Source organism: Papaver somniferum, chromosome 2 (genome assembly GCF_003573695.1).
Source record: "Papaver somniferum cultivar HN1 chromosome 2, ASM357369v1, whole genome shotgun sequence".
In the NCBI taxonomy this organism is placed as follows: Eukaryota; Viridiplantae; Streptophyta; class Magnoliopsida; order Ranunculales; family Papaveraceae; genus Papaver; species Papaver somniferum.
In genome coordinates, this window is record NC_039359.1 from 54,548,816 (window position 1) to 54,620,904 (window position 72,089).

Consider the following 72,089-nt stretch of genomic DNA (forward strand, 5'->3'; position numbering starts at 1 on the left):
GACAAATTGGTAGAGAGTTACTGGGACTAAGGACTTGGCCAATTCTCATGCATATGGTACATTTTATTTATCCTTAACAATTATCGCTCAAAACATAAAATGTACGGACTCTTATTTTGCCAATATAGATTCTCAGAATATTAGTTATAAATCGTAAGCATGTGACATCAAACATTTAAGCAAGCATGCCGCATCAAATAAAATTATAACTAATTAATCAAAATCATTTTTTCAATTTTAAATCAATGCAAAAGTCATAAAAAGAATAAATTAAATTTACCAGACTGACGAAAATCGCCTCCTCCGTTGTCCCAATGTTGGGTTTAGCTCATCATGGTGAAATACCTCTCAAAATATTTTATTAAGCTCAATTCGTATTTACAAGAAGAGAAAACAATGAAACAGGAAATCTGCAACAGCGCATATGCGTTACAGACCGACTGTTTCAAGTCTCAACTGTTATGCTGAAGATAATCGTTACAAATCTGAAGATAAATGTTGCAAACGAGGATGAAGAAACTGTTACAATGAAGATAAACTTTGCAATCCAGTTGAAGAAACTGTTACGACGGATGAATAAACCGTCGCCGTTTCCCTGTTCTTCACGAGCAGCAGGAGCAGCAGCAACAGAGTTCTGAAAACTCTTGATTCACGGCTCCTGAGCTCTCCTCTCGACCCCAAACTCTCGACAACCCTTCCAGGACTCATGTAGCTACTATTTATACATTTTAGGCGCATCAAATCTCTCCATTAATTCCTCAAAATCTTCACAGTAAAGGAAAATTATTCTTGGGAATAATTTCCTATTTTCTTTCTATGCATGTGTTAATTGTCTTGAAAATTTCCACAATATGTTGATACGCAACCTAGGAGAATATCTGCACTTAATTTCCACAACCCATGCAGCATCTTCACGTAATTTTCTTTCCAAGTTTAACCGATATATCTTCTTTCCTGTTTTAATCGAGAATCGATTATCTGGCCAAATTTGATCGATCCCAACCACCAAAATATCTTCTTATATACATATCACATATACCCATTAAGTTTCAGCGATTTAATCACCTTAAAACACCTTCAAAAATCGATTGGAAAATCTGCCAGTACATAAAGAAATTTTCCCGCCAAATATTATTTTCAAATTCTGGGAAGAAAGTGACCTCCCCCTAATCCATCCCTGGGGTCCCTTTAGCAATTGGGGTGGAATTAGTAATTTTTATGGATTCCTCGGGCACATTTCTGGGACGCTTCCGGTGCATTTCTGGGGTGCCTTTAGTACTCTATCCTGGGGTATAAAACACCACTTTTTGAGCCAATATCGCCGCAAGAGCTTATTTCTCTAAAAACATCTGCAAGAACACAAAATAACACAATAAGTACTTAATCTAGTATAACAATACAGAAAATTGAGAACAAAATAGACACATAAATGCGTCTATCACTATGTTGATGTTTTCCAACGACAGTGACTAGTGTAGTTGCCTTAGCGTCTCGGCTTCACTTAGCAACTAGATTTGTCTGCGGGACTGGAATGCACCAGTTGAATCAAAACTGGACTGCTGCAGTCATATTGGAACTGGACTGCAGCTATTACTGCAGAACTGGACTACAACTATTGTGACAAAAACTGGAATGCATCATTTACGATCAACTAGATTGCAACATTGCTGAGGATAACCTGACTAAAACAGTTTGTATAACTGGACTGAAGCAGTTTGAACTAGCACCGAACATGTGCGCGTTGAGGTTTATCAATCGAACCAGCACTCACGATCTTTGCACACGGGCGTGGGAGAAACTCGACGCAATAGCGTTCACGAACATTGAATATGTTATGTAGTTTTCACTTGATAGCGGTTGGCGTGCCGCTCAGAACCTCAAAATTGAAAATTTCCAAACTCATGATTTTTCACTTCCATGTTGTAGGGAATTAAAGGAAAATTCCAACGAACCAAAAATCATTCGAATCAGACTTAAAGCGAAGAAGTTATCGACGAAACAAGATTTCCACTTAGCACGCGCGCTGAAGCTGACATGGCATTGCTGATTGGACCGCATTGCTGACTCGACCACTTTGCTGACGTGGTGTTGCTGACTGGACACATTGATGACATGGAAGTCGCTGACTGGACAAATTGTTGGCGTGGCAATTGCCGACTGGACCCATATGCTGACGTGGCTGCAACTGACTGGACACATTTATGACGTGGCAGTTTCCGATTGGACCCACCTGCTGACATAGCTGCTGCTGAATAGACTAACGTGGAAGTTTCCGACTGGACATTTAAGTTGACGTTGCTGCTGACGTGGGTGAACAAGAACTGACGTGGGTGACGTTCACCAAAACAGGGGTGACAGAAATCCCTAACGTGGGTAAATGAATCAGCTAACGTGGGTGATCATAAAATTGACGTGGGTTAACAGAAATTTGACGGGGGTGAGAGAAACCCGACGTAGCCGCCAGGGTTAGCCGCCGGCACTTTTTTTTTTCCTGTTGAAACTTTTCGCAACACTTTTCTGGGACTGTGGTCTTTCCTTTCGAACTTCTTACAACAGTTTTCGACTGTTATCTTTTCTTCAAATATTTGGCAACAGTTTTCTGAACTGTTATCTTTTCTCGTCTGCAACAGTATTCTCTTTGAACTTTTAGCAACGGTTCATCGGGCACTGTGGCCGTTTCCCATGGACTTTTCTGCCGATGTCTTGCTTCCATTTTGTGGTATTTTCTAGAACTTTTTGAGATGCTTTTCTGGAAGTCTTCTCTAGGGTTTGCAAGCGTCTAGAGATGTTGGCAACTAGACAACCCTGCGAACATGACAGTAGTGATTTTGTTGAACATGACAATAGTGATTTCGTTATTGGAAGCAATTTCTTCAAACTTTCAACATTAATATGTTGCAGATCGATCATCCTGCCAATAGTTTTAACATAATCCCGGAGGTAACAGCTTCAGCAAACCTCGAACTTCGAATCTGGATTGTAGCAGTTGCGATCAACTGGACTGCGGTAACTGCGATTATATGGTCTGCAGCGCGCAGATGTGTTTAGCTGGATTGTAGTAGTTGCGATCAAACTGGACTGCAGCAGTTACAATCAACTAGACTGCGGCCGCGGTTTTTGACGGCATCCAAACTGCTTTCTCACGAATATGATTTTGAAGATTTATGTGCCACTCTACTCAACGGGAAAACACGATTCCTTTTCTCGTAGTCCCCTTAGTCGGCGCCAATGTTTGTACCCGGAAATATTTTAAGGCACTAAACACGATGATTTTGGTGATGATGAGGAAAACACGGTTAAAACATGAAATAATATAAGGATGAGAGACACGAATTTAACGTGGTTCGGCATGGTTTTCCTACATCCAAGGACGAATCCTCTTGGGGAGTGATATTTTATTGATATTTAGAATTACAGTGGATTCTTTCCGTATTAGCTACCTCCCTCTCTTTTTCTCTTTCAGAACTCCCTATATTTATACAATTGCGAATCAAGGTCTCCCCGAAATTGTCAGGTAGGAATAAATTGTATTAAATTTCCCTGCATGCCTCCTGGCCATAAACTCCCCTGCATTAATTCTACATGAAACTGCCTTCCTGTATTAACTCTGCATGAAACTTCCCTGCATGCCTACTAACTTGCATGCCTCCTGGCATTAATCTTCCATGCATGCCTCCTTGTAGTGATTTTTCATGAAACTGCCCTGCATGTCTCCCTGAATTAATCTACTCTTCTGGAATATTGGATTGACTGGTTGACAGGCAGAATGGGCTGGCAGTATGGATGGGAACTGGCTGAAAGCGCATCTGGCAACATGGATGAAAACTGGTTGGTGGCGCAACTGGCAACATGGCTAGAAACCGGATGGCATCGCGACGGAGTACTTAGTTGGAAATTGGTTGGCAGCTCTGCTGGAAACATGACTGGAAATTGGCTAGAGGTACGACTTGGAACCCGACTTTGACAGTTGACCGACGGTTGACTTTGACCATTGACCGGTCACTGAATTTATGTAATACTAGGCAGGCTGGTGGGCCGCCTCGGTTGACTGGTTAGAGGGCATGGATGACAGTTGAACAGTGGCCCAGGCAACATTCTGGCCTAATATGTGGTCATTTTACTCATGGTACAAATATTGCCCCCTCTTAACCTCCAACTTGTTGCGGGGTTAACACTAGTGAAAAATGGATTTATAACCACTTCCTCGTTTTTACAGAAACTACTGTTGTTGGGCTGTAGTTATGTACGGTGCCGTGACTCCTAGTAGTTTTTCTAGGAAAAAAAATGAAAAACTTAAACATGTTTCTCACACAGTTGTTCTTTAGAGGGGTATTTTTGGAAAAATTCTGAGATTCAAGAACTACTGTGAGGGCTGGATTATTCTGTGGAAAGAGAAAAAGAAATCAAACCTTATCTCTTTTATCTCATCTGTATCTATCCTCTTCCATCACTTATCTCTGTCTGTTTCGCTTCATTTTTTTCTGTATCAAAACTTTAGTATTAGGTTTTGCGTCCTCTTCATCTCTATCATAACAACATTAGATCTTGAGGATTTATTCTGAATCGATGAAAAAGAGGTGATGATGCTTATCAACACCAACTGAAAACCAAGATTCATCTAAGCAAACTGAATTGAAAGGTAAGTATCATCTTTATTTATCGTTTCAGTTCAATCGATTAACTTATCCATCTCCAAATTGAAATTTCAGAAGAAAAAGAAATCGATCTCAGTAAACCTAAAAGCTTGATTACATCTCAGTTCTGTTTTCTGATTGGTTATCAGTTTGTGCATTTTTTCATACTTTTAATCCATTGGTTTCTTTTTCTTAGTTTTGTTTTATTGATGGTGTGTATTCTCTTTGTATTCAGGCACTGAAGAAGTAGAAAACTCCACCACCATCTTCAAATCCAACTAAAACTAATGGAGGTAAACAAAATAAGAATATCAATTCATGATTAAATCAATAATTGGTTCTTCTTTTATGTTGGATTTAGGTCTTTTACTGTACTTTTTATTGATTTGTTTTTGTTTTGTGTGATTTCTACAGAAGTGGAGCTAATGAAAGCAAAATGAGAAGGTTAACAACATGCTCATGTTTGATAAAGATAGGATTTAATCTGTGGTTTTGCTTTGTAAGATCATTACTTCAGCTAGTTTATGAAATATTATGCATATTATACCATTTGAAAAATATGGGTTTTCTTATGTTTCTAAATTAGAATCCTTGTGCTGGGAATTTGTGTTGTTACATCTTTGATTAAAATGGTTTCTGTGGTGCATCATTTATCGCAATCCTTAGTTCACCGCTTTCCAATTGTTTCGTGGTTGACATATTCACCACTGTGAGTCTCGTATCAAATAAAAAAAGTATAAAGTTTGCTTTTGATGCATTTTTTGTTATAGTTTTGAAAATTTGTGTAATGGGATTCTTGATACAGGACATCAATATGATAAAGTGTGCTTTAGCATTAATGAGTCATTTAAATTGGCGAAAACGCCTTGCTTTTGATCATTTCATGGGTAAGCAAAGCCTTTACAATCCTATTTCAGTTTGCTAGCTTGATTTTTGGGTGTATAATATTAGGAATTCTTTATATGTAGTTTCTTTATAATTTCTTATTAGGATGGACGTTAATTGCATCTGTGTTTGCCATCACAATGCTAAAATCTCATTTTGTGGAACTGTAGATGCTTTTAAAGCTTTTATTATTATTATGTTGTTTGTCTGGTGTACCGATGGGTTAGCAGGTGCTTTCTGCATGACTGAATGATGGAAAAAATATAAATCTTGCTCTAAATTGCAGTATGCAGGGGTTTTAAAAGCCCACGCTTCGTGCAGTAGGACTGAAGCTTTCTTGGCATATTTCTTTGTTATGTTTGAAGTTTGCATCCTATTCACCAGAGGGGTGGTGTAAGTGTGGTGCATATACTGTAATTTTCATACTGCTCATTTGAGGGAGATGCCTCTCTTGATGTGCTGCAGGTGGTCCATTAGCCTGATAAAGCAATTAACTATTTGACATCATCCCTGTTGGAACTAGAGAAGAACACCTCACCCTGTTGTCTTGTTATCCAAATATGAGTTGGCCCCGTTGTGTACATAGATGGAGTAGATGTTGGTAATCACGTGGGAGCACTCAATTTCTTTAGATTTATAGTTTTGAAGAGGTTTCATGTCATAATTTAGTCATTTCTGATGTATTATGTACTTTTTTTAAAAAAATCAGGACATGGTGGAAGTGATGGCGTCCATGGATACATGTATTCCCTTGATGCTGCAGTCAATGACTTGGTATGTTTCACATGAACGCTGAAAATAAACGAGAATTTTATCTTGCTCCTTGTGATTCATTTAAGTAAAATTGCTTGAAAAAGTAATAATTGATTTGTGTTTTTTGTTGTCTGTTAAATAACAGAAAGCCTTCATTAAGAAGATGTTCACAGAAAATTGTTTTTTTGTATAGAAATCATGGGATCTGTGAAAAAAATCCTTCCGTTGTTGTGCATAGACCAATTACAAGAAAGATTGCTACTCAAATTTCTAACCAAAACCAACCTTGTCAAGTGGTAATTCGTTTCTCTTAGAACCAAAATGTGGCCCAGTAATCTCTTTGTTTAGATGTGATATACGAAATAGATTGGTTTTCCTTAGGTTTATTCAAATGTTTGCAGGAAACTAAGAAGCCAGTACAGAATTCATCATCGATTATGATTGAAAAAGTATCAAATAAGGTCATTATAGATGTAGATGAATATAGAGCAGATAGTTCCTTCTCCGTTCCAATGTTTGTGAAGTACACTGAAGCAATTCTTGATGAAGTCGAAATCTTCGAGGATATTGACTTAATGGTATGATGACTTTGTGTTTTGTGTTAAGGGTTTGTTCCTTATTTTCTTGTAGTGGCAACAGTGTTAACAGTTCTATAATGTAATGTTGTAGGAAGAGGAAGTTGAGATGGAGGATATTGTTGAAGAACTCATTATGGATATTGATAGTTGCGACTCAAAGAACACACTTGCAGTTTTAGATTATATTGATGACATATATGCTCACTACAAGAAAACTGAGGTTAGTCTCACTGTTTTCAACTCTTACTTGTTTCAATTTTGGTGTAGCATTGTCTGATTTTCCTACTCCATTTACTCAAAGTGCACATACTCCATTTACTCAAAGTGCACATTTGAGAATCAAGTGCTAGTCTTACTTGCTTTAGTGACATTCTTCAATCTGAATACCTTCAAATGCTTTGCCTAACTGTTCTAATTGAGAGTGTACTTTACCTTTAGTTTCTTTATTGCTGAAATCCACAAAACTTCAAAAGTAAGAATGAAAAAGTAAGATAGGGTAGACTTGTAAAGCCTGAGGTAACTTGACTGAAACTTGCCTGTTTTGCAGAATTCTAGTTGTGTATCTCCCAACTATATGGTTCAGCAATCCGACATCAATGAGAAGATGAGGGTCATCCTAGTTGATTGGTTAATCGAGGTATACGAAATTTTGACATGATTTTCTATCTCCTAGAAAGGGTAAGCAAAACATATGCTAAGCATCCTTCTTCGTTTGAATCTTGACAGGTGCATTATAAATTTGAGCTCATGGATGAGACATATTTTCTGCATTTTGATCCATAGTATTTTATAACTTTTTATAGCTTGGATACTAACATATTTTCTGCATTTTGAACCAGCTTGAGCTTCTCTCCTTTTTCTTGATCGATCTATCCTTGGTTGATCATGACATGCTTAGGTTACCACCATCTCTGTTAGCTGCTGCAGACATCTACACTGCTCAGTTTACTCTTAACAGGACTAGACATTGGAGTAACACCATAGAGTGGCATTCATATTACTCAGAAAATCAATTACAGTAAGTGATAACTTCTTCCTGAACACACTGAATTCCTTGTTTTTTCTTTGGACATTCGACAGGCAGTGCCATTGTTATGAATGTACACATTTAGCCGACATTTATGATTTTTTTTTTACGAGAAGCTAGTTAAATGTTATTAATTTTAATATATTGGGGTTTATCTCATGGTAGACATCGTCCAAATATCAGATTCGTATTTTTTCTCCTAATTGAGAAACCATTTGTACTCCCCACTAAATATATACATTTTTTTATCAAAGGATGGTTGCAGGTGGTTCTGGACTCGGAACAGTGATGGAGTGGAAGACAAAGACTCCCTTGTAGTGGGATTGGGAGAATTTAGTCATGTTAAGTGGGAAAGTAAATGAAATTCCTAAGGCTTCGCAGCAACCTACTGACTGGGGTGTTGAAGGAAACGGCGGGGGGAATTGATAATGGGTCTTTCTGTTCTCCGCCTGGTGGTGGGAGAGATGGTGCTAGTGGTGGTGGTCATTCTGGGTCTGATTTGGGGAATAGGTCTTCGTCTAAAAGTTCTATATCAGCATCTATTGATTCTTCAGGGAAAGTAGGAAGTAGTAAATCCAAGTTTAACTTTGACACAGTTGAAGATTTGAGATAGTTGAAATTGTAAATTGAATTCACTATTCAATAAATTCACTATTCCATACAAAATGAGTTTAAAGTTGCTATTATATTCAGTTTCGAAGTCATTATTAATTCATTCCCGTTTTTAGTTTTTGATTCAGTTGAATCAGCTTTGGATTCAGCTGAATCAATATCAATTTTTTTTTATGAAATATCATTAAAAAAACTACTGTTTCTGTCAGTTTTTGTCGATCTATTGTTAAAGAAAGTAGTTTTTTTAAAGAATTCAACTTTTGCCAGACACAGTCGTTTTGGAAAAAACCACGGACACAGTCGTTTTTAGTGATATTACTTCATGTCCTGACAGTAGTTTAACTTCCATTTTCCACTAGTGTAAGAAGTTAGTTTTCCATTTTGTATTAACAGACTATGATAAAATTCGCCTTTAAGTATGGATTACTGTTGTTTGAAGTAAATGACAACCTTCCTTGGTCGCTTGTGGAAATCAAGACGCCCCCAAGAGTAAATTACTGTTACTGAAGCATAGAGCAAGTTTTTTTCGTTGATTGTGGAAATCATAACCAGGTCGCCTGATGAGTGCCAAATATTGTATATATTTATCCCTTTTTGTTGGCATTTAACTCATCTTTTATGCATTAATTCTACATTTTATCCCATATTCTGTATTTTCATTGTTTTCAAGAATAAATATTTTTATTAATTAATTTTGCATTTTTAGGTAATAAATAAAGTCTGGATGACTTGCGGAGCAAAAAGAACAGAAAAGTAGTGAAAAGCCGGGAGAAATCACGCAAGGAAGCCGCGAAGAATGGTGCGCACAACCTCATTTTCTACACACAAAAACGCCTCCGTTCTCAGCCATCAGATCTGTTCTTAGAAGCATCCGACGGTCGCTCCTTCATAGAGCATCAAAATCTGAAGTCTCTGCCAAGCACCACAGCGCTGAAATTCCAAGCCTTCAGATTAGATGGTAGTTGAATCCAACGGTTGATCCCTTGATGTTCATCAAAGTTTGATATCTCCGCCTTACACTACAGCACCTAACCTAATCTAGCACCGTTCGTTTCGTTGTATCCATTCATCCGACGGTCGCTCCTCGCTTGCCTCCGCATCACCGTCCGATCTACCTACCAGCTCCACATCTCACGGCTTAGTCTCGCTGAACATCAAAAATCGATGAACCCGCCACACACTGGAGCACCAAACCCTATACTAGCTACCCCAAAACAAACGATCCCTAACCCAAATCGTTTTCTCCTCCTTCTTTCTTCTTCTTTCGCCCTCACCCTCTGCAACCACCATCACCCTGCCAGTTCCATCACCACCACCTTCTCCATCAACAACTCCACCTTCTCTACCACCAACTCCTCTGTCTCAATCATCATCATCCCCCTACTCTCTAGCCATCTATTACATCAGCCCATCACCCCTCTTTCTCGCTGGAACCCTAGGCGTGAAGAGTTGATGAAATAGATGAGGCTATAGATTGAAATTGAGGGCAGAGAAGGATCGAGAGAGAAGAGAAGAGGCATGGGTCACCACCAATTCAGCGGATTTGGTGAGCAATTTCGGAATTGAAAATACATAATTTTAATTTTAGGGTTTGTAAATTATTGGGGCTTTTGAAGTATAAATAGCTCATGGTGTAGAACGTGTGAGGGGTGTTCTTGGGCTAGCCGAGATTCCCCAAAAATTGGGTTAGTTTAGGTTTAATTTCAGTTCTTAAATTTCAATTAAATTTCAATTTAGGGTTTCAATTTTAATTTCCTGTTAGTGTTAAATGTTAATTCCATGTTAATGTCTACTCTTAATTTCTTTTGATTTTCAATTTCACTGTCTTTATCAATTTCACTGTCCTATGTCAGTTTAATTTTAATTGTTTTGATTTTTTTTTGCAAATGTTATGTTAGTATCCTGTTTAGGTTAATTTTGTTCATTGTTAATGTTTGTCCCCTGTTAATGATAATTCTGTTGATGTTCCTGTTAAATGTGCATGTTCCTGTTGATGATTGTGTCCATGTAATGTTAGTTTAATGGAATGATAAGTTAAAACCTGGGTGCATTGTGTTGATTGAGTAGTGGGGAGAAACTAGTGCTCACTAGTGACAATGAGCAAGCTAGTTCTCTTCCCACTCTAGATGAATGCCTTAGCTTTGCTTTGTTACTTCTTCTCCACATCCCTGCCCTTGGCCTTAGGCCTTGGTTCATTTATCTTGTTCACACTGTTTTCTTCATTGTCATCTTTCTTTTGCTGTTTAGTTTTTAGTCTGTTTAATCTTTGCTGTTTTTGCCATTCTTTTGTTCTCTGGTTTGCTTCCAATTTGGCCTAGAGCCACTGTTTACACTCCTCTTTTGCTACTAAGCCAGAAACACCTGTGCTGTTGCTTTTGCCCTGTTGTTGCTTCCCTACCCTGCTACTCAGTGCTTGTGCAGCTGCTTTCTTTGCACTGCTGCTGCTGTTGCTGCTGTTTTCTCCAGCTTTGCTGCTGCAGTACTGCTGCTTTCCTTCTTCACTGCCTTGTGCTTCTGCTCCACTGCTGCTGCGTGTTCCCTGTCTGCTGATGCTCCAAAGCTCATAAGTTACAAAGCCCAAGTTCAATTCAGTGAAACCAAAGGCTAAAAGCCCAGGTTTAATCCCAAGGCCCATCCAACTGAGCCCAAAGCTCAGCTCATTCCAAAAAGCTAAGGCCCAATTCACTGTGAAAGCCCAGTGCCTTCAAGGCTAATTTCAGTTCACTGAGCCCAAGCCTAAGTTTAAGGCCAAAGCTCATTTACACTTCAAAGACCAACTGAGCCCAAGCTCAGTTCATTTCATTGTTAAAAACAAACCCATTAGACCCAATTTACTCAAAGGAGAATCAAAGCCCAACAATAGCAATTTAGGAACCCAATTAGCTAGAAACAACAAAACACACCCGATCTCTGTGGATCGACCCATACTTGCACGAGCTACAACCGACGACCGTGCACTTGCGGTATTACTGTAGGCCCGCGTTTTCATTTCGCTTCATTTTTATATACCCTCCTCGAGGCCTACCAAGTTTTTGGCGCCGCTGCCGGGGATAATTTTTAGGACCTTTTAGAAGCCTACCAAGTTTTTGGCGCCGCTGCCGGGGACCATTTTGCATTTAAATATACGCATCTCCGGGCCCACCAAGTTTTTGGCGCCGCTGCCGGGGATTGGTGCTGTGTTTTTCTTGTTGTTTTATTAGCTATTTTTGCATTTCAGTGCATAGCATTTGCATCTGCATCTGCTTCACTTCATTTGTTGTTGGACCTGCTGTTCTGAACCTGTTTTTCCTCTGCTGGGACGCCACCAAGGAAAAGAACCAAAACCCAACTGGGTTTTTGCAACAATATCAGAGCAGCTGGGCTGTGCTTAAAAGGTAACCCATTTAAGAGAACCCGAATTGTGGGCTTCCAATTTTTTAATTGTGGGCATGTAATATTGAAGCCAATTTTTGGGCTTCTCTTATTTTCTGTTGGGTTTGTAATAATTTATTTGTGGGCTTGTTTGTTTAATTTGTGGGCTTGTATTTAATTTTTGTGAGCTTGTTTAATTTGGACTTGTAATTTGTATTCTGGGTTTTTAAACCCAGCTGAGCTTGTAACCGATCACGCTAGTTGAACTCGTTAGTGGGCCGAGTACCCAAATTCTAGGCCGAGATTTTGGACTCAGTTCCACCAAAAGTTTTCAACCAAGCGGAGCCAAAGCAAACGCAAAACAAACAGTGGGATTGCTCCCATTCAAAAACCAAATTTTATTTTCTTTCTTAAAACAAATAAATAAATAAATAAATAAATATATATATATATTTAACTTTACTTTTTTTCCCTGTTTAAAAAAAAAAAAAAAAAAAAAAAAAAACCAAAATTTTCTTTTGCTCCCAAATTTTTATTTTACTCCCATTTTAAAACCAAATTTTCAAATGTCTCCCACCAAAACCAAAATTTTCCCATAAAAAAAAACCAAACCCATAAAAACCAAATAGTGGGCTTTGTGTCATTTCAAAATGGGCCAACCTCATGCTCTCCATGAATACATGTATCCGTCAATAAAAATTCCATTATCATGTATTGTATTACCTCGAACCAATAACCCTTTTTAAAATAAATGCAAGCATGATACAAATACTTCCTATATTTCGAGGGTTCGATTCTGAGAACCCCTATACTCATGTAAGAGAGTTTGAACAAATTTGTCGGACTATGCAACCTGATCATATGTCCGAAGACTCTCTGAAATTGCGTTTGTTTACATTTTCTTTAAAGGAAAGGGCCAAAACATGGTTTTACGGTTTGAGACCACAATCAATCAACACTTGGGACCAACTCACAGATCTATTTTTCAAAAAATTCTTTCCACATCATAGGACCATCGCTATTCGTCAAAGTATCAATTGTTTTGTCCAATTGGATGAGGAAACTGTTTTTCACTATTTTGAAAGTTTTAATGATTTTGGGGTATAGAGTAGATACCATGATAATTTGCCATAATTGAAAACGAACTCCTTCTTTTTTTTGAAAAAATTGAAAAATTCCAAAAAAATTAGAAAAATGATAAAAACATAAAAATGGAGCTCATTTACCTTGAAATGTTGACTCTTGTGCAAATATGTAATTATTAGGAGTCTTAGTCTAGATATTTAGGCACCCTGATTCTAGCACAATTCACATAGTGATAAGAAATTTGCACGCGCACGATCTACCAATACATGTATGGCCTCGATCTTCAAGGTGTTTGATAGGAAGTCACGATTGCCAATCACTTTAGAATACTGAACGAAACTTGACTAGCTTGTTCTTTGGTTGGTTGGGATAGAAGGTGGAGGTTACATTAAGAAAGACAACCATCGAATTTACCTGGGTGCATTGTGTTGATTGAGTAGTGGGGAGAAACTAGTGCTCACTAGTGACAATGAGCAAGCTAGTTCTCTTCCCACTCTAGATGAATGCCTTAGCTTTGCTTTGTTACTTCTTCTCCACATCCCTGCCCTTGGCCTTAGGCCTTGGTTCATTTATCTTGTTCACACTGTTTTCTTCATTGTCATCTTTCTTTTGCTGTTTAGTTTTTAGTCTGTTTAATCTTTGCTGTTTTTGCCATTCTTTTGTTCTCTGGTTTGCTTCCAATTTGGCCTAGAGCCACTGTTTACACTCCTCTTTTGCTACTAAGCCAGAAACACATGTGCTGTTGCTTTTGCCCTGTTGTTGCTTCCCTACCCTGCTACTCAGTGCTTGTGCAGCTGCTTTCTTTGCACTGCTGCTGCTGTTGCTGCTGTTTTCTCCAGCTTTGCTGCTGCAGTACTGCTGCTTTCCTTCTTCACTGCCTTGTGCTTCTGCTCCACTGCTGCTGCGTGTTCCCTGTCTGCTGATGCTCCAAAGCTCATAAGTTACAAAGCCCAAGTTCAATTCAGTGAAACCAAAGGCTAAAAGCCCAGGTTTAATCCCAAGGCCCATCCAACTGAGCCCAAAGCTCAGCTCATTCCAAAAAGCTAAGGCCCAATTCACTGTGAAAGCCCAGTTCCTTCAAGGCTAATTTCAGTTCACTGAGCCCAAGCCTAAGTTTAAGGCCAAAGCCCATTAACACTTCAAAGACCAACTGAGCCCAAGCTCAGTTCATTTCATTGTTAAAAACAAACCCATTAGACCCAATTTACTCAAAGGAGAATCAAAGCCCAACAATAGCAATTTAGGAACCCAATTAGCTAGAAACAACAAAACACACCCGATCTCTGTGGATCGACCCGTACTTGCACGAGCTACAACCGACGACCGTGCACTTGCGGTATTACTGTAGGCCCGCGTTTTCATTTCGCTTCATTTTTATATACCCTCCTCGAGGCCTACCAAGTTTTTGGCGCCGCTGCCGGGGGTAATTTTTAGGACCTTTTAGAAGCCTACCATCGCCCCCAGGTGAGGCTATTGTAACTGGAAGATCGGCGGGCAAAAATTGAGTATGAACCATCGCTGTATGCAAAAACTAGACTGAAGGCTGAACTAGTTTGTAACGAAAGTGTGATACTGGAGCGGAGTAGTGTTGAAAGTGAGCTGTATTTGTTGATGAAAAACTGAATTGAGGCAGTTACGTAAATTATACTAGTAACAGTTATTGGAAAAGATGAGTTATACTTGAAATCACTCAGCTGGAATCTGTGTCGGCTGTTGTTGTAAGCGAAACTCGGATTTGCAAACTGTCAGTAATTTCCGACTAAACTGGTTAGTAGCAGCTATTGGTATTAAGCTGATGTCAATTACGGACTAAGCTACGGTAGTTGCAAGCGAAAGGGTGTGACCTTCAATAATTTAGATGGTAATAGACTTTGTGTGTTGCTGTACCTCCAATGGTCTTGGTTGTGCTACTGTATATGGAATTGATCTTTACATGTCGTCAATAGTTATATGAATCAGGACAGCAACAACGATGTAGACTAGATCGCAATAGTTTCTGCTGAACTGGATTGCAATGATTGAGGTAAACTAGACAGCGACGGCCACAAAAAACTTTCCTTTGTAGAATGAGAAAAACTGGGTAGTAACAGCTTTGAGCAAAGCTGGTCTGCAGCATCTACGACCAGCTGGATTGCAGGAGCTGCGAACAGAGCTGGACTGCAGCTTATTCGATCAGTTGGACTGCAACAGCAACGAGCAAAGCTGCACTGCAGTAGCTGCGCTCAGCTGGACTGCAGGGGCTGCAAACATAGCTGGACTGCAGTAGCTTTGATCAGCTAAAATATAGGAGCGACGAGCAAAGTTGCACTGCAGCAGCTGCGATCAGCTGGACTGCAGGAGTTGCGAACATAGCTGGACCGCAGTAGCTTCAATCAGCTGGACTGCAGCATCAACGAGCAAAGCTGCACTACAGTAGTTGTGATCAGCTGGACTGCAGGAGTTGCAAACATAGCTGGACTGCAGTAGCTTCGATTAGCTGAACTACAGCAGCGGCGAGCAAAGTTGCACTGCAGAAGCTACGATCAGTTGGACTGCAGGAGCTGCGAACATAGCTGGACTGCAGTAGCTTCGATCAGCTGTATTGCAGCAGCGGGTAGCAAAGTTTCCCTGCAGCAGCTGTGATCAGCTGGACTGCAGGAGCTGCGAACATAGCTGGACTGCAGTATCTTTGATTAGCTGAACTGCAGCAGCGGCGAGCAAAGTTGCACTGCAGCAGCTGCGATCGATTGGACTGCAGGAGCTGCAAACATAGCTGGACTGCAGTAGCTTCGATCAGCTGGATTTCAGCAGCAGGGAGCAAAGTTGCACTGCAACAGCTGTGATCATCTGGACTGCAGGAGCTGCGAACATAGCTGGACCGCAGGAGCTGCGAACATAGCTGGACCGCAGTAGCTTCGATCAGCTGGACTGCATTAGCAACGAGCAAAGCTGCACTGCATTAGCTGCGATCAGCTAGACTGCAGCAGTTTCCGAGGAACTGGATTAAAACAGTTCGATAAACCTGGGTGTAACAGTTACTAATAAAACCAGACTATATCAGTTGTGTCCAACTGAGAATTAATGAGCAAAACTGGATTGCATCAGTTGCGTCCAACTAAGTGTAGCAGTTGCTTTTGAACTGGACTACAACAGTTCGATCAACTTAATTGTAGACGTTATTAATGTTACTATTTGAAATAATTATATCAAAATATTAGGGTGTATGCTCGCCCCCTCTTAATCCTGTAACTCGTTGGAGGATTAAGAAGTTCGGGTTACCTTTTGTTTCGATTCCAACAGCTGAATGTCACATTGTATTCAGGTGCCACGTAACTCGCCCCCAAGCGTGTGGAGTGTTACACAGCTCGCCCAAAAAAAGTTACTTTGGACCATGAGGTTTTACATATCTCGCCCCAAAGTGATGGTCCCCCTTGTTTAAGTGGTATGCAATTCGCCCCCAGAAGATAGTAATTGTTATGCTGCTCAATGCTCGCACAAGGGGGAACACCCTTGCTGCATCTTGCTCGCGCATGGTTTGAAGTCGTCAGCTATCTAGAATTCACGCAGGGGGACAATCCCACTATTCCAGATGCACGCAAAGTTGAAATGTGTGCATCTCCTTGTGAGAAAATGCTCTCCACATTGTAGGTGTCCCATTGAATCAAAACTGGACTGCTACAGTCATATTGGAACTGGACTGCAGCTATTACTGCAGAACTGTATTACAACAATTGTGACAAAAACTGGACTGCAACATTTATGATCAACTAGATTGCAGCATTACTGAGGATAACTGGAGTACAGCGGTTTGTATAATTGGACTGTAGCAGTTTTAACTAGCACCGAACGTGTGCGCGTTGAGGTTTATCAATCGAACTAGCACTCACGATCTTTGAACATGGGAATGTTGTGGGTATAAACTCGACGCAATAGCATTCACGAACATTGAATATGATATGTAGTTTTCACTTGATAGCGGTTGACCTGCCGCTCGGAACCTCAAAAATAAAATTTTCCAAACTCATGATTTTTCACTTCCATGTTGTAGGGAATTAAAAGACGATTCCAATGAACCAAAAATCATTCGAATCGGACTTAAAGCAAAGAAGTTATCGACGAAACAAGATTTCCACTTAGCACGCGCGCTGAAGCTGACGTGGCATTGCTGATTGGACCGCATTGTTGACTCGACCACTTTGCTGACGTGGCGCTACTGACTGGACACATTGATGATATGGCAATTGATGACTGGACATATTGCTGATGTGGCAGTTGCCGACTCAACCCAGCTGCTGACGTGGCTGCAACTGACTGGACACATTTATGACGTGGAAGTTGCCTACTGGACCCACCTGCTGACGTGGATGCTGCTCACTAGACACATTGATGACCTAGAAATTTCCGACTGAACATTTAAGTTGACGTTGCTACTGATGTAGTGTTGTCACTGCTAACATGGGTGAACAAGAACCTGACGTGGGTGACGTTGACCAAAACAAGGGTGACAAAAATCCATAACGTGGGTAAATGAATCAGCTAACGTGGGTGATCATAAAATTGACGTGGGTTAACAAAAACTTGACGGGAGTGAACGAAACCCGACGTAGCCGCCGGGGTTGCCGCCGGCATTTTTTTTTTTCATGTTCAAACTTTTCGCAACACTTTTCTGGGACTGTGGTCTTTCCTTTCAAACTTCTTACAACAAGTCTCGACTGTGATCTTTTCTTCAAACTTTTGGCAACAATTTTCTGAACTGTTATCTTTCCTCGTCTGCAACAATATTCTCTTTGAACTTTTAGCAACGGTTCGTCGGGCACTGTGGCCGTTTCTCATGGACTTTTCTGCCGTTGTCTTGCTTCAATTTTGTGGTATTTTCTGGAACTTTTTGAGATGCTGGAAGTCTTCTCTAGGGTTTGCAAGCGCCTAGTTATGTTGGAAACTAGACAACCCTGCGAACATGACAGTAGTGATTTTGTTGAACATGACAATAGTAATTTCGTTATTAGAAGCAATTTCTTCAAACTTTGGACATTAATATGTTGCAGATCGATCATCCTGCCAACAATTTTAGCGATGTTTGCAGCGAGTCAGTTTTAACATAATTCCAGAGGTAACAGCTTCAGCAAACCTCGAACTACAAATCTGGATTGCAGAAGTTGCGATCAACTGGACTGTGGTAACTGCGATTATATGGTCTGCAGCGCGCAGCTGTGTTCAACTGGACTTTATTAGTTGCGATCAAACTAGACTGCAGCAATTACGATCAACTAGACTGCAGCCGCGATTTTTTACGACATCCAAACTGCTTTCTCACGAACATGATTTTGAAGATTTATGTACCACTCTTATCAACGGGAAAACACGATTCCTTTTCTCGTAGTCCCTTAGTCGGCGCCAATGTTTGTACCCGAAAATATTTCAAGGCACTAAACACGATGATTTTGGTGATGATGAGGAAAACATGGTTAAAAACATGAAATAGTATAAGGATGAGAGACACGAATTTAACGTGGTTCGGCATGGTTTGCCTAAATCCACGGACGAATCGCCTTGGGGAGTGATATTTTATTGATATTTAGAATTACAGTGGATTCTTTCTGTATTAGCTACCTCCCTCTCTTTTTCTCTTTCAGAATTACATTTCCCTCTATTTATACAATTGCGAATCAGGGTCTCCACCTAATTGTCAGGTAGGAATAAATTGTATTAAGTTTCCCTGCATGCCTCCTGGCCATAAACTCCCCTGCATTAATTCTATATGAAACTTCATGAAACTGCCCTCATGTATTAACTCTGCATGAAACTTCCTTGCATGCCTATTGACTTGCATGCCTCCTGGCATTAATCTGCCATGCATGCCTCCTTGTATTGATTTTGCGTGAAACTTCCCTTCATGTCTCCCTGAATTAATCTGCTCTGCTGGCAGACTGGATTGACTGGTTGACAGGCAGAATGGGGTGGCAGTATGGATGGGAACTGGCTGACAGCGCATCTGGCAACATGGCTGGAAACTGGTTGGTGGCACAACTGGCAACATGGCTAGAAACCGGATGGCATTGCAGCGGAGTACTTAGTTGGAAATTGGTTGGCAGCTCTGCTGGAAACATGACTGGAAATTGGCTAGAGGTGCGACTTGCAACCTGACTTTGACAATTGACCGACGGTTGACTTTGACCATTGACCGGTCATTGAATTTATGTAATACTGGGTAGGCTGGTGGGTTGTCTCGGTTGACTGGTTAGCGGACTTGGAAGACAGCTGAACAGTGGCCCATGCAACATTCTGGCCCAATATGTGACAATTTTACTCACGGTACAAACAGAGTTATTTTGATTCAGTTTTTTACATATTAATTTTGATACATCTAACGTGTTGTTCGTTGTTGCAAGATTCCAACAGTAATTGTACTAAATTTTGTGTTGAATGTGTTACCCAACCCATGTCCTACAGTCATTAATAGGCAATAAAGAATTCAACAATCCAAAATACAGAAATTTTATGCCTTAGAAAACAAAAGTTTAATGATCCACAGTTTTCCAAACTAACAACATTGCTAGATAACTAATTATTCGAAATGCCTCGTAGTTACAGAATGTCTGAGTAATTGTATTAATGTTTTGGTGAATATGTTACCCAACTCATGTCGTAATTGTAAATGTAAGTAATTGTACTAAAAATGTCATGTCATACGATCATCAATAACAAATAACAAATTCAGCAATCACAAATACAAAAATTTATACCTTTGAAAACAAAAGGCTAATGGCACACAGTTTTGCAGACTAACAACATTGCTAGATAACTAATGTTCCAAACGCCTCGCAGTTAACATAATTTTAAGTACATTATGCTCACAAGTACATCTCCGTTCACTTAATACCACAGTTAACATAAGCTTATTCTTAAAAAACCAAAACAGCTTCCCTTCAGTCTTACTGCCAACCTTCAATCATTACTGCAAAGGAAGTAAAATCATTATTAATAACAAAAAAATATCCACAAATCTCAATAATAAGAAAAGAGTATAGATCATTATTAGCGGCATCAAGTATCTATGAATCGAAGCAAAGAGAATTACCTACTTACATTAAACATTAAGTATGGCTCAAAGCCCATTCATGGAATCACTAACGATTTCATCAAAATTCTCGGCCAAGGATTCGGGAGAAAGAGTTGTTCGTTCGATTACACAAATTAAGGATGATATTTCCGAATTCTTTTTGACAAAATAAGTTTTTCAAACGGAGCCAAATGTTTCACAAAGGCTTCAATATGTGATGTTTCCGTTATCCAAACATCACTAAGGTGTTGTTGAAGAGCGACAAGTTGTATGGAAGAAAGCATAAGCAATACTAAGGTATACATTCAAACAACAACATGATTAGAATCTAATTGTGGCATTGAATTAAAAAACAAATGTGGGGGAGGAAACATTGGAATCCCACAACATATAACAAGATGGAATATGGTCAGATAAGGTAACAGGACATGAATGTAAACTTGAGCATATCACATTGTGCACGAATAAAATCGATGGATATAATTTCATAACCTGCTAGGTATTAGCCTTCCCTAAAACACTGAATCGAGTAGGAAATCATCTTAATAATTAAGACAGTACGTAACTAAAAAAATTTGAACATTGACTGGCGCAACAATTTCATACCTTCTTTCTCTTAACTAAACATTTAATCAAACCACTCGGTTTCCCTCTTAAAATGGAAGTATAAAGTGCTTACAAGTAGTACGAGTAGTATAACAATCTGAACCTTGACTAGCATAATAATTTGGTACTTTATTTTTCATTCCCCTCCGTGTCTTTCTTTTTGGCATGCATCATCGCAGTAGTCATGCACCTGATAGAAAATACAGAAAACTTATCAACCTAATAACTTCAGATGCCAATAGTTTATCACATACATATGTGTGGAACATTTTATAAATTGATTCTGTGAAAAACAGATTTTGTTCTTGAACCTTAATCTTTATTATGAAAGACTATTTCTTGAAAAACTTCATAATTAGATCATTGCATGTTATAAAAGAGGAATGCGTAAGATGACATAATTTATAAACATACACAGACATCATTCAAATTTTTTTAAAGATACACATGGCTTACGATGAGATTCATCGCTCATTATACTAGATATAATGTGGATTATATTTTTATGGCTTTATTCTAGTCAATTAAGTTAATAAACATGTGTTTTTCAAGAACAAAGATAAACATGTGTTTTCAAAGATAACTTAAAAGAAAGAAGGTATGCAGAGATTGCTTGCAAACTTTTTTCGCCAAGAAAAAACAGAAAAATAAAAATGAAATAAAACTAAAAATACAAATACAAAAATTTGACCGAGCGTCAAAATATGTAAATAAAGTATACATAGCAGGTTTTATTCAAATCTTAAAATTATATGTGTACGCTAACTTTAAAAATGCACGGATAAATACTTATATGAAATTTTATATATCTTTTCTTTTAAAAGGATATATGTTTATTGATTATATAATGTAAAAGATAATCAATATTACCTTTATCGTTAATATATTTTCACAACGATTAATCTAAATATAGTTCTTTATATGAAGAGGGAACAAAACAACCCACATTTGGGTGATAGCCTCGCAAATTGGGAGATACTCATGGTTAAATGGGAATTGGTTTGGCATAAGGGGGTTTGAGAGATGAAAATACCATATTATCTTTTATACTTTTTACCGAATAAATTCTAAAGAGAAAACCTAAAATCTAAATCCAGCTCAAAATATAAGCATTATACAATCTCTTATTCTCCTTTACCGATCTTCTTCTGTTCCCTTCTTCTTCTTTTCGTCCATCACTTCCTTACTTCATCGATAATTAATCGTCGAATCCAAAATTTTCTTCGTTGATAGATTAATACCTTATAAAGAAGAGTCGAACCAAATAATGTTTTAGACGTTACCCTAATCTTGGAATCGGGAATGCGACTAAAATAAAGCAAAAAAACAAATATGACAATCAAACTATATGCAGTTTCAAATCAAGAAGATGAAAATAACTCGGCCGATTAACCTGTAAGTGGCTCCGATAAGAAGGTTGGTGATTCCATTCATTTTTTTCTTTTAGTGTTCAGATTAATCTGAATTTTATTGGATTTTCATCAAAGAGGAGCATTTGAAATAATATTAAAAACCTGCACCCTTACTTCACTGCTCTCACAGCTACTGATTTTGTAGGAAATTTTATTTGGACTAGAGGATATCCAGGACATTATGGAGAATGGGGAACAACAGAAAGAGGAGACTTAGCTTTTGATTGGGCCACAGCACGCATACACTTCACCATGCTATACCACAATGCTGTTAGTTTGGGTAACACAAATATCAAACTAACTTTTAGAGGGTTCAATAGAAGTTGTTCTGTCTGGTTACCAAACTTTCTATTAACGGCGACCTAAAATTTAGGGTCACACTAGTAGACTGTATAGGTCCCTATGCAATTTTTTGTGTCACAATGCAAATGTATTTCAAAAGATGCAAATTTTGGGTAAGACAAATTTAAGTTTGGCCAGAAGGGGCAGCAAAAAAATGGCGTGATGCTGATACAATCATTGAGTTATAGTGATTTTGAGTTACATTAGCAGATGTTGGTTCCCGTGAATTCGAGTCAGAGGCAAATTTTAAATCTTCTTGTGTCACTTAGCAAAAGTTTGCATTCATTTACGGTGATAAGGCAGTATTTGAGTCACAGTTGCAATTCTGATATCTGAGGTATTTTGTTTCTTCCCGTTATGTTCTATATGCATTTAACCGGGATAGAAATTCCCAACAGTTTTGATTCAATGGAGCAAACAATAAACATCAGTTAGTTAGATTTTCGGCATCATTTATTACCTAGAAGATTCAAAAAAATAGCTCATCTGAAGATATAGGGTTCAAAACAGAGCTTGAAGTCCTAATCTTGCTAGATCTTGTGAATTGATCAAACCTATTAGAAAAGCCCATCGAAGTCGAAGCTTACCTTGAATTCTAATCCAACAAGTCCGGCCAACAAGTTTAAGATACTACATTTACTTATAATGATTTTTATTAGAGTTCCGCACATGTAAAAGAAAAATTACAAACTAATACTGCTGCCTAAGCATCTCATACATGTAGTTATACATTTAATGTCTTCTAATTATATGACTTCTCCATCCTAAAATGAAAGTATAAAATGCGTACAAGTAATACGAGTACTGAACCTTTACTGACATATTAGTTTCGTACTTTATTCGTCGTTCCATATGCGCTTTTCTTTTGGCGCGCATCATAATGACAGTCATGCACCTGACAGAAAATACAGCAAATTCATTAATCCAGTAACTTCAGATGCCAATAACTATATCATATACACATATGTTGTCCCTTTTAGAATTTCTACAAACCAGAATTTTGGCCTGATTTAATATAATGGAAGACTGTTCTTTGCAAAACTCCGTCATTTGCATGTGATAAAAGAGGAATGAGCAAGAATGTAAGATGAGTGTCATTGTGAAGATATACAGACATTCGAAGTCTATAAAAGCTGCAAATGGAAACGATTCAAATGGCTTAAATGGGGTTCTCAAGGCCTCGTTTAAGAGGTGGAGTTTGACAAAAATAACCAGTCGTCACAATAATAAAGCCAAAAAAAGAGAGAAAAACAACAGATGATGCAAGAAAACAAAGACTATTATGGAGAAGTAAAGAGCAAACAAGAATTTAGCAGGAAAACATTAATACTAGACATCACTAACCGTAATTTTGTTTAACCCTGGTGAATTCTTCAATGGATTTAAGTAGTGCTCCATATTTCATGGATTTTAGTGGCCCCATGTGCCTGTAACAAAAGTAAACAAATTCAGAATGATAGCATTCCTGAGCAGGGAACTTCAATTACAAGATAATATATGCTGGGCAAATCGGACAAGGAAGATAAACTATTAAAATCTGCTTAGAGGTCATCCACTGTCTTCTGTTAGTTGATAGAAAACTCACACAATCTCGGTATATGGCGTTCTCCACGCAGGAAAGCCTAGGTGGCACCTAACAGCTCCATATGTCAGTAGCAGACTGGGTTTTGGCCCATAATGACCTAATATCCAAGAACTGTGTCAAAAATGTTTTTACAGTATGGACCTGAATCTAAAGAATTATTTTAAGATAATAAGCATATCTGTACAAGAAACGAACCAACTTCTCGCAAAGCCTCTGTCAAGTCGGATTCTGTGAAGATTGTCGACTTATGTTGATTTCCATCCGAACTATCAATTTTCAAGTATTTCGAACAGAGAAGACTACTCGCTTTAGCTATTCCTGCTTTCCCATCAGATAATGAAGCAAACTCTAGAGTCATTTGATCCTGATCAAGATCGATTCTCTTTACATCATTTTCCTGCATGACAGCTCTGTCGTCACTCATAATTCTTTACAGGTTAAGATCAGATATCACAGATCAGAGTTGCCAGATCACACAGCCATTCGAAATTCAGATGGATGTGTAAGACTATGCCATTGGCAAAAGAACTTTAGAGGAACATTAACATTTAATCTATTTTAAAGGAAAGAACAAGGCGATGAAGAAATAATATGGTGGGGTGGGCGGGGAGGTGCAGTTTTCAATATATGCTTATCGCATTGCAGGACTAGAACTACAAAATAAGTAATAATAGTCCAGAGTCTGAACTAGTTTATGAGGGATTTCATTGGTGTGAAATTTTTAAGTACAAACATGCGAAGTTAATTCCACATTACACCCATAACGGGATAGATTCAAAAAGAACTTATATAAGCTCCAGAGTCCAAAAATAGAGGATAATAAGTAATATTTTAAATTCAATGTTGTATATTCTGCATGGTCTATGATCTTAGTAGATCACCCTACGATTATCAGTCCTTACAACTCTCAAGTTTACTTACAATGTGTATGCCTAAGTATTTTATTATTGGGTGAAATCCTCAGTACAATATTTACTAGGTGTAACTGTGTACGAATCCATGGCTTGCAGCACCGACACACAGGCAAAGTGCAATTCCCAGATGACAGATTGTAAGCTATTGCTTCAAGTACCAAACAACGACAATGAACACTCTTAAGCATGTGAACTTATTATAAAGGTTATCGATATACTAGTTCTAGCAGTGGCATAGCTAACATGTGGCTAAGTAACAAGGAACTTACTCCCTGCAAATAATGATGACGCTGAAGGAGCTAACTTTACCTAGAATTATACTGGACACCTCAATAAACTGGAATGCCGTCATGCAAAATGCATTTTTTTAAATAAGGGTGAAACAGTCAGGTTCCTTTAACAGATTACACAACATGATAAGAAGAGATAAATCATGACTTCTTTAACCAAATGCATCATCTGATACAACCTGTCTGTTTGATATGAAGCCTTGACAGGTGTAGTATTTGATGAACCAGGAACATCATTGATCTCAAGTATATAAACAAGTTAAATTTGCTCCAAAGTAGCAGGACCATCTTCTAAATAAAAAAATAAGATGATTTCAGAGAAAGAGGCGGAGAATAAAATATGAAACTAAAACATACCCATTCTCTTGCATCAAGTTCCTGCAAAATGACTTTCTTGCACTCCTTCAACAGACCTAAAACACAAAAAGTGACTAACACTGAACAACAACATGGTATATAAAGAGTTAACAACAAATATTAAAGTAATAACTATAAACATTTTTAGCACTTCCAGTCTTCTCTTTTCACTTACCAGCCCTATCATAAAGACAGATGCGCTTCACTCTAATCTGTGATAACCACTGTAAAAGCTTTACGATTCTTGCTACATCATAAGCTTCTTCATCTTCTACTACAATGGCTAGGTACCGTAGATTGGTTAAATCAAGAGTTTTATACTTCTTAAGCAGCCCGCTTGATATTAAGTAGCTATGAAGTGTAAGGGTTGTCCTCAGAATTACATGCCAAACAATAATCACAAGGTGGAGAAAATCCCAAAGTACTTGAAGCAATAAGGCAAAAGTTTCCTGAAATGGACATAAATGAACTTGTAAATGAACAATGCTACTGCAAGACCTCTGCCATATATAGATAATGAATACAAAAAGAAAATATTGGCATTGCCAAATAATGAATGTAGACAGAAGAATACAAGTCATTTACTTGAGCAAGTAGATTTGCAGCTCTTGCGATTCTATCATTTACAAGTTCAAACCTACAAAACAGGGGAGACAAAGCAGGTGACTACACACATCAACTTAAGCCTTTATCTAAATCAAAATTTAAGTTAACAAGTACAGCATGATCCTCTATTTGGAATAACTGCTAAATACTGCAATATTTAAATAGCAAAGGATAAGCAGATTGGAAATAAGAATCAGGCAAAGAAAGTGACAGAAGCAGTTGACTGAAAAGAGAACTAGTGGAAGCAGAGATGAAAGACTTGTGGAGGGAACACCCAGAACGCAAACAAGAAGAGAGAACCTTACAACTAATCCAGAAACAATAGAGAGTTTCTAAGGTCAGAATTCTGTATGGTAAATATATACTAAAGAAAAAGATTGGAGGAGTCAAAATCAGAAAATCCCATCATTTTCCACACATTAAACAACTAGCTGAAGGACGCAGTGAAGATGAGGTGATCCTAACACCAACCCAAACATTATAAACATAAGATACTCAGAGGAAAGGTTAAAGTGGAGATAATGAAAGGTAAAGAAGTATACCCGCTATTGTTGTGTTTGCTTCTTAGTACTTCCATAGTTATGAGTCAATCTTTGGGTAGTTAACGTCTGCATTCGAGTCAAAGCAAATCAAGAAACCCAATCAGTCGAAAATAAACATGATCATGTTAACATCATTGGGCAGTTGACTAAACTATGGTACTTGAACATAAACATGATCATGTTAACATTATCGCCAATATTTGGTTATTATTTACCATACAATATTGAGCCAAATTCAGCGCTCCAACTCAGCATCTAAATCTAAAATCTTGACACATCTATATCCCATCAAACTGGTTGACATAACTAATCTCTCTCTCCACTCGTTTAATTTCGAACTACCTTGTATTTCTAGTTCAATTCCAATGCCATCTTCACCAACTGACTACTAATAAAAGATGTCTAAGGCAGACGTCTGTAACTGGAAGTGATGCAAAGAAAATTTCTACTGCATCATAAATTAAGTTCAAATTACAAAACTATAAGGGTAAGCCGCCGATGACTCGATATGACAATGTTCTCACGGATATTATGTGAAACAAAGATTCAAGTTATGCAAGGAGTGACTTATGCTAATATTACTCTACACTAAGGTCCCATTCAAGAAACTTATAGAAAATAACACTCAAAGCATACCACAAACACTCGGTGTGCAAAGTTCAGGACAGAGATACCATTGAAGATGCAGACACGAAAAAGTGAAAAACCATGAAGTCTTTCGAATAGGATATACAGTGCTCAAAAAGAGGGTATTCTCAACTATGCATTTTCATTCTTCTACTTGAGAAAAGAAGCAATAAATTTACTACAGATCGGAAAAAAGGAAGAATATAGGGCGATTCTCAATAAATTTCGAATAGGATATACAGTGCCCACCTGTTTGACACGTAGACATCAATATTCTACCAAGCACAAACTCGAAAAAACAAAAAATGGACTCACTAAAACCAGCGAGAAAGCAAAAACCATAACTTAATACTAACTACCCAAAGAAAACAACAAGGGATCAGTAGTTATTGCCTTCTAAATGTACATACTACTTGTTGATACTACGCAATCCAAAGGGAAAATTTCAGAAGTATTCCATACTTCAAATCAACCAATCTCTAGTTATTCATATAATCAATTTTCAGTTTTGATCCTCACCTGATTCGCGAGAACCCTACCCAGAACGAATTGAAGAAAAACATCTGATTTCATTTCTCCTTTTAATGCTGTTAGACAATACTATTTAATCAACTAAACGTTCTCATGTTCGATGAATTTCGACAACTCCCAGAATATGACTGGCTAGTACCTAACAGTCAGTCGACTCGTCATCACTCGCACTGTGGGGATCTTGTTGGCCTACCTCCAATCTACTAAAGCAAGAACTCACATGCTATAAACAAAAAAGCACTAGAATTTCAACATCCCAATGCCTATTACAACATGGGTTCATCTCCATAACCCTAATACCATCACAAAAATTTGATACAATTTCCTAAATAATCTCCAATTTACCCCAATTTTTTCTAAAACATGTGTGAGACGGACCAAAAAAGCATAACCCAGATGAAATTAAACAAATTTAAGCAAAACCCATTGTTGGGGATCAACAGTATCTTCAAATAAAGATCAAACAAATTGTCCCCATTAACACTGATCGATGAAAGTTACAGCAAAAAATCAGGAATTGTGAAACTAATGATAAATTTATAAAAAATCCATGTAAAAGAAGAAGAAGTACCTCTGGGAGTTGAAACGGAATAAACGAGTCCAATTTTTTTCTGCAGAATCCAGGACTTCTAATGAGAGAAAGAGTCATGTTGAGCAAGATTGCAAGAACCAGGAAAAAAACGAGGAACAGCTAAAATATCGATATTGGATATTTCCACCCACCGGTAATTTATTTTTATTTTTTTTTTGATACGGCACAGCTAGGCCAGCCATCAGAGCAGACCTAACAAGCTGGACCAGCCCCACCGCCATCCTATCAACAAGAACCAATCTCAGCTCTATTCATAAAGGAAATTGGTGAAAATGGTGGTTCCAACCTTCCCTAATGGGAATCAAACCCCGTACCAAGGGGATGCCTTGACCACTATATTAGACAGTTGTCGGCATCCAACGGTAATTTACGACACTAAAACTGTTTGTTTGGATCTGACTCGGGATTACAATCTGACTTTGTGTCTGACTCGCCCGAGTAAGATTTTAGGCTTGTTTTGAATTATATACTATTTAATAACTTTTTAGTTAGATGATCTGATGATCATACGAGTTATACCTTGTTTGTTTGGATATGGCTTGCAACCAGAATTAGACTCAATAACTAATTTGGTCGAATTAAATGTTGGAATATTTGCTTTTTAGAAATCTTTCGATATCTAACTTGAAGTTTGACTCACAATTATTTAAGTCATGCATTATTTTGTACATACCTGACTAGAGATTTGACTACGAGTTATGTGAATCAGACATCATTTTGCACATAGCTGACTCGTTGATCACGTATCTTAGTAAAATAAAAAATAGTACTATTTTATAATTTTTGAGTCAAATTCAAATTAGTCAGATCCAGACGAATCAGTCGAGCGATAAAAAAAATAATAACAACCAACACATTACTTGAAAGAAAAAAAAAACATACAACGTGCAAGTCTAAATGTAATAAAATATATTTTGTTCTTCTTGTTCCTTGCTCCTAAGCTAGTCAGGCGTGATACTGCAGTGCCCAGTATTCTTGCCACAAAAATACCACCAACTGGTATAAGAAGTGAATCAAACGAGATTTATTTCTGGAACAATACTGATCATACTTCAAACGTCTCCCTTTAACGGGAAGGATACATAGACAGTTGCGCAATCAAGTTATGTCGTGAATTCAAGGACTAGTACTGCTTGTTACTCTAAAAGGAGGAGGAGGGCTCAGGAAACTAAATGTATCAGGGAATATAGGTGCAACTGATGAAGGAACGGCAGTTGTTGGAAAGTTCTGAGTTCTAGACAATGGAGGAGGCAATGAGAAATTTGGAATGTTAGGCATTGTAGGCAGTACAGTCGGACCATTTGGAATTGTGGGAATAGCAGGTAGTGTGTTTGATGTTTGCAAAAGTTGACGAGCCGCGGAGCTGAACTTGATGTTTGCTGATGAAAATGCAATGATTAAAGACAACACGATGAAGATTTTGTTAGTACCCATGGTTGTGCTTGCAATGGTGATTTCTACCGAGTTTGTAGTGGATTAACATGCATGTTAGTATTAATTGGTGCTTATTATATAGTTGAAAAATGCAATTCTAGCCAATTTTGTTGGATGAGATAAGTGTGTGAACAAAGAAAAATAGTAGTTGCTGTTAGTTGATCTAGTTTTCATTTAGGTGCACGCAATTGGACTATGGGTGGAGTGTAGCCAATTCGGAGTGCCTCCAACCATTGCTAAGTTGTTTGCTAGAAAATCCACTTGATGCATGGCTATGGGGAAAAAAAAAACACATTTGTGTGATAGACACCAGATACCTGTTTTGGTAAGGCTGGCAACTTGGCGTCATTATGAGCACAAAACAAAACATCAACACGAGGGAGACAGAGTCTGTATTGGAAAACTAGTCATGGAACTCCAACGATTTCGACAAGATTTGCTTGGGTTAATGAAGTTTTTGTCCTTGTTACCGTGGTCCATAAGGATGCATATCATTCCAAATATTTCTCCGTCTGTGCCGGTTGGTCAGTATGGAGGTTATCTGTCCTTGGCGCCTTGGTGTTGGTAATTTGCACCGTCTTATCAGTGATTCTTACTTAATTTTACCGCTTCATGTGACTGTAACTTGGATTAATGCAATGCAACATGTATGAGGACTCTCCAGCTTTGTTATTGCCAGGTGATTGTTTGCCGACATATCAAAAGTGTTAACTGGGTCATGGAGGGGAAAAGTGTCTGTACAGGGCATCTGAAAAGCAGCCTGAGGATCTAGAGAGGCGCAAAATGGTCCAAGGTGACTCGTCGATGTGGTCCGTTGTTAATATTGAATACATATCAGATAACAAGATTCGATCCTGCACTGAATTGCTGCACTTTTAAAGTGGTGAAAGGATCTAATACTAATACTGGACATATAACAAATAACAAGGTTAGCTTTAGAAGGCATATATTAACCCACTGACATGCATTCATAAAGGTGAAGGTCGTATCGCCTTTCTAAAAGATAAAATTCATTTCAGAGATTACACATACAGTTCAAATTCAGTTACCTCATACCAGATCAATATCATATTATATATGTTTGAAGAAAAATCACTGCAACAAACAGTCATATCAAGCTCACGAGAAATAATCGAAATTGGTGTAACGCTAGCAATAAAGCCGGCTGCAGTAACACTTAACAATAAAACTGGCTGTAGTGCACGACTGAAAATTCATGTTGATCTTAAAATCATGACTTTTAACTTCTTTATATCTTTCAACCTGTGATTCTGTAAGGGGGACCATTAATGTTTTTCATGCATTTGCCTCTTCACAGAAATTTCTCTCTCTAGTCATGTCATCCTCAACACAGAATCGTCACAGCTGTTTTATCGTATGCTAATTATTCACAAGCATTCAGCAAGGCTGTTAACAATTTGTCTCCTGCATTTTCTTTAAATTTTCACTTGCAGTTTCAAATAAAAAGCCTGTAAAGAAGACTCTATAGCTAACCTTCTTCACATGCATGTGAACCATCTTCTTTCACATGATTCTTAGTTGCCAAAAGCTATTATAAAACCCGTCTCTTTCTCGACAGCTTTCTTTTTCGCTTATAAATCTCGAGATGTCCTAAGGTTTTCTTATTATTCACTGTGCACTACTTTTTAGTTATCTATCCATAATCATGCATACCATGAAGCTCCTTTCGTCTATACTTCTCATCTTCCTTTTTCTACAGGTTCAAATTACACTATCACAACAATCCTACTTTCTTCGACTAATTGTGTTAATGTTCGTGATTATCTAATGATATGTATTGTTCATTATCTCAGGTTTTTGCGGATGCATCATTTCTTGAACCTCTCTCTTCTGATTCTGTGGATAATGTAAGACCCCATTTTCCTCTTATAGTATAAAACTAAGGTCTTTAGTTTTCTATAAAAAAAAAGAAAGAAGGAAAAACCTGGTAGCTACGTATTTCTATGTACAGATTATGATAATGTAACAAAATCTACAAATGTTCAGGTGAAGGAGACTGGCGACATTGCTGATAGTCACAAGACTCATCACCACAAAAAAAATCACCATCACCACAAAAAAATTCACCATTATCATAAGCAGCCGAAAATCAGTAAGTTTACAGCACAGATAGCAAGTTATCAGTACAGTAAATAATTGTACCTATGAACAAATGATTAAGGACATGGTTCCGAAAAAAGAACATATTGTGCCTCAATACTCAACAAATCAATTCCATGTTTTTGTTCTCTTGTGTACAGATTGCAAATTTGCATGCTCAAAGAGATGCATGAAATCGTCGCGAAAGAATGTATGCAGTAGAGCTTGTGGAACATGTTGTGAACGATGCCACTGTGTTCCACCAGGTACCTATGGGAACACAAAAGTATGCCCTTGCTATGCAAAGCTCAAAACTCATGGAAACAAAGCCAAATGCCCTTGAAAATTTCATCAGATGAATTCCTTAAGTCTCTCTTTATCCATTATTTTATTATCATAAAATAAAAGGGAGACCCTGAACTATGTTTTATTTAGATTATGTCGTTTCATTCTCTTATGTACTAGAAGCAACAACTACTAGATCCTAATGGTGTGTAATTTATTCATTGTCTCAGAGTCAGAGTTTCTACTGAAATTTATGAATAAAAAATATATTTATTTATTTCATGATTACATACTTCAACTTTACAAATGGATATATATGGCATCTTATCACTTTTCATACAGCTACATAAGCGGAGATAGGTTTTCGACCAGTTGACAGACCTTTCTAATCTTCACAAGAATGTCAAAAAAAGGCCAATGTGTTAGACCCATGTAGGAATGTTACAAGTAAAACATTCATGCTCAGGATTGTGTAGTTTGAGTTTCATCGCATGAATTCCGTCTCTCTTTTTATCCCCTAATTTAATATGATCAAATAAAGAGATATCCTGAAGTGTGTTTTATTCCGATTATGCAGTTTCCCTCTCCTTAAGTATACTAGAAGCAAAAACTACTAGATCTATTGAAACTTATAAATTAAGATTTCATTTTATCTAATTTCATGATTTCATCCTTCGTTATCACAAAAAGCATATTAATGGCATCCTCGACCAGTTGTCAGAGCTATCTAATCTTCACAAGAATGACCCAGTTTTAGCAGCTAAAACTAAAGATGGACCAAGTTAGTACCAGACACATTCAACAAATTGTAACGTATTTAACCATTTATGTAACCGCTCAATCACTGCTAAAATGCAGCGTAGTAAGTGCCTTGCGTGTTCACATGAACTACTAATTGTAAAAGCAAGATAGGTTCCTAATGGTTATTTTGGAGTACAACCAAACCTTAAGGACAAAGAAATTATGTAAGAACAAGCATGTGCACATACAAGTAAGATCATGTAGCATTATTTATTGATTCACAAATTTCATGCTCAAGATTGTTTAGCTTGAGTTCAGAAATCATTGGGTCAAAAACTCGATCTACAACTTGCTCAATCAAAATATCATTTTTCATGATTGACAAACGAACATTGCTAACCTTATTTAGATACTAACTAGCATTCGTATATCGTGTATAATTACAAAAATATTCGTGATCACACAATTTAAAATTCAAACAATCAGAATATGAAGGAACTATAATTATGCTAGTGAATATAAATCAAATTTTCTGAACAGGAATTAAAAAATTTTGAACAAGAATTAAAAAGGGGTTGTTTCAGAGTTTACTAGAGACAGCAAGATATTTGGTATGGCGCCCCTGAGCAACAATCTTCCCAGTTTTTTTCTTCCTTATCTCCACTGTGACAACTCCAACTGCTTTTCCAACCCGTAAAACCTTCGATTCAATCTCAATTTCTTCCTATAATATAAAACAGAGAAATGACAGGATTAGTTTGCAACAATGCAAACTCCATATATAAGCCCCTTGATAATTATAACTTGAATGTAAAATATTTATACTAGGAGATAAGGTGCACATATCTCAATCTACTAAGCAGATGATCAAATAAAAAATAACCCATTGTTCAGTAGATCACATATTTCTTTTAGAATACTTCGCACCCAAGAACACGGGGCCTAAGTCTGCCTTTTAATTTTAATACATACATTATGTGATGATACAGAATCCATCTCTCTAACCCTCTAACATATAATAATTCTAAAACTTCATATGCTAACTGGATGCAGTTAGATTTACCTACACTTGGCCTTCAACATAAGCGAAACATGTAACCCAGTCAAATGCCATTACCAATTCTTCAACCTTGATCACATATTAACAAGCATAGGGCATTCTAAAAAGCTTACTGGGTATGTAACTCTGCATAGACTGTGTAAAAGGTAGGATGTTTAGAAAAGCAGGTGATCTAAAGAATAAAATAATTCCTGCAAGACGCATACTGGTCCTGGGGAAAGGAGAAGATCCAATTACAACCCAACATAAGACCAATTGCAGTTGGCATTTACAATTTCACGCCATGCCAAAATAAGAAAAGAAAATGGTCTTCAATCTTTTCAAGTCTCTACATTTTGAGGATGATGTATCAATGACGATGAGAGTTGTAATGTATGACAAGGCATTGGGGTTATGCTAAGCTTATCCCAGTACCACATTGAATGCATTTCACCTAGAACTATGATAGTGAAAAGGACTAAAACGACCATATAAAGAATACAAAACATAACCTTGGGTATGCATGTAATACTATGTCGGGACTATTTCTACCTCAACAACAATGTTAACTAAACTCTGCTTGAAAAATCACAAGTGATAAGCAAAATAACCTCCAGGAACTACATCATAGTTTTACATGGGGTGTCATTTTTAAGGGGACCGATGTAACTTATTCTACTCTCAACAATTAAGAAAATTAACAACATAAGAATGGCCATCTTGGTTTCTTTCAATCTCAGTCCTAAAATTAGTACTCAATTCGTAACAGAAAAAGCATACACACAAATCATGTATCTAGCACTGAAATTGAGTAGGAAAGGTGAGAAGACCCACATCAAGATAAGCAGAATCCAAGTAAGAGATGTTGATTTCAACAGAAACACCACTTGTTTTAGCACCAGATGTGAAAATTGCAGCAGACCCAATTATATCAACGAGAGATGCAGTTGCTCCACCGTGAAGGAAATTACCAGAGTTCTAAAGGTCCATCATATCCAAAAATGAGAACAAACGTCAAAATTGAAAGTTAAAGAGAAGGGGTAAAATCTTGCTCAGATTGACTGTACTATTGACTTACAAGGAGACGGGGAGGGACTTTCATGGAGCAAATAATTCGACCTGGTTCAATAAGATCAACTTTGATTCCTTGAATGATTAGAGGGTCGAATAATGAGCCTGGTAAGTCATACATTTCCTCCCCTTCTGATGATGTTCTCTCCAACAACTTCTTCACTGCTTCCAACTCCATTGTTTCCCCCCTCTCTATTCTTCTTTACCCAGATACTCTTTCAAGTTTGTTCTTACTTTTTACTTTCTCAATTGGCTGCCCTACATTGACAAGTAATGATTCATTACATTAGATTCGAACTTTAATATGAACCGCTATTTAAGTAACATGGTGAGAAAAAAAAGCATCCATGTATTGTTAATAGACTGTACCAAAAAAATTAAAATCCGTCTCTTATTTAGCAAATTGCTACCTCTGATATCATTACAGACTTAGCGCAGCAGAATACGTGGGTCAACAGAAAATATAAGGAAAATGATTAATCTTCTGCAGGGAAAGTAATATGCCTGAATAAAAATGATGACCGCTGCCATTACTTGCTCAAATCAATCTCAAATCCGCATGAACTAGAATGGAAGAATGATATGCTTCTGTACAGTTACCCATTAAATATCTAAAACTGTATTCATAACCATTTCACCAGACTGGCTGATGAATACATTAGTCGAACAACATAAATACTGATTGCTGAAAGCAAGAAGGAAAACACATCGTGGAATAACTACTTAAAAATTCACAAAATATGAAAGCTCAAGTCAAGCATCATAAACTGGATCCCCTCAAGTTTGATTGTGAAATAATGTACAAAGATAAAAGTAACAACTTGTCGACACAAGGTAACACAAGTACCCTAGATCGAAGTATTTTAATAGAAAGCTAAGTTTACGAAAAAACAACATAGTTCCATGTTGTTTTGCTAAGCATACTGTACATTCACGTTGATCATGAGTAGCAGATTCCCTATTTAATCTTAAGAAGCTCCTCCATTTCCTTCATTTATATGCATACCAGACTTAAGCTGCATAAGTTAATGATGCAGAAAGAAAGCGACCGTAATAATACTCATGTAACACAGTAACAGTGCAATAATGCACTTTTGTGCGCAGATGATTCAAAGTATTTCAGATATGTGCTAATCAGTTGGTAATCAAGATTCTGATAGGTACTGTGACTTTGATGCTCCCAGGTGAGCCAATGAATCAGCAAACACAAAAATCTGGGTTTGCCATCAACTAAAAGTGTACATTAAATCAAAATGTCAAACCAGGATAGTAAACTACTCTTATTCCGTGATTCATAGGCAATGACGCCAAATGTCTAGCTCCTAATTCTTCAGCAGATTCGACAAGACCTGCTTTAAAAAGAGGAAAGCTAGAAGAACGTAATCAGTTCTCAGTACATAATCCAACAAAATATAAGTTTGAACTTTTCGATTTCACCATAATCTCGATCGAATCTTTCCTAATAATAACACCATATCATTTCACCATTGCCATAGCATGCCCAGTACATGCATCCAAAACCTACATCAGTACATGAACTCGCCATTGACAATTCAAACAACTAAATGAGCTCAATTTTCTCCACCCCACCATGGAAATCAGTTAGGGCATAACATTCAGTCACGGTGTCAATTATAGGTCTTGCTGTTGGCATACCTTAAATCTACTAAAGCATGAACCAACTTAACAGTGAATCCCAATTCCACTTCTCAAAATCCCTAAAACAGCGATCTTTATCAAAAAAAAAAAAATCTAACCCCAAATGTCATCCCACTAAAAAAATTAACCCCAATTTAATAAATTTCATCAAATTCAAGCTAAACCCATTTCTCAAAAATCAATCTTGTCTCTGAAAAACACCCAGTTCATTAAAAACACAAAAATTTCCATTGAACATTAATTGATGAATTTACACACAGAAAACAACAGTTATTGAGAAAGAATTTACCTCCAGGTGCTGTAGCACAAGAAACCAGAATCAGGATTGGAGATTTGAGAGACAGGGGAGAGTGGGAGACTTTGATGATGACTTAAATTTTGAGAACTGATTCTCATTTGTGGTGGTTGGGTGAGTTCAGTAAAATATTTATTATCGTAAGTACTATAATTTTTGTTGACCGTTAGTCAACCAGTGTCAATTGGTTGACTTTTTTATGGTTACCTAAGAGCTTCTCCAATGAAATATGTGCAAGCATAAATGCTAAAATTCAGGTACGACGCTCATCCATTTTGCCTCAAGTTCTTCACCAATCCTAACTTTTTTAATCAATTTGTAGATGAAGTGGCTCAATTTCGGGTTGACATCCTTGTTAAGTTTATCTGGTCAACAGATAATTTACTTTGCATATGAATTGTTCTAACAAGTTTTAGTCTTCATCACTTGTAGATAGTTAGCAATTTTGTTTATAGTCTTCCTATTCTTTTGCTGACTTTGTTCACACATCCTTATCTTTGTAACATATTTTACTATGTGAAAAAGCAAGGGTCTAACAACCATACAAAATATTTCGTTCGGCAATCTGAATAGACTAACTCCAATATACTTTCAATAGAATCAACTAGACAGTCATACTCAATCTATAGAAAAGTATATCAAGGAGTTTATATCTCTATTTCTCAATTCAATCCGCAATCAAACAAATAGTAATTTGCGAGCCCGATTGAATAAGAGAAATAACTTGGACGATATCACATACCAATATCTAAGTGTCAATCAATTCAATCAACAACCCAAAGGTCGGATTCAAGAACTGATTGAACTTAACGCACAACCTTTGATATTTCTATTATATAACAAAATATAATGCGGAAAATAAATAACATAGACACCAGAAGTTTTGTTATGGAGGAAACTGCAAATGCAGAAAAACCCCGGGACCGGCCTAGTCCAGCTTTGAACACCACACTGTATTAAGCTGCTAAAGACACTAGCCTACTACCAATGAACATAGTACTGGAATGTAGTTGAGACCTAATCAATCTCACACTAATCAAGGTACAGTTGTGCTCCTTACGTCTCTGAACCCCAGCAGGATTCTATGCACTTGATTCCCTTAGTTGATCTCACCCACAACCGAGAGTTGCTACGACCCAAAGTCGAAGACTTGATAAACAAATCTGTCTCACACAGAAAATTTTATTGCAATAGATAAATATGTCTCCCACAAAAATACCTACGAGTTTTATTCTGTTTTTTAATAAATCAAGGTGCACATGAACCAATTGATAAACCAGACTTATATTCTCGAAGAACTATCTAGTATTATCAATTACCTCACAATAATCTTAATCGTATGGAAGCGAAACAAGATATTGTAGAATCACAAACGATGAGACGAAGATGTTTGTGACTACTTTTAATCTTACTTATTGAAGATAAACCTCAAGCAAATCATAGAAAAGATAATACTGAATCACGATAGTAAAAGTAAGATCAGAACACACAACTACAAAGAAAATAGTTGGTTCTGGCTTCACAATCCCAATGAGGTCTTCAAGTCGTTAACCTACGGGGTTTCGTGAAAAACCTAAGGTTAAAGGAGAATCGACTCTAGTCACAACTAGTATCACACAGAAGGTGTGGGGATTAGGTTTCCCATCTGCTAGAGTTCTCCGTTATATAGTTTTCAAATCAGGGTTTGCAATCTAAGTTACCTTGGTGAAAAGCATTCAATATTCACCATTAGATGAAAACTTGATTAGATTAAAGATAGTATCTTTCAACCGTCAGATCGAACTTATCTTATTATACACAAATGAAATTTACCTTTATTTAGGTTTGAGTAATCGTACCTAAATGTGTACACTAGGTTGGCTCAACAATAGATAACCGAAGTTAGCTATATGAACCCTCTCATATCAACCTTATTCATCTTAATCACAACTAGTTCAAATGACTAAAATGAAACTAGTTATAGAATTGTTCAATTGCTATATTCTCATAGAAGTATACAAGAACACAATTGAAGCAAAATCGGTTTGATTCACTCGAATCAATTCATGAACATTATAGACACGGTTTGCAAATAATGTATTCCTTATTATATAAGTGTATTAGTTCATGAACAAACCGATTTTAGAACTTTAACCACTCATTAAGTATGCAAACAGGTACGCATACTTAAGTAGCCGGTCTGAGTTTGGGTTCACCAGTATGCAAATGGGTACGCATACTTCCAAACACAACAGAAATTCCCGGACCCAAACCCTTCACCAGTACGCGCACGGGTATGTATACTTAGGTACTCGGAATTTCACAACTAATGACAGGTACGGATACGGGTATCCATACTATAGTTTCGGTCATGGATCACATATACGCAAGAACACATACTATGTTTATAATCCAATGATGGTTAATTATTCTAAACTCTATTTCAATCACTGAAACATTCTTAGAGGATGACAATAGATATTTTCTCGAACTATTAGCATCAAAGCAAATTTCAAGTTATTGAAATAATCATTTCGAAACATTCCAAGTCTACACCAAATGATTGTATCACACAAACCATGTAAGATGTTACTCGGCGATTTTCACATGATCAAATTTTGACTTTCGTCAAGAATATAAGATGAACTTGGTTGAAGTGAAAGCTTACCAACACATATTTCGAGAAATATGTAAGCGAGTTAAAATAAGCTCAAAATATCAAATGTGCATAATCAAATACTTTATAGTAATACGACTTTTCTCTCAATATATGAGATATAGTATAAATAGATTTTCCAAGTGATAGATGAGTTTTAGTCTCCATATACCTTTTCTTGATGAAGTTCCACAATCTCTCCTTAGTAGTTCTTCGTCTTCAATTGATGAACGCCGTGAAGTCTAATGCTCAACCGCACAATCTATCCTAGTCCGAGACATCACTATAAGTAGACTAGAAATCAAGACTTATAGTTTTGATCAATAACATAGACAAACAAGCTTGAGATAGAAACGCTTGCGAGTTCGACTGAGCAGTGCTCTAAAACTATGCATCTACTAGAAGTATGAATCAATAACATAAGTCTACACACAGTTGTGTGAGATACAAAACCCTAAGACCAATATTGCAACATGGTAATCAAGAGCAAGGTTAGATTATTTTTGCTCTGCAACTGCATCATCATGACTATTGAAGATGAAACTCAAAACACTACAATACCATCTTCCAACAACCCTTCACTTAATAGGGATTCGGGTCTCTCCCTATCCAGTCCCTATTATGTTCATCCTGATGACAATCCTACTACTGTCATCTTCACACCTCTTCTCACCAGTGATAACTATTGCATCTGGGAAAGAGGAAATCAGGAAAGCCCTAAGTGCTAAATCCAAAATCGGCCTATATTTATGGATATGTTACGAAACCCATTGATCCATCTGAACTTCCCCATTGGACTCGAGAAGATGACTTGGTTGGCAGCTGGGTTGCTAACTATATTGACCCAGAAATTCGATCCAGTTTCATGTCCTTTCTATTTGCTAGAGACTGGTGGTTAGAAATCAAAAATCGATTTTATCATACCAATGCTATTTAGCTTTTTACCCTGATACAATCAATCTCTTCATTGAAACAAGAAAACATATACGTTGCGATGTACTTCACTCGCCTCAAGACTCTATGAGATCAGCTGGATTCGTTCAGGAATCTTGTACCATGCATCTGTGGAGCAGGAAAAGACTTTATGGATCATCACAATCAAGACAGGTCCATGGAATTCCTGCAGGGGCTACATGATCGTTTTTCTTCCCTGCGTTGTGATGCAGGGGGAGGAACATCAAGGTATTAACTCATCTTGTTTATATCAAGTTCAATGTGCCGCACTCAATATTTCTCGCGGTGGTTCCCACTCAGCCAGACCAAACCAGCGGTCTTTCTCCAATCCTGGCAGCAGCCACATCACTAGAATGGTACCAACAAACAACCAAGGCCTTTTTGTTATCGCTACAATAAGCATGGACACACTAGGCTTACATGATGCAAGCTCAGTGGATATCCAAAGGATCCTCCATGATCAAGAGATACTAAATCTCTGGCGTATGATGCTTCTCCAGTTCCACTTGCTGCTCCAAGTATCATTGCAGCTTAGTATTCTCTCATACTCTCTTTGCTTGAACCGAATCAGACAGGAAATGACATAGACTCGTATGCCAATTTCGCAGGTATCACTTTATCTTGCTGTTCTAATATTTGGATTGTAGATAGTGGTGCAACTCACCACATCTGTTATTCTCTATCTTGTTTTTCATCTTTGTAAGTCAACTTACACGAACATCTAATTGCTATATTAACTTCTCACACGAGTCTTGTATCTTTCAGGACCGTCTCACAAATAAGGAGATTGGGTGGAGTATGCGGATCGCTGGCCTCCATCATTTCAGTTTTCAACCATCGGTTTCTTCCTTAGTAGCAAATAAGCCAGAAGATACAGGACACTGCTGTCTCGGCCATCCAAATATGGATTTTTTCAATTTTTTAGCTCGCAATTTTGCTTATGTAGGTTATTCTTTTAAACACTTGTGTGATGTATGTACAAGGGAAAAACAATCCCTTCTTAAGTTTAATAAAAGTGTTTCTTTATCAATGCATCCTTTTCAATAAATTCATGCTGACATCTGGGTCCTTTCTCTATTGCATCTTTAACTGATGCGAAATATTTTCTTACAATTTTAGATGATTACTCTAGGTGTACTTAGGTGTTTTTGATGAAATTTAAATCTGAAACTTTGAAGTTTCTTAAATATTTCTTTGCCTTTGTTATCAAACAATTTGGACATCAAATCAGCAGCATATCCTCTGTTATTAACTCATTAGTTATCCCCCAACTACAAACTTTCAAGTCTGATAATGAGTCCGAATTCAAATCAAATGAACTCCTATCTTGGTTCCATCAAAATAGGATTTTACATCAAACTAGTTGTGTATATTATCCAAAAAAAAATGGTATTGTTAAAGAAAACATCGTCACTTGCTCAATGTTGCTAAATATTTATGTTTTCAAGCCAATTTACCCATTCGTTTTTGGGGAGAATGTCTTTTGGCAGCTGCGTATTTAATTAAAAAACTGCGTATTATCTCATAAATCAGCACATGAGATACTTCTGAATTCTAAACCAGATTATTCATCTCTCCATGTTTTTGGTTGCCTTTGCTTTGGAAGAAATGCAAACATCTTTAATAAGTTTGATCAACGAGCCAAGCCTGGCATCTTCATTGGATATCCTCATGGACAAAAAGGTACAATTTTTTTTATCTAGAGTCAAAATATGTGTATGTCTCACGTGATGTATTGTTTCATGAACACAAATTTCCTTTTCAATATATATCTGATGTTCAACCCCCACATGTTCCTATCTCAGTACAACAGTCCGAGTTTCATCCATATGACTCAACCTTTCAGTCTCCTTCTTTTGAAATCTCCAATCCTTCTCAATCTCCTGTTTCATGTTCTCACGAACATTGATATCCTTTCATAAACTCATGTCATTTTGCTGCCTTACCATCTATTAATACACTTAATTCCATGAGTAACACATCTTATTCACAACCTACATGATCACTATCTGTAGATATACCACTAATGATAAGGTGTTACCATCGACTGTAATGCCTCCAGGCCAATCATCTACTTCTAAAAACATTACAGTTTTACCATCTCCATAGACAAAACTTAATCCAGTAGTTCCTACATTAGAGTTTGAAACACCAACAACAGAATCATGTCCCGCTCGTACTCATAATCCACCTTCTTATTTGAAGGATTATCATTGTTATACTGCTAGAGTCACATCAACTTCTCTTTATCCAATGACTAATTATTTGTCTTTTGACAAATTCACTCCCTCCCATAAGGCGTTTCCATCCTCAGCTATTCTTACTGAAGAACCTAGATCATTCTCTTAGGAAAATAAATTCCCTAAATGGCGAGAAGCTATGGCCAATGAAATCATTGCTTTAGAAGCCAACAATACTTGGATCTTAGTCGATTTACCACCTAGAAAAACAACCATTGGCTGCAAATAGGTGTTTAAAATGAAGTTCAATGTCGCTGGCACTGTTGAACGATATAAGGCTCGACTTGTAGCCAAAGGTTACACTCAACATGAAGGAATTGATTGCTATGATACCTTTGCATTGGTTGCTAAGTTGGTTACTTTTCGCGTCTTCCTATCTATTGCAGCTATATAAAGATGGTCTCTTCATCAACTTGATGCCAATAATGCATTTCTTTAAGGGGGCCTTTATGAAGAAATTTACATGAAGATTCCTCCTGGCTTAGCACGTAAAGGTGAGTCTCAAGTTTTTAAAATAAAAAAATATCTCTAACGTTTCAAGCAAGCCCCTCGTCAATGGTTTGCGAAGCTTTCTTCTGTTTTACTATCTAAAGGTTTTAACAAGTCCTTATGTGATAATTCCCTTTTCACATATCACCGAGGTTCAAACTCTAGTTTTGTTCTTGTCTATGTTGATGACATCATTACCAGTGGTAAAGATAATAGCTTTATTAAATCTCTCAAGCCGCGTCTTGCTTCTCATTTTTCGATCAAAGATCTCGGTTGTTCAATGTTTTTTTAGGCATTGAGGTCTCTCGATCTCCCAAGGGCATATTTGTTTGTCAAAGAAAATATATACTTAATATCCTTAAGGATTCTGGTCTCACAGGGGCACGTATATTAGCTTTTCCACTACACCATTTTTCGGAATTAGCAACGGCTTCCTCGTGTTGCAAAAGGCACTTGCAACAGTACCCAGCCGTTGCAAAACGTGGCGTTGCATTTATTTTGCAAAAGCTCAGAAGCCGTTGCGAAATTTTCCGCAACGGTTTTCGGGTTCAGCCAACTGTTTTTCCCTCGATTTTGCAATTGTTTCGGCCGTTACGAACAGGTTTAGTAACATCGTTCAGCTGTTGCTATGATCTTGTCGCAACAGCTTCGAGCAGTTGCGAAATGGAGGATTCACAACTGCTGTGTAGCAGTTGTGAAATTTAGAACCAAAAACACTTAGAACGGCTAATCTTAGCCGGACCCGGTTTTATTATTCTGGTTCTAAATTTAGCAACATCTTTCAACCGTTGCTAAATTTTTGCAACTAAAAAAAAAGTCAACAATCATCATATGAACTAGTCAAGAGTTCCATGGAAAATTTTCAGGCCAAAAATTCACTGAAAGAGGCATCAATTGCGCATTGAACAAAGAAAGAGACATTAAGTGCTAATAGAAAAATTTAGCAAACATTTCTAATGTTTCTAAAAAAATAATAAGTACAACCAAAAAAAGTCTGGAATCCCCACTTGAGTTTATAAATGTAGCAGTGTAATGCTTAATTAGACAATAAATGTAAAAAATAGTAGGACAAGGACTTAACCTTAGGGATTTTCTTTAGCATACCTAGATGGGCACCGAGCTCAATTACATGCAATTTTGACTTAGTTTTCCAAGTATTGGTGGTCTTCGTGACAAAAAGAAATGATCCTAATCTATCATAAGCCTGATGAATTGCATGAAACGTGTACAACAAAGACAAACATCGGCAAACCCCTGAAACATTGAAAAAATAATTCTTAACCACCTAAGTGAGAATACCATTTACCATAGCGAACTCCAGATACACAAGAAAGAAAGAAGAAAGATAATGCAAAAAATCATCATCCTTTTCACTTTGATATATCCATGTGTTGGACCAAATAGAGTAACAAAAAATCAAGCCAACGCGTGTATTGTATTTCCTGTGGTTATCACTAGACAAGTAAACTCTAATCTTGTCCATAGTATATCAGTAGAAAAGTTAAGCTTCTCATAAAGTGTGTTCATACCACCTAAGAAATGTAGGAACTTCTAATGCTTGGACACTACTCACATAATTTGATTGAACCTTTATTCTATCAAAATCCACCTAACTACTTACTCCAAACTACCTGATACTGCAAGAATTTCTTCCATGTAGTTTTTGTTGATGCCTAAGCCAAGAATTTCTCATTTTGGTGTAATCAAGATTATTCTTGGATTCTTAATGGAAAAGTACTACAGAAGAAGCAATGTGGACGCATGATCAGAATTTTAGCAATCATGTTCACATTACCTCAGGGTTCTGACCAAAATAATGATAAGAGACTGGTATTCTTTCAAGTCTCAAGATGGTGTTCAAATAGCACGTGCATTCACATAATTAACGTCTTCCTTTGATATCCCAGCTGGAGATAAGGCCCTCTCAATGAAAAGTATAACTTGAGTTCCTAATTCAGCAATGTAAATAAATAAGAATAATCAGACCAATTTAGCTGCATAATCAATGACAGAATTAGACAGATATGATGAGGATTTTACTACATACTATCAGGATGAGGGTCAGTCATGTAATAAGCATCCACCTAAAAATTCAGCAAATATAATTGCTCCTCTTTTCTGTAAATTCAAGGGGAAATAGTTAAAAATGGAACGTATGTCACCTGAAGATTACTTGCCTTTGATTTCTTAATATCTGAAACAAGTCAGTGTTGGTATAAAGGTTAACAGTCATATAAAAAGTGAAGAGGCATGTCAAATTCATCGACTAACACTTTTCAAAGTATTCAAGATCCATAAAATCACATATATAAGCACCAGAGTCTAATTTAAGCTAAAAGGAGCTTACTTAGAAGATTCTAGAATTATTTCCCGTTATAATTCTGAATTAATATATTATTTGCTTATTTCCAGTTTTTTTACAAACAAAGGTTAAAAACTAAAACATAAACAATGGGTACCTTCAGATTATTGGTATCAACAGATGGTAAAGGGAAGGATCAGCTAAGCTAGTAACACTCGCTAGAGGAAAATCGCCAACACCAGTAATATGCACCTAGTACATCTAACCTTAAGTCAGTGAGTATACTGATACAGATAAAATAAAATAAGTACAAGCTAGATATGAAAATAGATGTAGTACATTAGACAGAGATATAATACACTAGATAGAGAATCGTTAAGGAAAAGAACGCATCATGCTGAACTAGGAGAAAAAAATGTTTGATGGAGTATGCTTTAACAAACCAAACCGTAATATTCATAAATATACATTTTAGGAATCACAAGAAGTAAATCAATATAGTAGAAAAATAACAGATCATAATTATTTGAGTTTTTTACTAAATTGAGAAGTTTCTTCCCTAGAGCTGTTGATAGGATTAAGAGGATATTGGGGTTTTGCAAGCATCACTGCATTGGCGAAGCAAAGCAGGTTTATGATCAAATGATTGCACAAGGAGGATTACCTAATGTTGTTCAACCCTTTTAACACATTGAAAGTAACAAGAAACTATAACGGAAAGTAGACGATGATTGCTGCATAACGCTGCTTAAAAATCGTCTTTCACTCGCTCAAGAAACACAAAGGGTATACTCCTTCCAGTTGCTTCATTCGCAACAACAAGAAACGCTACATGACCAACAAATTATACATGAGATTGCATGATTAACAACAACAAAAAAAAAATGTCAATGAAAACTATAATAGTAAACAATGTACCTAATCCATTGTCATTGAGGAAGTTTCTGTAAGCATTAGGCTGCAATAGTACTAAAGTTACCAGAAAATGATGTATGCCCTACTAGAACAACAGTACCCTTCACAGCAAAAATATATCTCAACCCTCTTTGACTCATGATTCAGGTGTGACTCCAAGCCAAGATGTACAAAGATTGATCTCGTCTTCGAGAAACCATAAATCTATGAAATCACAAAACTAGGTTAATGAGCATAACAACCAAATTCCAGTACATATATGGTAGAAAAGAATGAATAAAACCCCCTAAATTATCAGTACTTGTTACTGCTCAGTTACCGTAACTTACACACCTAGGTCCCTTTTTAACAGCTTCACTAAGTCCCAAGTGATGACCATCATTGCAGGGTATGTCTGATTTTAGATGACACAAAGTAGAAATACCACTTAAAGTGAAGCGAGTACGGATTATATGGACTGGAAAGTAGTACCGACAAAAAGGATAGCTGCAAGTACTTGGCAATAGGAAAGATACCAAACAACTGTTTCCTAATAAAAGATAGCAATGTATCAAGTACTACCACTAACAACACTTTCTTCAATTCAATAGACCAATTTACTACAATGTAGTATAAAGAAGAACAAAAATCAACTTACATCCAAGTTTTGCCTCAGTTTCTTTATGCATCTGTTTCTAAAAACTGTAGAAGCACAGTCAACGATTCCACAACACATATACTCCAATTTCTTTGTTATACGTACCTGGGGTAGGAATTCTCTTACTGGCTCAAGTAAGTAAAACAATTTCTGAGATAATTATACACACCAATCATACAAATTTATGGAATTAACAGCTACAAAAACAACAATCAATTGAATCATGTAAAAATCAATCAATTTAACCATCAATCTCACAGCCAGATTCAATCAAAACCATAACCACATTTATATTATTTTGAATTAATAGCTGCAAACAATAAAGATTTCTAATTTGACAAATCCCTAAAATTCACATCACCACTGTCATCAATCAAAGAAGAAACAAACCTAGGGTATCCCTTACCAACAACATAGAAAAAAACAGGAGACATAATATGAGTTTCAGTAAAATTACCAATAGCTTTAGACAACATAAATTACTCTCGATTACCGTTGATGACCCTCATCGACTATTCTTCATCGATTCAGAACAAATCTTCAAGAACTGATGATGTTGATGGGTTTTGCTGGTGAATCTTTGTTTTCAGTTGGTGTTGGTGAAAAAAATAGAGAAAATCTGATGCTATTGATGGATTTTGTAGAAGAATCTTCGTTTTTAGTAGGTGTTGATGAAGAGAATAGAGATGGAGATAAGAAGAAGATGGAGGCGTTGCTCCTGGTCGATGAAAGAAGAAAAGAAAGATAAGTAAGGGAGTTAGGGTTGGATATAAGATAATGAAAAAAAGGTGGAATAATCTTTACCATGTAAAACGATTTCATATGTTTGGGTTGAAAAATAGAACTAGTGTGACCACCCACTCAGCTGGATCGCACACTTGAAACTCTGGTGTTACCTTGCACACAAGCAGGCATCACATGTGGTAAGGTCAGCCGTTGCGAATTGCAACAAGGCTAAAAAATTTGCAACTGCTTTCTGCAGTTGCGAAATTTGTAACTGCGGGTAGCAGTTGCTAATTTTTGAGTTGTTGCGATTTCTTTTGCGAATTCGCAACTTCTTAAGAGATGTTTCAAAACTTAGTTGCTAATTGGGGAAAATGGCGTAGTGTTCCAATAGATATAAAACTCAAGTTACTTTCTACATATGGTACGAAATTAACAGATCCAAGTTCTTTTCGTCGTCTAATAGGTCGTTTTTCATATCGATGTCACTGTAACTTGGCCAGACATTACATACTCAGTTAATTATCTGAGTCAGTTCTTGCAACATCCCAGAACAGCTCATATGGATGCTGCTCATCGTATTCTACGATATCTCAAAACAAACTATTGGACATGGCATTTTATGTCCTCATCCAGTTCTTTATCTCTTTATGGTTACACAGACTCTGATTCGGATGGTTGCTTAATTACTCGACGTTCTACTACTGACTATTTTGTTACCGTAGGTAATAGTCCTATTTCTTATAAATCAAAGAAACAACCTACAGTAGCACGCTCATCTGCTGAAGATGTCCTCTTCCAATCACTGTTTCTTGTGATAGTCAAGTAGCAATTCACATTGCTCAAAATCCGGTTTTTCACGAACGAACTAAATGTTAAATAGTACCACATCGCCTAGGGAAACCTAGGTTCCATGCTTAATAATCCTTGGGCAATCCTAACCTTGTAAGCCGGTTTTCGAGTTTAGTTAGGCCCGGGGATTACTAACATGGTATCAGAGCCAGGCCCTTCTCAACACTATCCATGTCCATCAGTATATCAGTATTGTCAATCAGTGTTTCCGTGGTTTCCGTACCACCCATCAGTGTATCCCTGTCAGCGGCGTGTCACACCCATCAGTTCAGTGTAGTCATAGTCATTGAGGAGGGGTGTTAAATAGTACCACATTTCCTAGGGCAACCTAGGTTCCATGCTTAATAAGCCTTGGGCAATCCTAACCTTGCAAGCCGGTTTTCGAGGTTAGTTAGGCCCGGGGATTCCTAACACTAAACACATAGAAATTGATTTCTACTTTGTTCGTGAAAGTTGCTGGATGTATTGATATTACCTACACATCTACCGTCCTCTGATCAATTTATTGATGTTTTCACAAAACCTTTGGGAGCTGCACTTTTTGGTCGTCTAGTTAGAAAGATGGGTGTTCGTTCAGAATCTACCGATCCAACTTGAGGGTGGGTGGGTGGTAATTTTATGTGGTTAACAGAGAACTTACTTTGTATATGAGTTGTTGTAACAAGTTTTGGTCTTCCTCCTTGTAAATAGTTAACAGTTATGTTATAGGATTCATATTCTTTTACTGACTCGGTTCACGCATCCTTATCATTATAACATCTCGTACTATGTATTTACTATAAGTATGAATATATAACATAAGTCTACACACAGCTGTGTGAGATACAAAACCCTAAAACCAATATTGCAACAATCCTCAAGGTTGATGTCTTTTAGACATTCACGCTGAAGATCTCAACACATCCCAGTAAGCTTTTACTTAATTAAATTAAATTAACATTAATATATTAAGTAATCATTTTTAGCTTTTATCCAATCCAAATATAATTTGAAGTTATTGAAAATAAAATCAATACTGATCAAAAGAAGGTGTCAAATACAACATCGTTGAATATGGGTTTTTTTTCCTCCCTAATTTTAGGAAAAAATCGGAAGAGAATTTCATGTTTATGTTGCCACATAGAAACCGCACAATGACCTTTTGGAGAAGTTCTAAGCTCATTTTTATGGCAACACTTAATGGAGCGACTCATGTATTTGGTTATTTTTCAGTTCCACTGTACCGTACAATGGTGAATCTCTTTTGTGAATCTCTTTTGTCGCGTGGACCAAATATAGGGGATCGATTTTAATTAGGGAGAGTGATATTTCTCAACGTTACCCTTGTTGCTGGAGATGTCATCGGATTGGCAGTTGGACTTGTCTCGTTGGCTGGGTATGCTCAAGAGAATTAGTTTTTTTTCTTTTCTTTTTTAATGGTTTTGAAGCATTTCGCGGGGTTAAGGAGACCCCAACCAAACAAAGGAAAACCAAGAAATAAACAAAGAAAGACTAACGGAGAACATCTAAAATACACCTTAAGACTTCTATCCTCCTCAATAATCTTCTTTAACTCATCACTAAAGTCCCTGGATCAATCTGAATATACTGCTGCCTTGGATGAGTCAGAGCTAGCATATCAGCAGATCTATTGGTTTCTCTAAAGACATAAGAGAAAACAACTTTTTCAAACTTCCTTTTTAGCTTACGAATTTTCTTCCATAGAAGCAGCACATTCCAAGTAGGACCAGGTTGTCTGCTGGTAAGCAACCATAAAATCTGTGCCTATATGAATCTTAGGCAATTCAAACTTATCAGGCAAAGTTAATCCCAACTGAATCCCCTTTATCTCTGTACTAAGAACTGAGTCATGAGCACAGCTTGCTACTGCAACAAAAATAGGAAGGGCCTGATCATCTCTAATAATAGCAGCGGAATTTCCCAAATCCTCTTTTTCTGGATCCATCAATATTAATTATATATTCATCCAAAGCAGGGTACTTCCATCTACAAGGGTCAAGGGATGACTTTATTTTTCTAAAGTTTACAATAAATACCCCATCTCTCCAAAAACCTTAAATTATAAGGATTCTCTTTCTCAGTGATCTTACTTCCAGCCATCTTCATTCTAATATCATTAACAATCTGAAATTGACAGCATCCAAAGAGTTACTAGACCCTGTAAAGTTCCTGGTATTTCTTTCCTTCCATATATGGTAGATAAAGTCGTTGAAAGCTAACCTCTTTATAGTTTCAACAACACCAGAGCCTTTGAAAGTATTCACACACCACTCAATCTCCAAATTCCATCCCCTTAGAATATCCCTGTCGTAACCGAGCTTCAGGAGAATACCCTTCCAAATCACAGCTGAGAAAGGACAGCTACAGAATAAATGTTCCTCATCCTCCACCCCTTGCTGGCATAAGAGATAAGAGTCTATATCAACAACTCCTCAAGCTTTTAATTTAGCTCTGGCCTTCAATTATCTATGGCAGGCAATACACGCAATAAAAGAGTGTATGGGGGTATTACCTAAGATTAGTCCACATAAGCTCAGGCTTATTAATAGTTAGAGCCTTGTAAGTATACTTCATAAAAAAATCTCCATATTTGCTGGCTGTCCAGATCAATTTATTTTCTTATTCATTGTTAAACTCAATATCAACCAAAGAAGGAATAATAGCATTAATAGAAGTATCAGTATCACCATGAAAATCCCACTGATTATTACTAATGAAGTCTCCCACTTTCTTATTCCCATCTGGATCAAGCTTATCAACAGATTCATTATCTAGCCAATCACAAAGCCTTCCCAAAGGGCGCCAAAAACCATCTGAGAAATTAGTATTCGCCCCATCTCCTAAAATAGTAATGAAAAACTTTTTAGCTATCTCTCTATGTTCTAACAGTTTCCTCCAACTCCAAGAACAGTCTTGTGGAGTATTCATGGTCCAAAAATCTTTGTGCTTAATAAGATTTTCTTGAACCCAGACAGTCCGTATAGTTTCTTTACCAGAAATGAGATCCCAAATGTGTCTAAGATTAGCAGCAACATTTGTTAACTCTAAATTTTTCACCTTCAGACCACCAGCTGAACGACTAGTACACACATTATCCCAACTGATAGGGTTATCGTATCCTAAAAAATGAGAAAATTATTTATTGTAATGAACTCACAAAATATTCAAATCAATCAAACTCAATAATCAAACAGGTCTTTTCCGATGAAAAATAAAATAAAATTCAAACAATCCAAATGATGATCAGCTAATGAATTCAAACACAGCTACAGATAATAAGCTGTAAAAACGATTAAAAAAAAAACTGTCAAAGTAGCTGTTATTCATGGTTAATGTTGTGGGTGGATTTTGTGATCTTTACACCACTTTTTATAATCTTCATCGGTAGCTAGATCCCACACTTTTACATGAGCAGCAGGTCTAAGTATTTTTGCCACCATTTTGTACCTCATATCATGGCAGATACCTCTTAGCTTTTCATCATTCCAAATTCAATTTCTTTGTTTGTCTTTGAACATCGTTTCATGAAGTAGCAAGTATAGAGAAGACAATCTGGGTGGCTTCCTTGTTGTGGACATTTAATGGACTTGACTTCGGTGTTGACTATAAGTTTTTTCTTCAACAGCTGGTTTTTCATGTTTAATACTTTTATCACTTCCAGTGCCATGTTTTTTGCATCCTGGAGGCACTTATCTGCATTTGCAATCAGGGAGTTGTAGTATTGCCATTCTTCAGCTCCAAAATCAAACTCCAATAGAATCCAGTGTTTTCCCCCATCAAATTTTTCGCCGATGTTGTTCATAGGGATCAGTAAACGATCCAAATTATCAGCCATATCTACGATGAATTTATCCACTAAACGATTCTTGTCACGCCATTTCTTGTCCACATACAACTGCAAACAAAATTATATTTTATCGATCTCTTAAAGTATGTTATATTTTTTGATTAGGATAGTGTATCTCAAAGTTAAATAATATTGTATGTTTAAGAGTGAGTTACCCATGCGGAAGGATCCATGTAAGCACAATTTAGGTACTTGTGATCACCGAACTTCACACGATCTTTAAAAGCACTTAATTTTCGCCGGTGTATGTAGAAATGGAGTGCCTCACTTTCTACAGATTCTTTATGGAGCAGTTGCTCAAGTATTTCACCGACAACCACGACTTTCTGACTTCCCTTTTCAATAACATTATCATCCACATCAAAAGCTACTGTCCTGTTAATTTGAAGAAAAATAACATTAATTTATTTAAACAATATTCCAATATTCACCATTTTTAGATTGTTCTCATTTTACTTAACAATATATTATCAGCAACTTGCATTTTGTTTTGATTTTATTTTTTGAAGCTGTGCACTTCGTTGTGCACATTACTAAGAACAAGTGCACTTTTTTGTGAGTACAAACGATGTGCACCTCATTTCTGTAATGTACATTAGGCACATGCTTGTTCACTTGACACAATTTTTAATCAGTATGTAAAAGAATTAAGGCTTTTGCAAAATTACCTTATAGAAGCAAAGTCGAAAAATTTCTCGACCTTGCGCTTATCTTTAGGATTCATTTTCTCATGTAGGTCAGTATCTTTTAGACTCTTTAATTTTCCATCAGGTATATAAACAAGCTCTTGTTGAACAGGTTTGCTTTCAATCTTTTTTCGAACGCTTTTTTCTTTTTGCATAACATCTTCCTGTTGTTTTCTCTTTTTTGCAGGTTTCTCCTCAACAAGATCATCAATGAATTTTAAGATATCCTCTAGGAGTTCCTTGTATTGATTCTCCAGAACTTTTCCTCCTTTGTCTTTCTTTTCTTGCAAGTTCACCTTTGTCATATTGATGCATTTCAAAATGGATTCGTACTTGTTATCAACTTTCCTCAATTTTGTAATTTCTCCATCTTTCTTCGTCATCTCTTCTTTTAAATGTTTTACTTCCCACTTCAGTGAGTTCATCTTGTTGATACAATATCCTAAAATTAACACCAACAAAAATATGGTTGAAAGCATAACAACAAACATACTACCAGATCTACTTCATGGGAAACAAAATGTTTGTGCACCTCATTCTCTCATAAAAAAAAAAACACAATTTCATGGGTGGAAAGAATAAAAAGGAAAAAAAAAAAACATTTACTAGTAGATCTACTTTATCGGTAATCAGTTAAACCGAAAAAGAAAGCTAAAAATGCTATGTTAGATCTCATTTCTTACCACTCTTGATTTCAACTTCTGAAACTTCAAATTTTGATCCTTCTCTTGTTTTTGGAGTCATTTTTTGTTGTCTTCTTTGGAACTAGCTTCTTTTCTGAGTTCTTCTTTGATGTTCTTTGGTTCTTAATAAGAGAAAGTGAATATTTTTTGGGTTTGATTATCTCTAGTTTATAGCAACAACTAATGAAGATATGTGATCATATGGAAAAAAACACTAAAGGAAGATAATTCAAATATCATTATTTTTCATTATATGTGTAATTAAAGACCGGTTTTAATTTATCTTTAATACTCATTGTAGGTAGACAAATATATTTGATAGTTATAGATCAGTCATTTATCCTAATGGTGTTTTATGGAGAAAAATCATAACAATCAATGATCGTTACCATTATAACGACAACTTATAACAGGTTGTGATCAAATTGAAAGAACACAAAAGGAATAGAAAGCAAAGATCTTTATTTTCGTTGTAGGTACACCAACATATTTGATAGTGATAATGGTGTTTAATGAAAATAAGCATAAGAATCGATGACCGTTACCATTATAACGACAACTTATAACGATATGTGATCCTATGTAAAGAACAGAAAAGGAAAAGAAATTGAAGACTGTCATTTGCATTGTAGGTAGACAAACATATTTGATGATTATAGGCAGGTTTTAATTATCATTAATCCTAAAATTTTAAAAACATAATGATATCTTTTAAACATTGATCATAAAGTTTTATTATGAAAAATACATTGAACATGGATATAATTATTACGAAAATAATAGTGAGCAATAATACTACTACCATAACTAGAATGTCCAGTTCAAATATATATCAATATGACCCAAATTTCTCCAATAGTATCCTCTGGTTAGTTCAAACTAAAACTCCTTCTCTGTTATACGATATAATAGTTTCTTACTTATACTTTCTATAGTTTTCTATGGAGGAAATTAGAGAAGCAACAGAAGCACTACCAAAAGCAGCACCATGGCTTGTGATTCCTAATGAAGCTGAAGGTAATAAACAATACCAGTCATTTTACAATATTTGTGAACCACAAAACAGAACTTGTAGAAAAGTTATACCCGAATTGAGTGATAAGTCTTTTTTTTCAAAAGCCTTCTTATCAAGGTTGGTTAATTATAATATGTGATGGTAAAGTTATAAGTGATGGGCCTACACAAAACTGGAACTCTGGAGATTGTTTTCTCTTGAATTTTGTATCATCAGACACCATTAGATTACCTAATATAGATCAGATACTTGACGACAGACGTGACGAAGATGGTGAATATTATTCTGTCGAAGATTGTATTCTGTCTTCTCCACCTTCGATTATCGGTGCACATTCCGATGATGATGATCCAATGGTTTACGACCTCGTCAAGGGCGCACGTCATAGTTTTGTTGTTTTTTGTCGACCCGGAGATTCACAGTGGAGAACCGATGTTATTCCACAAGATATTGTGGAAGAAAGGTATATGGACTCCCTCATTTGCGTAGGACATAAAATATACCTCATCTGCCGTGGAGAGGTGCAACTAGAGATTATAAAACAACAACTGCATGATGATGAGCAGGATAACGTTATTCTCGAACTGAGGCCATTCATCGTAGATGGTGGTCTTGGTTTTTCACGCATTGGAGCTACTGTAACTACATCACATTTTTTGGAGGCTCATGGAGAAATCTTCCGTATAAATATAGGTAGAAGTAAACTAGTTCGTGATAACGTTATTAATTCAATAATTGTCTCGAGGCTGGATTTCAGTGAAATGTCTTGGAATAAAGTGGATAGTTTTGATGATAAGGTGTGTTATCTCAAAAACTAGTTTCTGTTGCTCGGCCGCGGAGTTGGGTCTTACTAAGGGAATGGATATTCTTAATCAAGACATGGTTCGGTTAATAGCAAGCCATACTCATCCAGTAGATTACCTGCATTTTCGAGCAGTCTCCAGAGTAAAAAGAGAATTACTACCCGCTGTCAACAAAACCTCAAGGATCATAACAAGCACACATCTATCCCCATGGTTCGTTTTCCTTACAAAGAACGATACCGTTTTTAATTTTGTCGACCCGATACACAATAACGAGAACTACCTAATGAACCTCACGGGGATGCTCGCTGGTTCGACAATCTGTTTCCAGAAAGGTGGGTGGTTGTTGATGTCAAAAGGCATGCTTACCTATTTTTTTTGCAGTCCTTTCACGAAAGAGACAATCAGGTTACCAGACGTCCCAGAGCGTTATAATTTTTTTAGCATTTGTTTCAGTTCATTACCGACTGCTTCAGATTGCATAGTACTTGGTATTACACAAGCAATTGAGCTTGTGTTCATTAGAAGGGGTACTGCCATATGGAGCACTAGTCCCATCCTAGATTATAATCCAAGGAAGTATCTGCCATGCTTTAACGTACCAGTTTTCTACAATGTGGCTTTTTACTGCGTGGATTATAACGGTACTCTAGGAGTTTTTAATTTAGCAGATGAGAGTTGGGAAGTTTTCAAGAGTACCCGTCGCTTCACGAAAAAGAATAAACGTATCAGTTTCCTGGTGGAGTGTGAGGGAGAGATATTATTAGTGCGTTTTCAAATTTATGGTATGCACATAGGAGTATTTGCATTGGGTTTCTCCAGTATGGACTGGTTTAAAGTTAAAAGTTTGAGGAATTATACGTTATTCGTCAGCTATACCTCGTGTATATCAACGGTTGCTCCAAATAGTCGTATGGAGAACAAAATATATTTCCCTAGACTGCACGATGAAAGGATTTTATACTACTCACTTGATACAGGTAGCTATCATTCTGTTGGGAGCACACATTCTGCTAAGGATTTCTATGACACCAAGTGTTGGGGAAACTGTATTGGATTGAACCAAATTGGTCTCGGTCTACACCTGGGGAGCTTGACTGGTCTTACAGTGAATAAGCTGGCCTGCTAACGGATCTTCAACAACAAAAAGAAATCATGGCAAGTACCATTAGAGATATCATGATTTAAGCTTTCGTCTGGGCGTCTAATACTAAAATGCTCAGATTAACGGCCAACATGGTGCATGCTAGCATTGTGGGGGCACTAATTTCTATCATTCTCCTTCATTTTGCTTTTGAGAAGTAAGATTAGTGAGTTTTTTTTCTTCTTTTTCTTTGTTCTTATTATTAGGTGAGCGAATCCCATTTCGGTTTCTTTTTCCGTTAAGTTTTGTTTATTGGGTTGATGTACCCTTTGCCTTGTAATTTCTCTTGTCTGTATCTGTTATATTTCTTTCTTAAGGATAAAAAAAATACACCGGGACCACATGGACATATCTGAATCCTTAATGAAGATATATAGATTGGCATTTGAATAGACAAACCAGGGAGCACTTTCCCACTTCAAATTAGTTCTAACAACTAAAAAAGTAATGTGACAGACCAAGTGTATGTGGGCGTGAACAAGTTGAAATTATTACTTACAATGCAACACTGACAAATTAGCCAGACAAGGACTCCACAAATCACGACTTTAGCTTACCCAAACGGGTATTAATCCATCATCTTCCAATTCGTCCATTGAATATTTCAGGCATATATACCAGTTGCATGCGAGTACCGGGTGCATGCTTTTGCATAGAATTTTACGACTAACATTACACTTAAAATGATAATACAAATTCTTATCCTCTTGGTCTAACTTTTGTTCCATCGGGTAAACATCATATTCTAATACTCCTTTAGGGTCCTTCAAATATACTAGGACAATTTATTCTTCTCTGACATGTTAGTATACTATTTATTTATTTTGGTTTCTGTTAAATGTAGCCCACCCTTTTACTAACCATAGCCCAAAAATTTTAAGTTAAAATGAAAAACCAAAAACTAAAGTGAAAAACCAAACAAGTCTTAATTTTTGGCTAGCAATTAAACTTTTATATCCTTTTTGCTCAAAATCAAAATAAACCCTAATTTTTTTCTCTTAATCATACTTAAAATTAATTATGATTGTTCTTTTAGTATTCTCACAAGCTGAACAATTTGATATAAAACTTAATTCTTACTTTTCCCCAAAACGAAATACAATCTAATTCTTATTTATTTTTTTAAATATTTTTTTTTAATTATGACTACATCAAGATTAATGGTGTATATTCTAATTCTTCCCTTAAAGAATTCCACAACTTAAATAAGGTCTTAATTCTTTTCCTAAAACCATTCTCCTAATACTCCACAAACATAATTTACTAAAAGAAAAATCTAGAAGATGACCTTTTTTTCTTCTCAATTATGATTGTACTAAAATTGATTGAGGGTGTTGATTATTCTTATAAAAAAACGTTAACTATATCAAATACCTTAGATTAGATAATCACCTTTTTTTGTGGATGTTAATCTAGGGTTTTAATGATTATCTTATTATTATGGGCTATATATAATAATTATACATGATTTTGTGGGCTATGCTGAATGATTACAAAGGTTTGTTTGGTTAGCTTAAACACTTATTTTAATCGGCTATGGTTAATAATGTGTGGGCTATATTTAAGAGAAGCCTTTTTTTAAAAGCAAAAAAGAACTCGATTTGACTGGAGTGTTAGGAAAACATCAAATCTGGCTGCCATAGAGGGTTGGTACCTGGGGCACTGTAGAGAAAAACTGGAGCGTCTCTGTGATTGTTCATGCAAGTAAGATAACTTTATAATATATCCGAAAATTAATCACTTACACTTGGACCAATAGGCCAAATATATACCGTAACTTGATAATACAACAGATTGTGTCAATGAATCTGAATCATGCTCTACCTTGATAGCATTGTTGTCATTTGATTTATCTACTTCATGCAACTATGGTCAATAGCATTCACAGTGTAAATCGAATCATGCATCTAAAAGAGTTCCATAAAATTTCTCTAGAGTGCAGGAAGCAGGAGTCACAAAATATTCATAGGAGGAATTGCAAATAACAACCATTAAATTTGTCACTTTTTCGACAAACTAAAGAATCTGCTGATATAAATTAGGTGATATGTAAATTCTATAATATACTGAATTTCTCTTTTTTAATCAAAATAATTGTAGGAGTAAAATATCGCACACCTATCAGATATGAGAAATAATGACCATCAAGGCTGAGCGAAGGCGACCGCATACAGCATATCCGGAATGACGCATCAGATGACGCCAGTTTAATCACGAGTAAAGTGTGAAGAGCTATGCGGTGTTAAGAGTACGTGAAAGAAGAGTCAATGTAAGCGTGCGTTAATGACGCACGTTAGATCCGAAAATAAGGGCTTTATTAGCTGTCATCCACTATGTAAACCCCTATATAAGGGGCCGAGCGACCTTGTATTGGAAGAGATCTTTTTGAGAGCTTAGACAAGAAATTTAGGAGAGAGAAAGATTATTTGGAGAGCAAGTTAGGGTTTTCTCATTACTTTGTATCCATTTTGAAGATCTTAATGAATGTTCTTGTGATTCTTATGATGATTACTTAAATTGTTCTATAGATTACTCTAAGGGTGTGGTTGTAGGATTTCCTGCAACTACAATAATAATAAATAAAATTAGGTGATGTTTATCCACCATGATTAAACATGGGACATTTATGACGTGATCGTGCATTTGCATATGAGTAATGACAAATCAATACGTGCACACTTTTTCTCTTTCTCATTAAACTTTGTTCCCGAATAGATTCAAGTCAAGAGCAGGTATAAAATATAATTGATGCTAGTTTAATATTGTATAACATGATTTAAATCTAGTAAGTTACAATGCACCTACAGTTTTTTAGTGATAGGTTGGTTTCAGGCTGTGAGACCGTCTTTTATTAGTTCGAAGGGTCAAGTTGTGATAGAACATTATTGAGTTGATTAAACTGATAGTTGCTTATCTAAGCTGAGCTAATTAGTGATCAACTGCCGAGAGATGGTGACGTGTACGATTTACGTTGCAGGAAATGGGTGGAAGCCAAATCCCTACAACACACGAGAGATGGTGACATGTACGATTTCATCCTGGAGCATATTATTTGTAGATTTGGAATACCAGTCATGATCGTTTCGGACAATGGGAAACAATTTGAAGGATAAAATGTAAGAATGCTATTAAACGCATTCAAAATTCAATCCAGGAAATCAACTCCGCTATACCCACAGAGCAACGGTCAAGCGGAGGCTACAAACAAGACGCTAGCAACAACATTGAAGAAAAAGTTGGACGGTCATCATAAGGCATGGTGTAAGTAGATCCCAAACGTGTTATGGTCTTATAGAACCACCAAGATAGATGCAACGGGAATGTCACCCTTTTGTTTGACATATGGAGTTGAGACGGTGCTGCCCGCCGAAGTCATCCTTCCAACCACCAGAAGAGAAGCATGGGAGAAAGGGATAAACTCGGAATTGATTATAGAAAAGTTGGACAACCTCGAGGAAAACAGGGAAGTTGCGTTACAACATATGGTAAATTATCATCAGAGGTTGTCAAGGGAGTATAACAAAAGACTAAAACCCCGAAGATTCGTACCTGGAGAGCTTGTACTACCAGAAATACCCCCATACCAAAGGGTATCAGGAGGAAATGGGGAATACGAGTTGGAAGATTGCGAAGGGTAGTTGGCAATGGGGCATACGAGTTGGCAGATTGCGAAGGAAAGGACACAGATGAAGAAGGGAATATAATATATGGTGAGATCAAGAGGAAAGATCGAAAACAGGATCATCCCTGGAATCCAGTGTATATCAAGAAGTACTACCCATGAATGTAATTGATAATGCAGAAAAGGCAATAAATGTGTAGAATGGAGTTTATTAATGAAATATCTCTTCCATAATCAACTTATACAGGAGCAAGGTCTTTAAAATAAGCAAACAAAACTCACGAGATAACTAAAGAGAAATAAGACCTCACATTAGGAGGAAAATAAGATTCATAAAATAAACAGTTTCTAGGGAAACTTAAAACCTTCGCCTAGGAAGGCTGAGAATCCACGGCATGCACCCTAGTTCGCATGAAATTGCAAGAGTCAAGACCTAACGCATGTCGTGAAAAACTCTCATAGAGATAAGATAGGGGAAATGATAAGACCTATCCGCTGTGGGTCCCTTTTTATGATGGACTTCAGTAAGGGGTGCAGAAATATGACCAAGGCGTCGACGTATTCGGTTGAGCTGCGGGTTCCTGGGATGTCTAGAGTGTTACCGTCCATGTCCGTATGGAAAGTCTTGGCTACGATGCAATCGATCCCAAAGAAACCTTATTTAGGGTGTGGCTTCGTAACCCCAAGCCATATAGGCGAAGGTGATAAGAAGTCACAAAAACAACTGAATGTTGTAATAATTAGATGGGAGGAGACTAACATGCATGTTAGGGTTAAACTCCTTGAAGGGGAAATCAGGGGGAATATAAAGGGATGGCACCCTCCAGATCAGGGAGATGTGTGACCAAAAAAGACGGCAATGTCATGAGGCTAATGTTCATGGGAATAGCTAGGCCTATCGCATTGTCGCGGAGAAAAATAAAATAAATGTTAAGACGAGGTAGATGGATTATTATTCGCAAGGGTAATAAGATCATGATACTTCGTCGAGTTAAGATCCTTCAGAAAGGATGAGGCACAATAAGACCTTAACTAGGATGCGCAATAAGATCTCGTAAAGTCACAAGGAAAACACAAATTTGCTCAAACCCAGCAAGGAAGTTGAAACAGTAAATAGCAAGGACTAAGCATGAAATTTGGCTTGCGCAACATTTTCTTGATTAGCTAATGCCTAATAAGAACAAGAGGCAAGTATATACTTTTATATTTTATGTTTTTATTGAGCATTATCATCACAAGACTCAGTTTTCCAAAGTATATACTTGGTACGAAGGAAAAGGAACGAGATAGAGGAAAACACAAAGGCACGAGATAGAGGCAAACACAAAAGTACAAGGAAGAGGCAAATACATTATTTACATACAAATAGTCTCCCCCCCCCCAAGATTGGGAGCGTTCAGCCGAAGTAAAATCTAAGGTTACAACATTAGCAAAGTTGAAAAGGTCATGCATCCTCGCGGGAATCATTTTTATGATCCTCGTCGGTTTCGGTATCCTCGCGGGAATCATCTTCACGATCCTCGTTGATGTCGGCATCCTCGCCGGTAGGAGACAATTCATTAATGGTAGGAATTGATTCTTTGGCAGCAGGTTCAGGCTCACCATCATAAAATTCTTCAAGATCCAGAGAAACGCGAGGAATGCCTTGAGAATCACATAACTCATTAAAGAGCCTGACCTTCTTGTCTTGAGCATTTCTGCTAAGACGCTTTGCAACCAGGGTTGCGTCCTTCACCATCTGTTCGAGATCCGCATGCAAATACTGAACGTCCTCTTGGAAAGTGGAAACTTTGTTGGAAAGATTTTCCTTTTCACTGGATAAAAGAGAGACCTGATCCTTAAGATCTTTCTCACTTCCTGAGGAATGAAGGAGTTAAACAGGTAAGTTATCACCAAGAGAAAGACAACGCCAAAGTGACAAAGAAAGGGAAACCCACGGCGAAGATCAGACGAGATTTTCCTCTCTTCTACAAGTTGCTCCTCTAGGTGGAAAATACGAGCACTAGACTTTTTCATCAATTCACGAGACTCCCGAAGCTCCACGAGATGAGCCATGTTGCGATGTTACTCCTAAAGATGAAAGATCTGATTTAAAATTCCGCGAAGTATTTCAAGAGGAAAAAAAATGTTAAACGCATGTCAAAGACTCACCAAACCCATTATGGAAGAATGTTGCTCCGGAGAGAGATTCAAAGAAGTATTCAAAATAAAGGATTAATCTTCAGCCAAAAAACCGTTAAAACTGAGGGAAACCAAATATTCGATAGCCTCGGACCTTATGGAAGGATCTCCGCGAGTTGAAACAAAAATCTCCCTTAAAAATTTCAGGTTAGGAAGAAGATTAGGCTCTTCCACTTCGGTAGCTTGCTGACCACCTCTAGACGAAGTGGGTTCGGGAGAAGGGGCACTACGCGAGGGGATAGTCTCGCAAAATGAGCAAGGTTACTGATGATGAGAGGGATCAGGGCGAGGTAAAACTGAGGAATGGACTCGGGTCAGGCCGTCCACATCCAAGCCGTGACAGCGACGCTGTGAGGTGCGAAAGATAGGAGGATCGTCCTGAAATCCATGAGGTTAAAGGATGACGCGAGAAGAAGAAAGCAAATTAAGGAATAAAGGGATACCTGGGCAGTGGTATAAGGAACCCCAGAACGTTGGTGTTTCCTCAAATTATTAGCAGGACCATCCGTTGCTTGAGGCTCATTCTCTTGAAAATGGTAGGTTAGGAATCGACGAAAACAATGACCAAAAGGGAGGCCACGAGATACAAACCTGTTCTTGAACTGATTTTTTAGAGCGGTCCTTCATCATACCAGGCGGGGGAAGAGGATACTGAGGAAGGAACAAGGACGTTAGGAGACAATAAAATAAAAGGCAAGGAGACCAAAGGAAGATAAGACTAACCTTGTTGGGCATCTTATGCCAGCGAAATCAACCCGCATCATACGCTGCGAGATGGGCATGTTGAGGGAGAGGACCAGTGCGAGCATCCCCATTCTCGTTGAGACCCCACCCCAGAGGACTTTCAGCTATCAAAGGAAACATCATCCAATCCTCATCACTAGAAAGACGAAGATACTTGTTTCATTTCGTACCAATGGGATCAACATCCAAAAGAAGGTCCTTGGACGGCTCAGCCAAAGTTTTGCGAGAAAGCTTGACGCCCCACTCCTGATAGGCTCTCGTGGTCATATCCTGGCCAGTGTAGTTCGCAGAGAAAGATTCAATGTTGTAATCCGCGGGAACGAGACTTTGCACCAAGAGTGGAATCTGGGAAGTATCGCTATTAGACCTTCTGACGAATTCATTAGCAAGACGGATGGCATTTCCACTCAATTGATAAACGCCTCTCTGAAGCTTGACTAGGATTTCAAAAAAAAAGGGTTCTTCGGATCATACAAGGGAAAAGAAAGACCCGCTCTCAGTTGACCAGCGGTGATCAACATCTTTGTAGAAGACCAAGTTTCCGTTTGAATCCATCAGTAATTTAATTCCATGAATTTGGTTGCGGTAATAGGAGGAGGAACGGAGGAATCAATTGTCGGAGATAGAGAAATACCCAACTTCTGAAGATCGATTTTAAATTCTTCATAAGTCGTGGATGTAGTAGGATTGGGGACTTTCTTGGGAGCCATTGGGGAAGAACGAAACGAAACCTAAGTTTACAAAAGGAAGGAAAAGGAAGAGAAGAAGGTAAAGGTTATAAGGGACTGAGAAAAGGGGTATTTATAGAGATGACTGGTCAAACCAAGCTACCCACGATCGAAGAATACGAACCGGTGATTAGCGGTTACACGAGAAAAGAGACCATGTGGAGAGCATTGATGGGGAGGAGTGGCGGTTATCCAACTCCAGACGGTTCTTATTATCCTTTCCCTACGATCAAGAAGAATAATAAAAGGCAAAATGTAGATACCAAAATATGGATCACCAAGTGGACATAGGGAAGATGCGAGAATCCGGTCTGAAGATCCTGTACCGTGTCACGAAAATCTTTGCCAGTGACTTGTCAAATCAAGTAAGAGTCACCATTATTGACAAGTTGACGCGGTAAAAGCTATGTGCGAGATAGTGTTTCATCACGAAGTAAGCTATGAGAGCAACATGGATTATGAAGGATCCATGGAGTACCCTACAATATATCCGCCGCGAAGTAGAAAAGGACGAAGTAAGATTACTTGGCTGAGAAGACAATCCACGAAGTAGATAAATTATGGAGCAAGAAAACAGACAGGTGTCCTGATAAGCCCATGTGAAGTTAGCGAAAGAAGGGGAAAAACATTATGGAAAACGGTCTGGACGAAGTGTAAAGCGCCCCTGCGTGAACTTGACGAGATAAAATGAGTTGTGCTCCATTAGGGTTAGATGGCCTATAAATAGAGGTCCTGGGGAAATGCATGAGAGATCGGATTTTTGGAGAGTGGGAGAGCTTAACCTAGGGAGAGAGATTAGGGTTTCCTTGTATTCAAGAACTTGTATCTTTGTTACTTTGAATGATTCATCAATAAGAATTTCCGGTGCTTGCACTATGTCTTAGATCTAGGTTACTGACACTTTGGGTGTGCTACTGGATTTCCAGTAGTTACAAGAATAAACATCTAAGATTATCACCTTTATAGCGACAACGAATAACAAATCTGATCATATAGAAAGAACACTAAAGGAACAAAATTCAAATATCATTATGTTTCATTATATATATGTAATTAAAGACCGGTTTTAATTAATCATTAATACTTGGTATAGGTAAAAAACGAATTTGATAATTATAGACCAGTTCTCAATTGCCATTAATCCTAATGGTATTTTCCAAAAAAATGAAAGAAAAAGCATAACAGTAATCGATGACCGTTACCAACGACATCTTATAACAATATGTGATTATATTGAAAGTACACAAAAAAAAGAGAAATAAAAGATTAAGTAGATAAATATATTTGATAGTTATAGACCAGTCATTTATCCTAATGGTGTCTTATGGAGACAAAACATAACAATCGATAATCGTTACCATCATAACACCAGTCACCAGCTTATAACGGTGTGCGATCATTTATAAAGAACACGAAAGGAAGACAAATCAAAGATCATCTTTTTTCATTGTACCTGGACTTGAGAAATTTGATAGTTATAGCAGTGTTTTATGGAAATAAACATAACAATCAACGACCGTTACCATTATACCGACAATTTATAACGGGTTGTGATCAAATGGAAAGAACACAGAAGGAAAGAAATCAAAGATAGTTTTCATTATCAAGGTTTTAATTAACATTAATCATAAAATTTTAAAAACATAATACGATATCTTTCACGAAAAATGAGTCATTTGTCCAAATATTTTTTAAACATAGTTCAAATGGCACTAGTACAAAATGGCCTTTCGTCACGGTAATATGCCGTGTCCAAAGATCTATGGTCACGGTATTTCATTTTTGAAAAACCTTGATCAAAGCCTGCGAGGCCAAAAGATATACCATTTGGTCACGGAGATTTCCGTGGCTAATTTGTGCATTACACCGTGACCTCAACTTTATTAGTCACGGCTTTTTATCATACACCGAGACTAATTTGGCCATTTGTCTCGAAATTCTGTAATACACCGTGACTAAATTTGTTCATTGGACACGGATTCCCATATTTTACCGGACCAATTTAGATGGTAAGGTGGGATCCCTTATATTCACTATGTCAATATCGTTGCTCATTAATTACAGGGTACTACTTGGATGATTAGCACAGTTTCGCGCTTTCAAAGAATGAAGTGTGAGAAATAACAAATAATATAATGAAAGCTTTCAGCATTGCATCAAGTCAAATAGTACAACGGAAAATCAACATGGTTCATAAATATCTTGATATACGGAATCTGATAGAGTTTTACAAGTAAAATCAATATCGTCAGAAAGTATCAAAACGTATAAGCGCATTATTGCACTTCCATTTTCCTGCCTACTCCAGGTGCTTGTCCACACCTCCTCCAAACACTTACACTAGGATGTCGATTGGCTGCATAAGAATATAGAAGAGACAAATAAAACAAAATGTAAAATTCATGTCACAATGTAAGATCTTATTATATACTGCTGAAGTGTGTTGCCGTTTTTCAAACTTTCACACGGGAGAATGCTAGTTAAGTCACTGCTAGCAATCTTCTGTCATCCCTCGTGTACTAAAGGGGACAATTTTTGCAAAATTACTATGGTGAGAGTTATGCCCTGCAAAACCATATATTTTTATATTAAACAACACTATGTCTGGTAAATACTAAATGATATAAATTCTTATATGATCTAAAAGTCAAGCATTAGAACTACTCTGACCTCACAAGTGAAAAACATGGCAACAGTTAGATTAGATACAATAACAAGCCAAGAAAAAAGTAACCTATATCTCACATGAGCGTCTAGAATGGTTCCCACGTATAAGAAATCACATAGGAACTTACCGGTGTAAGGAATAACCAAGCATGTCTGAGTCTTGGAGGACTGCGCCGATCCTATAAGAAATCACATAGGAACTTACCGGTGCAAGGAATAAGCAAGCATGTCTGGGTCTTGGAGGACTGCGCCGATCCTCAATTGCATGCCATTACACCAAGATTGTGCAATACTCAGGTGCGCACATGAGGCTTACCATATATCAATCATCACTAATCACCATTCACCACCTTCCCAAGCACAATTCACTCAAAGCCACCGGCACCCAAATCCAAAAGAAGCATTAGAATGTACATTATTAGGAATTTGACATAAGTGTAAAAACGAGTTGAAAAACGCAAAATCTGACTTAGCATTTTCTTATTGAGTACGAAGGCCAGGGTATATATTTCATCCGACCCATAACATATTATTTTAGAAATTGTGAAATGGGACGCAAACACCACAAAACTGTACATTAATCATAGAAAATGATCAACACTACATCAAAAGTCGAACAAGGTAGGATTAATGGATGAAATGCAAAAATAAATAAAAAAAGTGACACACACAAGCTTGATAGGAGGCATGAACAAAGTGATGGTTTGAAGTCTGTATTTCTCCACAGCTCCTCGAAACTATAAAAGAAAAATGACGAAACCACGGTTGAAGTCTATACAAAAAAGTTAAAAGCAAGCAACCAAAGTTGTTGAAATAAATTTGAATTGATTGCTAATAAATAAGTCTTAAGATATCCTTATAACAAAATACATAACAGATCAAATTAAATACATTGGAATCTATAACTTACATGATTTTATAGAAAGTAAGTATGTGCCTGGCTGAACCAAATTGACAGGAGAGAACAATTACTGGGATTTCATCCCTTCAACTTGTTCACCTGGTTATTTAAGTAAAAGATTACTTTCTTCGTACACTAATGGAACATACTCCGCAAAATTAGTATGTCAAGAGTTACGCCCCTGCGAAGCCATAAATTTTTATACTAGGCAACACCAAAATGTCTGGCAAAACATCAGAAAGTAGGAAATATAATTTAGTATGAAAAACAAAAGCCAGCTACCCTGGTTTTCTGCACTTCATTATAACCATTAGAGTTCCAGATTCCATACAAGCAGATCCAATATTGTCAACCTAGGTTAAACCCACCAACAAACCATTTGAGTATCCAATGAGTATACGCCAAATAAAGTTAGTGAAAAACACGATCAGAAATTCCATAAACAACAATTTTGCGCACTAATCCCAACACCAATACATAGCTACATGATTCTTAAAGTCTTATCGCACCATATTTACATATGGAAGACGCATGAATACTTCGTTGCTATGCCTAAGCATTATCAGCAGATCAAATCTATTTATTACTGGCCCTTTCAACTATGCAGATATTGATGTATAAGACTGATTTCCGAGCAACAAGATTAAACTTGACAAAGAAGAAGGAAATTACTAGAACAAAACTTTCGATAAAACTCAATCCACCCAAACGACTAACTTTCCTACCTTGTGAACTGAAAACCAAAGATAACTAAATAAATTCAAGTTATATATCGAAATCAAAAAACACATAAACTTCTATCAAACAGAGAACCAACTCTCCCCAATTATCAAAACCCACACCTTCTAGAAAATGATAATTAGATGATCAATTAAAAAAGCCTTCTATTTCTGCCAATCTAAGTGTCTCAGATCCACGAAATTCACAAATTGAATTTGACTAAACTTTCTTAGTATGAAAACTGTTAGATTTCAACAACAATAAAAAAAATTTGAATAGATTTGAGAACAACTCAAATTCCATAATATTATTTAGCCCTATGCAATGAATTGAACCTACAAGAGGAATCAAAATGAAGATAAAAATAGAGACGGTAAATTGATAAAAGCAAAAACTCAGACAATAACAAGCAAAAGAAAAGACAAAAATTGAGAACCCATAGCATAACAGATAAGGAAATAGATAATTTTACTTACAGTTGTTACATTATAATAGCTACTATATGCAAAGATCTGATTCCAGCAGGGAGCTCCATCAACATTTGAACACTACACCACCTGTAGACAGTAGACCAAACAAACCCCTAATGATTATTATTTTACAAGACAAGAATTCCTTATCAAAATTGGTCAATCCAAAATATAAACCATATTTTTCATCAAAATAAGAGTTTGAGAATCAGACAGAAGAGGGATCTATAGGACTTTACTTCTCGGAGGTTTTATGGATGAGAAAGAACATGGAGAAGTTGAGAAGAAAAGAAAGTGTGAAGAACTGAAAGAAGTGGAGTAGTGATCGACCAAAAAATAAGAAAAAACGGAGTTAGAGATCGTGGAATCCAATGCAAGTTGTGGACACGGAGTAAGTCCTGCTCGTGTCGGATTTTAGCTTTTTAGACACGTTCAATTCAGATACCGTGTCCCATAAAAACATGAACAGTTATTGGCAGACCCGGTGAAAATGTAGCCACGACATTTATGCACTACCGGGACCAAAACATAATTTAGTCCTGTTAACCTATATCACCGTGACAAGCTCAACCGTGACCAAAAGTCATAGTTCTACTAGTGTGGACGAGTAAAAATTAGTATGGGTGAAATGGACACAAAAAAGTAGGAAGAATGAAACTGGATTCATCCAGGATTAAACTAAAAAATAAGGGAGGATGAAACTTGATGCATTCTGATATAGTTAAAAATAAAAAAACACATTTGAAAATTGGTAGGATAAAATTGTTTACATCTGGCTATTTTTGCATTTTCGTCCATTTAAACAGTATCAAATTTTACATGTTCGTTTTACCCAGAAATTTTTTATTTTAGTCTTTTTAACCAATTTTGTATATCTTTTAAACGTTGATCATGGAGTCTTATCAATAAAATAAACATTGAATATAATTATTGCAAAAATAATAGTGAGCAATATAATTATAATCATGGTATCTGATTATAAAGAACACTAAAGGAAGAGAAAGCAATTATACCTTTGGTTCATTGTATACAAACTTTGTTCTACGTAGACAAATGTACCTGAAAATCGGACAGGTTTAATTATCATTAATCAGCCGCTTGTTAAGGAAGAAAAAACATAAAAAGGATGTTCATTATCTTTTACTCATTGAATATGAAGTCTTATCTGAAAAGTAAAAAAGAAGGAAAATATTACTACGAAAATAATTATGAGCAATGTTACTGCCATAACTAAAATGACCAGTTCAAATATATATCACATGATCGGAATTTCTCCAATAATAGGTTCAGGGGAGTTCAGTAGAAATCACTCTCTTTTCATCCATCTTATATTCGTACATACTTTCTATAGTTTGGTATAATGGAGGAAATTAGAGCAGGAACAGATGCACTACCCAAATGGTGTGAAGGCTCTGGAGGAGTTTCATGATGCTCAACTCAAGATTCAAATAGAAAGGGATTGTGCCATAAGTGAGAAGAACGCCCTTCTTGCTCGCGAGGAGGAACTTCGCTCTCATCTTCCAATAGAGAATGATGTTGAGTTTGATTGGGCTGCTAGAATCCTTAATAATGCTAGGTTGGAGTTGGGAACAAGTGTTAGTTTAGAATCTGACCATGCATCTCTGGTTAAAACCATCCTTTCTGAAAAATAAGGTTTTTCATTATCCTTGCCAATAGTTTTCCCCTGTCTTTATTTCTTAAATTATTTACATGCGATCTTAACTCTGCCATTATTTATATACATCTAATGATAAGGAATTCTTGGAAAAGCAGGAGAAGTACTTGAAGGATATTGAAAGTCTACAGGCGAAGTCCTCTGCTGAAATTGGAAGGTTGGAAGCGAAATTTACAACACATGATACTATGTGCCACAGACTCAAGAAAAATCTCAAAGTCACCGTTTCCAATCTAACCAAGAATGCTATTCGCTTACGTGACGAGGCTGTTAAAGAAGAAGTAGGCGAGCTCTGCTCTACACATCATATTCTCTTTCCATCACATTATGAGTTTAATGATCCTTCAGATAATGAAGAAACTTCTGATATTTCTGATAATGATGTTGAATATGAAGATACCGATGAGGAAGATCCTGATTCTGAAGTTGGTGAAGATAATGCTGGAGAGAAGTAGTCGTCCACTTTTTCTCCCTTTTTCATGTTCTTTGTATTAATATCTTCCTCTTTGTACATATAACGTTTATTCTTCAGCTTTTAATAGACATCACCTAATTTACGCTTCTCCATTCTTCTCCTGACTATTTACCAAAAGAAAGACACTTTCCTTTCTAATAATTTGTGTTAGTTTTAGGATAACTTATAGGAGCAAATATAATAATACATGTGCATGAGTCTATTATATGTGCGAGTAGTAACCTATTGCTATTAAGTTTGATATGAGGCTATTATGCTAGCGCGATTAACATATTCTTATTATGTTTATAATCCCGTTCTTGCCTCTGTTATTCACGGTAGTATGATTGACTCTGTTAAATCCTTAATTCTATACAATACGTTAGTAATTCTTTTTTCTGCCTTTGCGAGAAATATCTCTCAAAATCGTTCATGGATTTATCTGCTTATTTCACCCTGCAAAAATAATGTTTGTGCGGTCTAATGTGTTTGTTCATGAGGTCTTAATGAGCCTCCCTAAGTAGAGGTCTTATTGCCCTAGGGAATTCATTTTGGTCGTGCGATGAAATCGCAGGAGGTCTTTACGCTCTCGCGCAATGACCCATTGATCTCGCCTTATCATCTTTCGTATTATTGCCTCTACAGGATGTTTTTATGCGCCAATACGACATGTCTATACCCTCGTTTGACTTATAGTCCCATGATATTGACGTCTTTTGACAAAATTCAGCTTCCTAATGGAGGGTGTCGTCCTTATCTTCCCCTTGATTGCCGCTACAAGGAGGCGTACCCCTACCAGGTTAGGGTGGGATCCTCCCATCCAGTGATGCGATAACCAGTTGTTTTAGCGACTTCTTTCGATACCGCATCCTAAGTGGGGTTTCTTGTGGACCGAGTGTATCATAGCCAGGACTTGCCAAAAGCGACGAGGTACGCTCCAGACGCCCCTGGCACTCTTGACTCAACCGTGTAACGCGGAGCCCTGGTAGAGTTTTTACACTCCCTGATA

The 72,089-nt window shown here is 37.0% G+C and overlaps 5 protein-coding genes across 9 annotated transcripts; 2 read left to right on the plus strand and 3 right to left on the minus strand.

Annotated features, from left to right (window-relative positions):
- Positions 1-5,421: 5,421 nt before the first annotated feature.
- LOC113351053 (cyclin-B2-4-like) lies at positions 5,422-7,633 on the plus strand. Its single transcript, XM_026595124.1, has 7 exons — positions 5,422-5,521; positions 6,229-6,293; positions 6,446-6,568; positions 6,674-6,850; positions 6,948-7,070; positions 7,398-7,487; positions 7,577-7,633. Exons 1-7 carry the CDS (start codon positions 5,422-5,424, stop codon positions 7,631-7,633), a joined length of 735 nt encoding a protein of 244 aa, XP_026450909.1.
- Positions 7,634-22,933: 15,300 nt separating this feature from the next.
- Positions 22,934-28,445, minus strand: LOC113347692. 3 transcript variants are annotated; one of them, XM_026591366.1, is made up of 9 exons: positions 28,349-28,445; positions 26,620-26,685; positions 26,057-26,108; positions 25,647-25,920; positions 25,472-25,527; positions 24,106-24,307; positions 23,911-24,007; positions 23,670-23,752; positions 22,934-23,220 (listed from the first exon to the last, which is right to left on the minus strand). In XM_026591366.1, exons 2-9 carry the CDS (start codon positions 26,652-26,654, stop codon positions 23,213-23,215), a joined length of 807 nt encoding a protein of 268 aa, XP_026447151.1. In that variant the 5' UTR covers positions 26,655-26,685; positions 28,349-28,445; the 3' UTR covers positions 22,934-23,212. The 3 variants fall into 3 exon arrangements, with proteins under 3 accessions (XP_026447151.1, XP_026447149.1, XP_026447150.1); XM_026591364.1 differs by lacking the exon at positions 22,934-23,220 and adding an exon at positions 23,227-23,458; XM_026591365.1 differs by lacking the exons at positions 22,934-23,220; positions 28,349-28,445 and adding exons at positions 23,227-23,458; positions 27,766-27,825.
- A 1,040-nt stretch (positions 28,446-29,485) lies between these two features.
- Positions 29,486-29,803, minus strand: LOC113351054 (proline-rich receptor-like protein kinase PERK2). The gene has a single exon (XM_026595125.1). It carries the CDS (start codon positions 29,801-29,803, stop codon positions 29,486-29,488), a length of 318 nt encoding a protein of 105 aa, XP_026450910.1.
- Positions 29,804-31,195: 1,392 nt separating this feature from the next.
- Positions 31,196-32,473, plus strand: LOC113347693 (gibberellin-regulated protein 9-like). Its single transcript, XM_026591367.1, has 4 exons — positions 31,196-31,523; positions 31,618-31,671; positions 31,811-31,916; positions 32,065-32,473. The coding sequence occupies exons 1-4, from the start codon at positions 31,470-31,472 to the stop codon at positions 32,244-32,246; spliced, it is 396 nt and encodes a 131-aa protein (XP_026447152.1). The 5' UTR covers positions 31,196-31,469; the 3' UTR covers positions 32,247-32,473.
- Positions 32,474-33,266: 793 nt separating this feature from the next.
- LOC113347694 (acyl-coenzyme A thioesterase 13-like) lies at positions 33,267-37,100 on the minus strand. 3 transcript variants are annotated; one of them, XM_026591370.1, is made up of 5 exons: positions 36,988-37,100; positions 35,544-35,627; positions 35,047-35,297; positions 34,803-34,946; positions 33,267-33,653 (listed from the first exon to the last, which is right to left on the minus strand). In XM_026591370.1, exons 3-5 carry the CDS (start codon positions 35,215-35,217, stop codon positions 33,510-33,512), a joined length of 459 nt encoding a protein of 152 aa, XP_026447155.1. In that variant the 5' UTR covers positions 35,218-35,297; positions 35,544-35,627; positions 36,988-37,100; the 3' UTR covers positions 33,267-33,509. The 3 variants fall into 3 exon arrangements, with proteins under 3 accessions (XP_026447155.1, XP_026447154.1, XP_026447153.1); XM_026591369.1 differs by lacking the exon at positions 35,544-35,627 and having other exon boundaries at positions 35,047-35,292; positions 36,988-37,094; XM_026591368.1 differs by lacking the exon at positions 35,544-35,627 and having other exon boundaries at positions 36,988-37,094.
- Between the last annotated feature and the right edge of the window lie 34,989 nt (positions 37,101-72,089).

Bases quoted from the DNA above. Each gene is read 5' to 3' on its own strand.
- LOC113351053 (XM_026595124.1), top strand. From the start codon at position 5,422: ATGGGATTCTTGATACAGGACATCAATATGATAAAGTGTGCTTTAGCA. The intron at 5,522-6,228 runs GTAAGCAAAGCC...TAAAAAAATCAG, and splicing joins TGCTTTTGATCATTTCATGG to GACATGGTGGAAGTGATGGC. The intron at 7,071-7,397 runs GTTAGTCTCACT...CCTGTTTTGCAG, and splicing joins CTCACTACAAGAAAACTGAG to AATTCTAGTTGTGTATCTCC.
- LOC113347692 (XM_026591364.1), bottom strand. From the start codon at position 26,654: ATGGAAGTACTAAGAAGCAAACACAACAATAGCGG. The intron at 24,008-24,105 runs GTTCGTTTCTTG...CTTGGATATTAG, and splicing joins AGAGGCTTTGCGAGAAGTTG to GTCATTATGGGCCAAAACCC. The intron at 23,753-23,910 runs GTGAGTTTTCTA...CTTTTGTTACAG, and splicing joins ACGCCATATACCGAGATTGT to GCACATGGGGCCACTAAAAT.
- LOC113351054 (XM_026595125.1), bottom strand. From the start codon at position 29,803: ATGGGTACTAACAAAATCTTCATCGTGTTGTCTTTAATCATTGCATTT.
- LOC113347693 (XM_026591367.1), top strand. From the start codon at position 31,470: ATGCATACCATGAAGCTCCTTTCGTCTATACTTCTCATCTTCCTTTTT. The intron at 31,524-31,617 runs GTTCAAATTACA...TCATTATCTCAG, and splicing joins TCATCTTCCTTTTTCTACAG to GTTTTTGCGGATGCATCATT. The intron at 31,917-32,064 runs GTAAGTTTACAG...TCTTGTGTACAG, and splicing joins TCATAAGCAGCCGAAAATCA to ATTGCAAATTTGCATGCTCA.
- LOC113347694 (XM_026591370.1), bottom strand. From the start codon at position 35,217: ATGGAGTTGGAAGCAGTGAAGAAGTTGTTGGAGAGAACATCATCAGAA. The intron at 34,947-35,046 runs GTAAGTCAATAG...ATGGACCTTTAG, and splicing joins AAGTCCCTCCCCGTCTCCTT to AACTCTGGTAATTTCCTTCA. The intron at 33,654-34,802 runs GTGGGTCTTCTC...TTTATATTATAG, and splicing joins TGGATTCTGCTTATCTTGAT to GAAGAAATTGAGATTGAATC.